The sequence below is a fragment of the Carex rostrata genome, chromosome 6 (genome assembly GCF_964058835.1).
Source record: "Carex rostrata chromosome 6, lpCarRost1.2, whole genome shotgun sequence".
In the NCBI taxonomy this organism is placed as follows: Eukaryota; Viridiplantae; Streptophyta; class Magnoliopsida; order Poales; family Cyperaceae; genus Carex; species Carex rostrata.
In genome coordinates, this window is record NC_135923.1 from 8709469 (window position 1) to 8781557 (window position 72089).

The window sequence follows — 72089 nt, forward strand, 5'->3', positions numbered from 1 at the left end:
GGTTCGCTGCGTCGAAGATATGGAATGATTCATCAAAAAAAAAAAAAAAATATATATATATATAGATGGGCTATGGTGCATTAATGCATGGAGGAGTTTGTGCATTAAATCATAAATCTAAAATTCAAAATTCAAATGACCGATCCAAACCGTTCATCTTGTTCTCCATATTAATATGTGCTTGGAAACCAAATTTTACATTTTTCTGAATTTTTTTACTATTTATTAAGTATTTTACAAAATTGTTGATCCAATGGTGGCTTAACAAAACAGTAAAATCAGCAGCCACCGTTGGATCAACAATTTTGTAAAATACTTAATAAATAGTAAAAAAGTTCCGAAAAATGTAAAATTTGGTCTCCAAGCACATATTAATATGTAGAACAAGATGAACGGTTTGGATCGGCTATTTGGATTTTGAATTTTAGATTTATGGTCCAATGCACAAACCCCTCCATGCATTGCAATGCACCATAGCCCATCTCTCTCTCTCTCTCTCTCTCTCTCTATATATATATATATATATATTCATGGATGGATGTAGGGTTAGCAACGAATCGAACCGAACCGAACTTACCCTAGATTTGAGTTTGGTTTGAATTAATTTCGAACCGAACCAGGTTTGGTTCGTTTCGAACCGAACCAGGTTTGGTTCGTTTCGAACCGAACCAGGTTTGGTTCGTTTCGAACCGAACCCATTTCGAATCGAATTAATTGCGAACTACACATTTTTCGAATCGAATCACGAACTAAATTATTTTTTAGCAGCCCTAGTTATACCGGTAGTTTATACATTATTTTTTTCTCGCGAGACAAAATTCACATGGCTTCCTTTTACCGGTATGAACTATGAAATTAGTGTTTTTAAGTTGAAAAATTATTCATGAAAAAATACATCAGAGACGGTTTTCCTGATATGAACTATGAGAGACGACCGAAGAGAGAGGAGAGACAATCATTTAGGCCAGAGAGAGGAGTGACAGCCGGAGAGACAGCCAGTCACCGAGAGCGTTAACTAGATTTTAGAGCTAGAGGGAGAGTGAGTTAGGGAGAGGTGGAGAGAAAACTAGGTTATTGAGATTTGAGAGCGAAAGAGTGTCGGCTAAGTTAAATTATGACTCTCTATCTTGGATTTTAATTTCATCAGGTAAATGGACGGCTGATGTTATTATGAGATTCGAACCATAAAAGTAACCGAACCCATTTCGATCGAACCAGGCTAGGTTTGAGTTTGATTTGAATTAATTTCAAACCGAACCTGGTTTGGTTCGTTTCAATTCGAACCCATTTCGAATCGAATTAAATTCGAATCAAACCCGAATCGAATCACGAACTACGAATTTTTTTGCCAGCCCTAGATGAATGGACGGGAGGTAATTCGGTTCCCAAATATTATAGCACACAAAATGTTAATAATATAGCACTTGTAATTGATTACTTATTTATTTTTGTAATTTTTATAGTTGGTCATATATATTGTGTACAAATGTACTTAGAGTGGAAAAAACATGCCGTGCCATGTCATGACGTGACTAACACGTCATGACTTTGATCTCGTGTTATGACCAAGTGAACAGTGACACGTGCCGAGCCATGATCAAAATGTTGAGGGGTAGTTACAGCACGTGAATGGTGTGACTCGTATGCCATGTTCAAATGTAACTAGTTACGTTTTTAATGTTTAACTATTTTTTTCATAATTTAAGTTAGTTTATTAAAGATTCACCGTTTGATTAAGAGCTGACGGTCCTAATTACACGTGACTCGCGTGATTACGTGTCGTGACCGGATCTTTCGCGTGACATGCCGTGCCGTGTCAAATTTTCAAAAGCCGGTCACGGTACAGAACACGCAAATCATGACACGGAACAGTCACACATGCTGTACCGTTCCATACCATAACTGTGCCGTTCCGTGACGAAGCAGGCTCTGTCGTGCCATTTTTCCCACACTAGATGTATAACTTGATGTAATTTTTTTTATTTGCTCCATGGAAGTATATGTTGTATACGCAATCCTTCTAGAACGAAAATATTATAATAAAGAACTGCCTTTTTTTTTTGAAAGATATAAGTTTAGAACCTCAACTTGATTCTAAAAATTGATATAACACAACAGTACGACAAATAAACAGAAACAAAATAACTCAATGTGAATTGAACCTAAAGGCCTATAACTTACAATTTTTATTAATTAAGATAAAAAATATTGTACCAAATAAACAAAAACAAGTCAATGAGAATTGAGCCTAAAAACATTTGTACAAGCTGAGTTTATACTTATTTAAGTTCTCACAAGTCTAAGTTTGAAAAATAAGATTTCAAAGAAATAAATCAAATATAACTCATTTAATTATCCCAATTATTAAAGCTCAATTATTGGCCATGACGCAATGAATATTTTCTGGCCTCTAAACTAGCTAGATTCATAGAAGGAAATGTTGCTAACAGGTCAATTCATATAAAAGTTCCAAAAAGACTTTGTTTGAATGCACGTTGCCACGTTGGTTTGATGCGTTATATTAAAACGAATAATATTTTCATGATCAAATTGGTGGTTCCCCTTAATCTGATATCATTTGAAATTGATGTTCGCCTTATATTAAATGTTGCGTGTACTCCATTTGTACATAATCTGACTCGGAATGGGGTTCACTTTAAGAGATTTAAGAGATTTTTATTGCGGGTCAGAAGGTAACAATGCATCATCTAAGAATAACATAACGAGTCAAATGTAAAAAATTGCACAAGAATTCGGCGCCATATATAATATAATATTCATTTTTGCAACACACGAAATCACAGTGCCTTTCGTTGATTGCTTCTTTTTTAGTTTAATTAATTATATACATGGCTGTATGATTTGTGTATGAAAAGAAAAGACTATAGTACCCCTGGCCGGTGCGGTACATGCCCCAGCCATGTGCAACGCGAGATATATAAGACAAACAGAATGATTTATTTATAGAATTATTATAAAATAACGAAAATGCTAATTTGGGTCATCCGTGCAACGGGTCAATATTTTAGTTTTCAACAATTTTAACGGTCGATCTGAACCGTTCAACATGATCTTCATATGAATATGTACTTGTAAATCAAATTTTATATTTTTTTTTAGAATTTTTTTGCTATTTTTTTAAGATAGATAGAAAATCACTCCATAAAATAATATAAGGTCAGATGGCATCCGTGGAATGAACCGAAAGTTCGGTTAATTTAGAACCAAACTTCTGTCAGAAACGAAACTAAAAATTTTAGATAGAAGAATTAAAATTAAAAATATATAAATAATGTATATAAAGCTTGAATTTAAATTTTCATAATAATAAATTAGATTCTAACCACCAAGCTATAAGTACAACTATAATAATTATAATAATTATAAGAAAACTAAATTATGTAAAAACTTCAAAAAAATCAATTAAGTTTTAATATACATTTTTTTTTAATTATAGTTATGGCTAAGCACTTATGAGCTATACGTAATTCTGTCCATGCCGACTATATACTTGTGTTATGCAAAACTAACACTTTTCTTTTTGAAAAAGAGCTCGAGTAAGAGAAGGAAAAAAGAGAAGGCGAAGAAGAAAGAGGAAGCCGCACCTAAAAAGATCCAAAAAAATCATTATATTTCTGTTTGAGGAGCTCAGGTAGGAAAAGAGAAAGGAGGAGAAATATATACAACACTTACAAAATTATTTTAGGAATATGAATTTTCTATAACATGATCAGGTGCAGATCTATATTTTTAGTCAGAGGTAGACACAAAATATTAGCAAGAGTATAAGCTTTTTCTCCACACAAATAAGAACAAAGTAGCGGACAAGGATCTAAAAAAGTCACGGCACGACATGACAAGGGTACCGATCACGTGTCATGGTTCGCATGTCCCGTGCCGTGACTATTCACGTAACGGGACCATCTTTCAAAAATTTGGCACAACATGTCACGCGAAGGTTTCGGTCACGACACAATACATGGTCATGTGAGTCAAATGTAATTAGGACTGTTAGATCTTGATCAAACGATGAATCTTAAATAAACTAACCTAAATTATGAAAAAAAATAGTTAAACGTAACTAAATGTGTGGTCACGGCGTGCCTTGGTCATAGCGTGACTAACATGTCATAACTATCTTTCTAAATTTGGTCATGACACAGCACAACACGTATAAATCTGTCTTGGTCACAGCATGACACATGATTAAGTCACGATATGACTAGTTGCATCGCTATATATATTAGGTGGAGTAGCGAATTAGACCTCTTTTCTCTTGACGAATCAACAATTTTTTTAAGTGGAGTAGCAAATCAGACCGTGTCCTTTTTTTCTTTCTATTATGTAAATCAATCTGAGCTAACTTTTTTTTCCGCATACCTTTCTTGTACCGGTCGTGAATTAGATTAGGCATTATTTCTATTCAGAAGTAAACACAAATATTAAATACTACTGAATCTTTTTTCTTTTTTTTTGAAAAGGCACATACCTATTCCTGATTCTTTTTAGATCCGTCGATGGGCGTAATTGTGTGATCCATATATTCCTAAAAAATGAATAAAATTTTCAATTTCTTCTATAAAATTCCACATTCTTTTTAAAAAAAAAATTCTTTAATGAAATCGTATTATGAATTTCTAATCTATATTATATTAAAATAATTTCTATAAATAAAATATTCTGGTGGAGACAGAAACAGAAAAAGAAAAGAAAAGATGAATATTTGACTCGACCCATATAATGTCTTATAGCTGGTTGCCAAACGTGCTTTTTTCTGAGGCTCAAATAATAATCATAATATTACTAAGTTTTTCAAAAAAAAGATAATCATAATAAGCCAATAATGAATCTCTTTGGCAAGACGAGTCAATAATTTTTGCCTGATTGACCCAAATAGAACTTCATATTAAATTCTTTTAGTGCTGTTGATGTATCAAAGTGTCGCATAGAAGAAACAAAGGTTCTCTTTGTTTTTAGCGTTGTGAAATATCAATGATTGTTCTGTAAAATCCAAATTTTGGAATCCTATTCCTTATGCCGACGCGTGTTTTTTTTTTACCCTATTTAATTTCTGCTTCAATACTTTAAAGCTTTTTGGCAGATTAACATATCAGATATGTACATTAATATTTTTGCAAATAATATGAACAAAAAAGGAGTTTCAAACGATTATTAAAAATTTCGATGGTAATATATATATAGAGAGAGACTAATATACAATCGATTGTTTCTAGCCTCCCGTACAACTAAGTTTTTTTTTAATTTTTAAAGTCCAAATGATCGATCCAAACCGTTAGATGTGATCTCCATATTAAAATGTGCTAGGAGACCAAATTTTACATTTTTTGAAATTTTTTTACTATTTATTAAGACACTTTGAAAATCGCTGATCCAACGGTGGTTTAACCAAACAGTAAAATCAGAAGCTACCGTTGGATCAACGATTTTCAAAGTGCCTTAATAAATAGTAAAAAAATTCCAAAAAAATATAAAATTTGGTCTCCTAGCACATTTTAATATGGAGATCACATCTAACAGTTTGAATCGATCATTTGGACTTTAAAAATTGAAAAACAACTTGGTTGCACGAAAAGCTAGAAACAATCGATTGTATATTAACCCATCTCTCTCTGTATCTATCTACATATATATATATCCCTCTGTTATTTGATGACATGGGAGAAATAGTACACGTTAAGAATAGATGCTAGATACTACGCATTCACTAATTTCGTTCTATAAACAAAAACAATCAAGTAATAATTGTGATGTTGAATTCATTAATTTTTATACAAATTCATGTGGACATAATTGGAGTCAATTAACTCTCATTTTTTTTTTTTCAAAACTTAGTTATGAAATACAATTTTGTTATATAATTTATAGTAAAATACTACGAGTACTTCAAAATTGAGTCCCATATTTTTATGAAATTTTTATATGAATGACTCCCATAATCTTGGATCAATTGATTGGAGACTTCTAGTATTTTAAAACTTTTTTTTTAATCAAAAGAATTGCTCTCTCTTTTTCAAATATCAAAGACAACTCACATGTAACATTAAAACTTTTTTTTGTATGTAGTTAACATTTTGACCCCATTTACTGAATATTTGCCTCCGCCCTTGAACAGTACTTATTTGATAACCATAATCTGAATAAGTCTGTTACACCCACATAATTATGAATTTAGTGCAGTGGTGCAAGCTTCTTCTCTTTGTGAAGATAAACGGATTAATTATTGCGAAAACATCCAAGTAATACTGGAATGTACTAATTACAAAAGACTGCCACTTTTCGCGAGGATAAAAAATGACTTTTCGCAACGGAGTACTGTCAAAAACGTGTATTTTCTATTCGCGATGATACTTTTCGCGATAGAATACTGTCATAAATGCATTTTTTTCTCTCGCGAAAAGTGCCTACTTTGTTGTTGTATAGTGACCTTCAATAAAAAAAAATGTCTTGCATTAACCGCTTCAAATTATATGACATAAAATATCAAATATTTAAATAACACGATAAAAATATGTAGTAAATAACAAGTAACAATTGTCAATGGCTCTTTGATTCGGAGTTGGTCATACTACCATTTTTTTTTCTAGCCAAATTAATGTCTAATATTTGAGACATTCCTTCATTCCTTTACAATTTATTGTTTACACAGTTGGATTAAGATTTTTATTAATTTCAAAATACCTATAACAGTGGATGAGTCCGTGTCCTCTACAATATCTCAAATTTAATTTGAGTTTAAAATCTGTACTGACAGCCACAAAAATAAAATAAAGAAAACTGGTAGATGCGGATTAGAAGGTGATAATGCATCATATAAAAACAAGATGAGAGTCGCTTCACGTGAAAATTTGCACAGGAGCTGCCTACGTGTATAATATAATATAATATTCATTTTTCACGAAATTATTATATCGACAAGACATTGCGTTTGTGAAGAACAATTCTAAATAGTACGTTTGAAAAGGACTGAAAATGAAATATTATTGTGATGTCTGTTGAGAACAGCTAGTGTGGGACACACCATAATCGGATTCCGATTATTATTATTTTTTTTTAGGATTAGTGGAAGATCCCTAAGATATGTTGATATATAAAATAATATTTATAAGAGTGCTACATGAATCAAATGGAAAATGCAGCAAGAGTAAAAAAATAAAAAGTTAAAAGTATTATAAAATAAAGATAAACAAGCATAAAGAAGAATAAACAAGATAGAGAGAAAAAGATGGCAATCTTTTTATTCATACATTTCTCATATATGTGTACAATACAATATTCCAAAGCCTCTATTTATAGGCTACAAATTGTAAATGAAAAACCATCTAAATAAATAGAGAAATAAATTTCAATAGTAGTGGCCATCAATTCCAATTGTAGTGCATGGAGTAATGAGGATAGTGGAGAATGAATGTTGGGAGTTATGGACATCCACATTAATATTTTATTCATAACACTCCCCCTTGGATGTCCATTACATAAGAATATGCCTCATTAAAACCTTACTAGGAAAAACCCTATGGAATAAAAACCTAGTAAAGGAAAAAGAGTACAATATTCTTCTAAATACGCAACTATAGCCTTACCAGTCTGTCTTGAGGAAGAGACGGTGGATCATCTCTTCCTTACTTGTAGTACAGTAAAACAGGTTCTGTTCTGGTTAGGCAACACTCCCAACTTTTTGCCTGATTGGCATGTTTTTCAGGATGTTCTTGATTTTGGATTTGCTTTACCATCAACACATAAAACATACTTTCTTATTACACTTAGTGCATTTGCTTGGACAATTTGGAACTCTCGAAATAAAATGTGTTTTCAACATACCCCTCTTGAATCTGTTCGTTCTCTGGTTACTCATATAGTTCATTTGGTTGTTTTATGGACAGGGTCCCTGACTATAGAAGACCAGCATGCCAGAGATGCTTGGCTGCCTGTTGATCTGGATGACATCCCTTTGCAAGAGTGGAACCCTGCAATTGCTGGCCAAATTGTTGACCTTGACAGTGATGCTGACAACAATGCTTACACACAGAGCTGATCCTTATGTTTTCTAAATCTTAGTTACTTTTTGATATATTCTGTCTTGCTGGAGTCTGCTTTATTTTGGTTGAACTTTTTTATTTTGGGCACTTTGATTTGGACGAATATATAGGCTGTAAGTTAACTTGGTTTCTATATGAAACGGGCTCTATGCCTTATTTCCAAAAAAAAACTATAGCCTTACCAGGAAAATCCAGTGGGAAAAACCATGGTTAAGGAAAATATAGTGCATATGAACTCCCCCCTCATAACAGCATCTGTCAAGATCTTTAATTCGGCGAACTCCAATATTACGAACTAGCTTTTCGAATATTGCAGTAGGGAGTGCCTTAGTGAATAAATCTGCTGGATTTTTTCACTTGAATGGATTTGCTGAACATTAATAACATTATTCTTTTGGAGATCATGTGTGAAAAAGAATTTTGGTGAAATATGTTTTGTTATATCTCCTTTAATGTATCATTTCTTTCATTGAGCAATACATACAATATTATATTCATATATGATCGTCAGGATCATTTCTCTAAAAGACAAGCTGCATGTCTGACAAATGTGTTGAATCACATATCTTAACCAAACACATACTCGGCTTGCTTTTGTGTATTGCTAAATTTTCTCATAGGCAGCGAAGTATATGTTTAATTATATGCCAATATCTTTGCATGAGAGAAGAACTATATCTTGCTAAATTTACATCAAATGATACATGCATCATGCATTGTATGCCCATCAAGATATATAAGTGCTCATATTGCACTATGATATGGTACTTCAGGACCAAATAATTCTTCATCATTTTCTCGAGGTCTAAATGATCTTTATTCACATCTAATGATCTTACAACCATCGGAGTGCTTAATGAATGTTATTTATCCATATAAAATTATTTCAGCACTCTTGCAATATAATTTTCTTGATGCATAAAAATATCATTTTTAAATGTTCAATTTGCAATCCAATGCAAAATTTTATTCTTCCAAGATCTTTCATCTCAAATTCTTTCTTTAAATAATTTATTCTTTTGGAAGCTCTTTAGGAGTTCTAATGATACTTAGATCATCAACATAAACTGCAATTATAACAAAATCATTTCTATATCTTTTCATGAAAATACATGGATAGGTTGTATCATTCTTATATCCATGTTTTAATAAATATTCACTTAAACGATTATAGCATATGCGTCCATATTGCTTTAATCGATATAAAAATGTATTCTTAACTGAATAATGTTCTCGAGAATCTAAATTACATGCTTCAGGCATATTAAATCTTTCAGAGATTTTCATATAAATATCATTATCAAGCGAGCCATTTAAATAGGCTGTAACAATATCCATTAGGTGCAAATTAAGTCCTTCATGGACTGCCAGACTAATTATATATCAAAAAGTTGTTGCATCCACCACATATGAGTATATCTCAAAATTTCACCTTTCTCATTTTATTTTCTCATAAATATTAATTTATATCCTACTGGTTTTATACCTTGAGGTACAAGGACTACAGGTCCTAAAACTTCTCATTTTTCAAGAGAGTTTACCTCTACCTCAATTGCACCTTTCTATTTTGGCCAATCATTCTTTTGTTGACATTCTTTAATAGACTTCTAGTCATGATCCTCAATATTTATTATGTTTAGCGCTATATTATATACAAAAATATTATTTATATCAATTTCATCTCGGTTCCATCTTATTTCATTCATGATATAATTTATTGAGATCTCATTATTTTCATGAATTTCAGATACCTGAGTTTCTGCTGGAACTCCAATATTACTTATAATTTTATTCTCTTCTGGAGTTTTATCTGAAATTACCATATCCTCGACTTGACCATTTTCATTCTTTGCTCCTTTTGTTTTTCGAGGACTTTTATATTTTTAATCTTTGGAACCGATTGCTTTTCCACGCTTCATGCGTGTTATAATTAGTCTGTCCAACAGGGACATTGACTTTAATTGGAGCATTAGCAGCCGGTACATATGATTTGGTCACTTTCTTTGAGTCTGTGAATGTGTATGGCAATTAATTCACTAACATTTTCAAATGAATTATCTTTGAACATTTAGTCCACATTCTTTAGTACGAGAATCAAAATAAGACAATAATAATTCATACTAATATTTTTTTTTCCAGCTGATAGTTTTCTCCCCCTAAGGTTGGGAATTTTTATTCATCAAAATCACAACCGGCAAAATTAGCCATTAATTAATCTCCCATCAATGATTCTAGATATTCTATTATATATGGAGATCCAAATTCAATATAAATTCCTAACTTTCTTTGATATCTCATTTTAGTGCGTTGTGGTGGAGCAATTATAACATATACCGCACATTCAAAAATTCTTATATGGTAAATATTAGGTATGTGACCAAAAACCAATTATAAGGGGAAGCTTTATAATAGCTAGTTGTCATGATGTGAATATCATATTTTCTTTTTATATACGAACATCTACAGGATGTTCAACATTAATTTCGATATTGTCTAGACGTATTTTCATAATTGAATTATGCTCTTTAATCAAATCTATTGAGCAAGTAATTTCGCAAACGCTAGGTTGCGATTTGATAATAAACATACATGTAACCATGTTATTGATGCATCAATTAAAATCATAAAATATTCAAATGGTTCACATGTTGGATATATTGTTCCACAAATATCATATTGTATACATTCTAGAAATAAAATCAACACAAAAAAAATTCATCAGATTAAAGAATCTTCTAGTTCTTTGATGAATGTTTATAATAATTATCTATTATTTTTCGCATCACTATTGATCCGAAATGGTCCAACCGGTTATGCCAAACTATAAACATATTCTTGTATGTAAACTTCTGGTTTACAATAACATATGTTTCAATTGCACTAATATATGTGTAGTACAAGTCAGAGAAAAACATATGCAATTTATTTTCAATATGTATTGTTTTTCAAATATTCAATATTTTTTTCATTAGTTGTCTCAAATTTCTTTAAGACTTACAAGAATATAATACATCATTAATATAAATTTGTATTTCTACATGTAACAACAAAATAGCTCTTCTGGAGCTTTCAATCAAATTATTATTTTTATATATAAAAATAAATAAATACCATTTCAACAATAATCAATAAAAGAATAAATAAGTAGTATTTAAAAAAAATTAAACATAAATAAGCAAATTTTATCTTACATTTACATTTTTTATGCACTACAATCAATATAAATAATAAATAAGTATTAATTCATTTTTCAAAATAAAGAATGAACAACTATTCATTTTTTATCTAACAATTTTCAGTAACAACATAAAAGATAAAAATTAAAATTTCATCTTATAATGTATTACCTCTAATGAAATAGATAAGCTTCTTTAAGGCATTGTATTAATAGAAACGAACAAGCTTCTTTTAGGGCATTGTATTAATAGAAAATTAAATTATTTATGAAAGTAAATTATCTCTTTTCAAATAATTTTGTATAAGTTTGATATACTATTTTTTTTTTCAAACAGTGAGGGCTCAATTTTTCATAAATGTCACCTATTTTATATATCTCTTTTTCATCATTCAAATAATGTCAAATCATTTGACTAAATTGAGTTTGTCCATAATAGTTCAATATAATGTTTTGACATACTACAGGTACATTGGCGTACGACAGGTACATGACTAATAATAGCATGAATTTTCTTATTTGTCATTCTCTTCACTTTCTAATTATTTCTCCACTTCTAGTGGTAATTCTTTTTGTTCATTTATTTTTCCACTTCTAGTGGAATGATGCTTTTTTTCTTCATTATCACGTCCATATCTAATAGTTTGTCCATCATATTATTTTTCACTTCATGTGTAATTATTATTTTGTTCAACCAGAACAAGACATGTGGCTTCAATAATTTATTATAATTGAACTTCAGGTCAATTGATAAAATTGATGAAATAGCTTCCGGCCAATTTCATTAATATAATTTATGTTCATATGGCTTTGGACCATTTCATTAATATAATATAATGTAAAGGATAATTTATAAACTCGAAATATTTCTTCAATCTTCTTCGGGAAGAGTACATCAAAAAATTCCACATTATATAAATCTTATTGAAATCTTCTTCAAGAAGATATATTGAAATATTATTATATTAATTTTTGTGAGCCACATAAATCTTCTTCAGGAAGATTAAATTATTAAAAAAAATATGAACATCACATTAATTTTTGCACATGATTTAAATTTTCTTCATTATCTTTTCACTTCATGTGGAAATATGTGTGTTTTGTAATAATCACCATGATAATAAACTCATTCTTGTACGTCCACGTTCACAAGTTTTTTTTTTCAAATTTATTATTATATATTGCTACATTTACTTCAAGAAATGAAGCAGAACAAATTGAATTATTTTGTCCAACAACTCATCATAATCTCTTCAACCATAAAGAGATAATAAATCAACTTAGAATATCTTTTAACTTCTTCAAGAAGATTAAATTATTGAAAAAAAATATATAAACATCATGATAAATTTGCGCATTATATAATTTTTCTTTATATCTTCTTCAGGAAGATCTTCTTAATATCTTTTGAAATCTTCTTCAAGTTGATAAAATGGCTACAGTGGCTTCGGGCCAATTGCTCGGTGCATTTTATAAAATTGAGAATTTTCGTAATATCTCTTGAAATCCTCTTCAAGAAGATTCAATTATTGAAGAAAAAAAATATATGAACCACTATACAATATTTATACATCATATAAATCTTCTTCAAGAAGATTTTTCTTTTAAATCTTCTTCAAGAAGATTTTTCTTTTAAATCTTCTTCAAGAAGATTTTTCTTTTAAATCTTCTTCAAGAAGATTTTTCTTTTAAATCTTCTTCGGGAAGATTAAATAAAAAAATGCACTTCATATAAAATTCTATGAATCATACTAAACATCTCAAAATAAATATAAATAAATTAATAACTTATTTCATTTAGCAATTACTAGGAAGTGTTATTTATATAAATGAAATTGAAATAAAAGTTATTAAAATAACCTTAAATCTTCAACTAGTAGAGCTCTCGTGCTGATAACGTGTTATAAAATAAAGATAAACAAGCATAAAGAAGAATAAACAAGATAGAGAGAAAAAAATGGCAATCTCTTTATTCATACATTTCTCATATATGTGTACAATACAATATTCCAAAGCCTCTATTTATAGGTTACAAATTGTAAATGAAAAACCATCTAAATAAATAGAGAAATAAATTTCAATAGCAGTGGCCATCAATTCCAATTGTAGTGCATGGAGTAGTGGGGATAGTGGAGAATGAATGTTGGGAGTTATGGACATCCACATTAATATTTTATTCATAACAAAAAGCTAATAGTGCCCCCCTCTCCTAAAGAGTTCCGCCAACAAAATAAAAAAAGCCCCAATAGTATCTAACTCACTATTTTCTCTATTACTTTTAACTAAATAGCACCCAATTATGTACATTAATTGTTACTTCATTAATTAAAATATGCTCTGATTTACTCTTGAGGCTGAAGGTCCTCCTGTTCCTTTCCTTTCATAGTGTCCACGAGCCTGCTGCCCATGTCACATCCCAGCATTATTTGATTTGACCCCTCAGTTGTTGTCGGCCCTCACTCCATATTTTAGCTAAACTGTTACCCATAACTCTTTATAGATTATGTTGTGCATATAGGCAATTCCAGAAGTTTATAGCATATGAATTCCGATTATTTTAAATGCCGTAATTTTTGCAGTGCAGATCAAATGGACAAAATTTATTGTTATTCATACTTTTCTTAAATCGAAATTTGTGCTATCAAGATCTCTTGTATAAATCTAACGCAGAGACAGATGAGAAGATAAAATGCACTGTTCTCATGTTAAAAATATAAATTAAGAATGAGACTCTGGAATTATGCACAGTGCATATTGGTTCATATTAGTTCGTACTATGAATCAATATTTATAATTTCAAATTTAAACAAATAATTTGAATCATTCAATATAATCTTTATATAAAATTATATTTATTGATCAAATTTTATATTTTATATTATTTTTTTATTTTTTTTAGAAGTTTGACAAAAGCTGTCAGATGATCGAAATGCATTTATCAAAAGCAAATTACAGCTTGCAAGGTTCTAGACGAGTTGATAGTTAGAGATTCAACAACAACAATCAAGTTTTTAGTTCTAAATAAGTTGGGTTAGACTAGAAATCAAATCCAATCTGAATATAAGATAGTTAAAAAATCACTTGATTTAAAAATTCTAAACCATTCAAAAATAATGATTTTCTAACTATATGAAAAGCAAGGTTCTAAATAGTGCTAAACTAAATAATTCCGGATTTAGGATTTTTTTTTTAGGAAATTTTTTTTTATTTTTCATTTTTTATTTATAATTTATTTATTTTTTGTATTGAAGTATTACAAATATTTAATATATTTAAAAAAAAATAGATGGAATACTATATAATTTGATTTATTCGAAAGACTGCTACAAATAATCCAGATCAACATTTTTCATGCCGGATTTAGATTCGATCCAATTTGGAAGACTCATGGAAATACTAACGACCCAGATATATTTAACCGAATTCTAACCTGATTAATTTGGGTCGTTGTTTTCAGATTAATTAGAAGTCCAGCTCACTACATAGAAATCTAGAGGTGGGTAGATTCAATTAATCCCACCCAATTTTACAGAAGAAACATCATACAAAGAGTAGAACTAGGGTGCTCTTAAGCTCATCAAAGTTTTGGTGAGCTTAACTCTAAAATTCATCAAATCGATTTCAAATGACGAATCCGAACCGTTGAAATCTGCCTACCTTACGTGTGATGAATCTACATGTGTAATTTTTAAACATTCGAATTAATTTAGTATAAAGTCAAGCGGTCAAAAAACGTTAAAAAATGAATGCACTAAAATTAATTTATTAACCTTCTAATTTTGACCGCTTGACTTTATACTAAATTAATTCGAATGTTTAAAAATTTCACATGTAGATGCATCACACGTAAGGTAGGCGAGTTTCAACGGTTCGGATTCGTCATTTGAAATCGATTTAATGAATTTTAGAGTTAAGCTCACCAAAATTTGGTGAGCTTAAGAGCACCCTAGTCTACTCTCATACAAATATATATATTATATAAAGATATGCTATCATTTTTAAAAAGTAAAAACGTCACTTCTAACTCATATTTTTATTTTTGAAGTTCAATCAGCCGATTCAAATTGTTCGATATAATCTATCTATTATATAGATATGTACTTGGAGATTAAATTTTGTATTTTTTTGAAATTTTTTTACTATTTTTTTAGATTTGTTTAAAATCAGTGTTTTTCGAAAATTATTATTATTTTTCTATTTAATGAAAAGATGTGATTTTCAAAAATTCTAAAAAAACAATAAATTTGGTCTCCAAGCACATTTTTGTATGAAGATTATATATGTTGAGAAGTTCGCATTGACTATTTTTTTTTTTTTTGAGAAATCAACAGAGGTCAGGCCTCATGTTTTTCATTAACCACAATCGGTTACAATTTTTTTGGGTTTCTAAGTAGAAACCCGGATTTAAAACAAGCATAAAGGTAATTAGCTAGAAAATGTAAATCTAAGTTAAGGAAAAAGAAAAGCAAAAAGGTAAAGAAATAAGAAAACCAAAGATCAAAAGGTGAGCCATGGTTGTTCACCCTGTTCTCTACTGTTTACATAAGTTGTACTTCTCCCTATGTGTAATTTCTATCTTGATCCGTCGATGCTCTCCACTGTGTTCTGACTTCTTGAATGAGGACCTCATTTTGCTTTGCCTTTTCTTTGAATAAACGGTTGCATCTCTCCCTCCAAACTATGAAGTGTGTTAGCAATATGAGTTCTTTTGTTTTCTGATTTATACCCGTTTGTATGATCATCTCCAATCTATCATGTGCAGGTACTGTTGCTTGTTCTTGTTGCATAACCCCTTTATATATTTGTTCACTCGCGGGACACTTGTTGAATAGATGTTGGATGGTTTCATCTTGCTGCCTACACATGTAGCATATGCCTACTATGCGGAATCCTCTTGCTCTCAAATTTTCAGCCGTTAATATTTTTTTGTGCAGTATTAACCATCCGAAAACCCGAATTCTAGGGGGTACTCTAAGTTTCCAGACCCTGTGTATGTATGTCTCTATCATGGGTGATTTTTCCATTGTGTGATATGCCCGTTTAACTGTGAAGATTCCATCTGAATGCATCTTCCATCTTGCATCATCTGTCCTTATTCTATTCTGAAACAGAACCGTTGTCAGCTTGGACTTTTCCGCTTTCAATTCCTGCAACTGCTCTGCTGCTTGTTCTGATAATACCGGTCTAAATAATGAATCCAGATTTGTTTGCAAAATTAATTCCTGAAGTGTAACATTGTTGGTGATGGTGAATGTGTAGAGTATTTGAAATCGATATTTCATAACTCCTATACCCCAATCTTGGTCCCATAACCAAATCGTGTCACCTCTGCCTGCAATCCTTATTATAAAACACTCACAAAAAGCTTGCACCGGTTTGAGGCTTGTCTTGAAAAAATATGAGCTGCATATTCCTTGATGGGTTCCATATATTGCCTTGAATAAATTTTTCCATAATTTCTCCTCTTTTACTTGCCATTGCCAGTACCATTTAGCAAGCAGCGCCTGATTAAAACTTCTCAAGTTTTTAATCCCTAATCCTCCCATATTTTTTGGCCTGCACACCAATTCCCAATTAGCCAGGTGTATTTTCTTTTCATCTTGCCTTGCTCCCCGCCATAGAAAATTCCTTCTTATTTGATCCATTTCTTTTATGACCCACACCGGTAAATTAAACACCGACATGAAATAAACTGGCATTGATGATAATACCGAATTTATGAGCACTATTCTTCCTGCTTGTGTTAATAGTTTCCCCGCCCATCCTGTTAGGCTCTTATTGATGTTTGCTATTAGATGCATATATGCTGCTCTGGTGAGTTTGGAGTCGGATAAAGGCAATCCCAAGTATTTAAATGGGAATTTTTCTTGCTTGCATCCTAATATGGCCGCCAATTCTATAATCTGATCCCTTGGTGTGGCTGTGGCCACCATTTCAGATTTTTCTAAATTAACTTTGAGACCCGATATGATACCAAAAGTTAGCATGACAATTTTGAGCACCTGTATTTGTTGCTCTTCCGGCTTGACAAAAAACAGTGCGTCATCTGCGTACAACAGAGATGGATGCATCCCTTGCACCGGCATTCTAATTGCCCCCATAGTCATTAACTTGGCTAGCCATCTTGGTACGTAGTCCATGACCATAATAAAAAGCAATGGTGACAATGGGTCACCTTGACGCACCCCCCTTCTTAAATTGATTTTTTTTCCCACCAATCCATTGATAATTATCTGGGAAGCCCCTTGTAATACCAATCTTCTTATCCATGACAGCCACTGTTGCGGGAACCCTAATTGGCACATAACTTCTAAAAGAAATTCCCAACTGAGTGTATCAAATGCCTTGTGTATATCCGCCTTGAATATCGCTAGTGGTATGTTGTGTTCCTTTGCCATGTGTAGTATTTCTTGTGCGCAGACGAAACCCTCTGTTATTTGTCGCCCCTTCATGAAACCTGTCTGTGATTGATGCAACAGCTGTCCAATCTTCCCTTGTAATCTCTTTGAAAGAATTTTGGAAAAAATTCTTTGTATTCCATTTATGAGACTAATCAGCCTAAAGTCCTTCATTTTGTTGGAGTTTTGTGTTTTAGGTATGAGCACCGTATATGAACCATTCAGTGGATAGAAAGTATTACCTTCTTCCATTGCATTTGTAATTACTGCTTTGATATCCGGTATTACTATTTCAATGAATTCTTTGTAGAACTCTCCACAAAAACCATCTGGTCCTGGTGTTTTATTATTCGGCCATGAATTGATCACCTCTTTGATTTCTTCGTCTTGTATTGCCCGTGTTAGTTCTGACAAATCAGTTTTCTCTGGATATAGTTGAGCCCATTCTATGCTTGTTGTTTCTCCATGCGCTGTACCCATTAATCCGATGGAATAATCTCTAAACAGTTTTGCTTTTGAATTCTGATCCTTATGCATTCTGCCATTGTGCTCGATGGCATTGACCGTGTTGCCAACCTTTGAGCTTGAGGCATATGCATGATAGTATCTCGTATTTTTATCCCCTTCCAACTCCCATTTAATTTTTGCCCTCTGCCTCCACATTTCCTCTTCTAAAACCGCCAAGTAGGTGTATCTTTTTTTAATCAACGCCTTGATTAATTTCTCCAAATTTGTAATCTGTCTTAATTCTTGCACTTCCTCCACCCACCGTATGAATTCTCTACATACCAATATCTGTCTCTTAATACTACCTACTCTGCTTGTGGTCCACTGCGTTATCTTTTTTTGGAGATTTTGTAATTTTTGTTGCAGTCGAATTGGATTTAGAGTCGTTGGCATCCCCTGCCATTCTTCTGTAACAAAATCCTTGAAACCCGGCACTTTCAGCCACAACTTTTCAAATCGAAATATTTTTGATTTCTTGAAATTTGTTATAGCCTCCAATCTAATCGGACAATGATCCGAGTTAGTGTTCGGCAATGTTTGTTGTTTGGAATTTGGGAAAGACATGTTCCGTTCTGCTGATATTAGAAACCTATCTAATTTTGCCATTGCCGGTTGCTCCCTTGCATTGGACCATGTGTATCTGCGTCCTTCCATTCTTATGTCCTGTAAGCCTAATTCTGATATCAGATTTTGGAATTCCAATGGCCACCTCATGTCTTGATTTGTTGAATTTCTATCCTGTATTTCTAAAGTGTTGTTGAAATCTCCTGCCACAAGCCACAGCATTCCATCCTCTGGTTTAATTTCTCGTAACTCTTGAAAGAAAATACTTCTTGCGGCTGAGTTTGTGGGATCATATACCCCAGTGTACACGATAATTCTATCTAGCAATAAGTCCTTCAATGTAACCGTCAAGCAATACTCACTCTGTGCTTCTGCTATTTTTTTGAATCTTTCCTCATGCCATGCAATCATGATACCGCCTCGTGTGCCCCTTGCCGGTAGAGTTGTGTATTTGTCCAACCTCCGACCACATATCTCCTTTCTAATCACATCATCCATCGTACTCAACTTTGTCTCTTGTAAACATATTATATCCGGTTTCTCCAGAAAAAATGTTTCTCTAATTGCAATTCTCTTGTCCCTTTCATTAAGGCCTCTCACATTCCAACTCACTGATTTGATCTTTGTTTTGTAATTCATGGTTAACTAATTGTGCATCTTCCCTTTCTCATTGACTTGCAAATTAGCACTAATTTTATGGTGAAATCTTACAATGCAATCAGCTTCCTGTTTTTTTCTCATTATATTGGATTTCCATAATCCCAGCGTTACCTTTTCACCTGTTTCACCCTCCACCATTTTTCTTGCCATACTTGCACTCAACCCGCTAAGTAAAAACCCACTAAACCGAAATAAAAACCACCCACTAAGCATTAATTGAAATAACATAATTAACCTTAACTTCTACAAGATCTAAGATACAACCTTCAAAACTTCTCCTCTCCTTCATTTCCCTTCTGGATTTCACGCCTCCACTTGTGCTGCCGCTATGACCCTCTGTACTTGCGCTGCCACTTGACCATCGAACTCAATACCTGCTGCCATGACTATGACCTCCGCGTGATTTGCTGTCAGTGGTTCATGGTTCTTCAAATAGTCAGCCTGTGCTTGAGTCACGCTGTGACCATAATTCGAACTTCTACAATGTAGTACTGGTTTTTATTTTCTCTAGTTTAGTTTAATGAATATTTATAATTTGAATTTTTAAAATAATTTCAGATTTCCAACGGTTTTTTCTGAAAAAAATTACAACATTATTTTCTTATTTTAGAATTTTGTAGAATTTTATATATATATTTTTTATCTTTCTCTGTATTTTCAATAATTTAAATTAAAGTATAAAAAAAAATTGATGTGACTAATTTACGTCACGTCACGTATGGTCACAGCGTGACTACACGTGACGTAACCATTCGCGTAACGTGACTGTCCGTCACTATTTTGATCATGTCACGCCACGCCACGTAAGCAAATCAGGACGTGTCACGTATTTCCTTCTCCGAATTTTAAACCCAATGGGCCTGTTCGGCTGGACAAGAAATAGAAGGAGAATAGAGGAATTGTGGAATTAAGAATTTGCCACTTTTCTAGTCTATTTCAAATGTGTTCGGCACATTGAACAATTGGAATAATTGCACATTCTCTTCATTAAAATACTATAATTATGAAAAATGACTCTTATAACCTTTGTTGTGTCTTGGTCAATTCATCGTACCGTGTGTTGAATACTTCTATTTAGCTAATCCAAAAACTTTTGCCATATATTATAATTTTAAAACAAAAAGGAATAAGAAATAAAAGTACATAGCGTAATTTTACAACACAACAGCAAAAAAAGATGAATTGACAAATGTAAAACAAAGATAGAACATAATTTATTTATTTTCGAAGGTAAGTAAGCTTATTTTACCAACATTTTCATTAATAAAAGGGAAAAAAATTACAACTCAAATATTTACATCACATGAGGATAATAAAAATTGTTATCTCGTGGTGCTCGGTACTTCTTAGAGGTTAGCTCAGATTGGTTGTTTACACTCTTACCCCTTCTCTTCTACCCTTGCGATCCATTCTTATGCTTGATGAACTTATATTTGAATCCATGAAGCTTTTCCTTAAGTAGCCTAATATGAATAAATATACAACTATAAATTAGTTCACATTTTTTTATGACATTCTTACAACTATAAATTAGTCTAATATGAATCTGACATTTTTTAGTTAGATTCAAATGGTACTGGTACATACCTGTCATGGTACTGGATTGTATACATACTGGCAAGAGAGTTGTAAAGCAAAAAAAAACTTGGCTCTAAGCTGGTAAAGCATTGTACTTAAGGAAAAAAAAAGAGTAATCAAAGGAGGGTTGTCAATTGCTTTGCTTTGCCTAGCTCATTATAATTGACAATTGCTTTGGCTAGCTCACTAAATTTACATAAAAGAAATATACTCTTTACTAATTAAAACTATAAGGGCATGTTCGGCCGACAAATGGGAATGAGCTTGGGCACGGGAAATGAATTGAAAAACACTGTTCCTGTGGGAAAAAAAATTCAGTTGAACTGAATTTTTTTTTTCCCACGTGAACAGTGATTCGTCCGAACAGGCCCTAAATTTCTTGACAATATCAAAATATTTCCGAAAGGATAGGACAAAGATCAAGAAAAAAAGATATTCATCATAATTTTTTTATGGTAACGGATCTTATTTAAAAGAGAAAATTGAGGACGTTACTATTCTAATTTTTAATTTGTTGTTTTCACGAAAAATGACTGGAGATGTGCTTGAGAAGAGGCAGAGGAAAACTTCTTTCTTTTCTCTGAAAGCGTGCAAGGAAGAAGGGTGAAAGGCAATAAAAAATGAAAAGAAAGATCCACATCAACAAAAATGAGGGTAAAAGAGTCATTCCTATTCTCTATTCCTCCCCAATATCTAATTCCACGCTCCCCTAGAATTGAAAAAGTTAGAAAAGTACTCCATTCCATTGCCTCTAATCCGTTTAATTCCGTATCTGTTCGACAGGAATAGCGACTCAATTCCATCTAATTCCTTTATTCCGATTCAGCTGAACAGGCCCAATAGGACTGCGGGGTGTTGCATGATCTGGCTGCGGCCCACAAGCCATGTTTTATAGTATGGTATGTTGCGTATCCTACTATCCTTGGTATCTTTTCGTATAACAGTCATGATTTGAAAATAAGTTGAATTATTTTTAGCACAAGACAAATACAATTATACAAACATCACATCAGTACAAGTTATATGCTAAAAAAAATGAAGTGGCTTTATAAATTTCTTGTGTGGCTGCCGCATCTCCCCTGCATATACCACTCTTCGATCTCCTGCATCCTTAATTAGTCATCTACACTAGGAATAGTAATTTTTAACATCCCTTATGTCTTGTAAATTATAAATTGTAGCAATTATTATATATGTTTTGACATTTAAAAACATTTATGTACTCTATAATCACAAGGGGTACACAGTACAAAAATGCAAGCTCAGATTCTAAATCATCTGCTGATTACTGTAATTGTCCTAATTTTGTACGTAAAAGACGACTGAAACATTCACTTAAAAAATAATTAAATCGTGAACCGAAAGGCTTAGATCAGGTTGTGATTGATAATTTTATTTTGGTAGCTTGACTAATTGTTCACCCTTACCTAACGCAAGACATTAATTTTGTCTTTTTTTAGTATGGACATGTTATTGGATGCTTGAAGTAATACATAAGCTGCCTTCCCTGAAAATTTACCAACGCACAAACAAGGAATCAAATGAATTGCTTTAAAGTTAAAGCGTACAATAAATTTCTTGTTTGTTTGTTTATTTAATTAATTGAATAATATATAATATAGCTATTTAATCCGATGGCATAAACTTAGGTAGCAATTGTTGAAGAACTTTCCATCGTTGGTGGTGCTGGCGCTTTAATTAATTATATTCTTTGTATATACATTGCAAGAGAACTATATATCTCAGCTCTTATGTTTATGCAAGAGAACTACAATCAGTAAAATTAAACCGCACATATACGTATTCAGATATGCGACCACATACCGCACATGTGTTCTTCCACACGCATATTAAAAACTGCATTTTAAAACTGGCCCCAGCTAGTATCATGCCTACCTTAACCTGAGTTCAGGTAACCCCATGCCATCAAACGTTGCTGATCCACACACCAAATTTTGGAGCTTTAACAATTTTGTAATTCGAAGTTAATCAGCTCTCATAATTAGTTACACCTTTAAATTTTATTTTCTGTAAGTTTTTTGAGGAAAAATGCAGATCAGGCACACATTTGATTTAATTAAACGAGTTACATGAGTTTTGTAACAAAATTAAAGGTACAAAACAATACTCAAAACATTGTAGCAAAATGAAAGTGAGTCTGTGATGTAAAAACATGAAAAACCTAAGGAAATTAAATTTTGTTGATTCAGTTGCTTGTTTCAGCGGCCGTAATTACCCACCATCTTGTGCCTGCTGGTACAACATTTCCCCTTGTACCAGTATAACACTGTCTTTCTTACCAGATTTTGTACCAGTGGTATCGGGTTGCCAGTAAGACTCTGCATGTCTACAGCGGTGACCCTCCATTATACACCTGCTGGTACTGCCTTCCGTACCAGTGCTTTCTCTTTGAGCAGTATGTTAATGTCTTCCATACCAGTGGTACCGTGGTACTGGGGCGCCTGTTCATTGTGCAACCGACAACAACCAGCAAGTCGATACGTGCATATTGCTTTTTTTGTTGTATCAATTTTTTGTTTTTATGTGCATCCATTTGAACATCACAGGTTGGTCTATATATCTCAACTTTAATTATCAATATATTAAAACAATTTTCATGTTTCAAAATAAATATAAAATGGTACTCCCCAAGGCCCAAGCTCATGTAATGCCATCATATTCAAATCTCGAGTCACACAGATAATAGCCAACTGATATGTATCTCCGCATTTTTGTTATGACATAACAGATCCTAATTAAACTTTTAGGTTCATAAATAGTTTCGAAGTTGGATAGTTATACATAAATTTAATCATACTAAAGGAAAAGAACCAAAACATTATTGACACATCAAGAGGAGGAAATAAAACAACCCTGCCTTTTTATGGGTTGATATTATAGTTGATTTCAAAAACAGCTTGAAAAATTAGCAACTATAAAGTAAACATGAGATATTTGAGAAAATTAAAAACATCAACGACAATAAAGAGGATTTCATTACAAAGTAAGCAATTCCAACATGATTGAAAATTTGATTCAGTCTTTTACCCATGGTCAATAGTAGCACATTCTGTTAGAGCTCGAATTTTATATGTAATTATTTCAATTTTTCACTGATGTTCAACACAACAAAAATTATTTTGAGTAATGTAGCAGCACAAGATGACAAGATGCATTTCATTGAATTAAAAATTAAAATTTCGTATAGAGTTTGTAAATATTTTAATTTTTTATGTGTCCTTATTTGAGATGAATAAGAAACATTAATTGTTGATAAGGTGAATTATACGCCCATTGTTGCAAGTTTTTTCTTCCTTTTAAATAACAGTCTTCTTAACATTCATTTCTCTTTAATGCATCTTGCCTTCACCAAACTTGCGTCGCACTATAGAAACTACACGCATCACCTTCCTTACTAGGCCTATGTTTCATTGTTGCAAGTCTTATTTATCAGTTATATATCATTAATGAAATCACAACTACTTCGGCTATTGCATAATTTAACCACTGATTACCAGTAGCACTCATCAAAAAGCAATGTAACATCAACAACGGTATAATTTTGTGCATGGAATTCAACAACACTTAGAACCAATCAACAGCAATAACTATATACAATATACAATAACAAAATACTAACCACAACAAGTAAAATAACACCCCGAATACTTTGATATAGACCTAACAAATAATTGTTGACATATTTGTTACCTTTGTCAGTGGCGCCAGCGAAATATATCTCATTGACACCACATAATGAACCATCTTGGTATATCTCACAAAGAAAATCAGCTGCCTTTTGGCTCGTTATTAGCTGGTGATTGAACCAAATTGTGGAATTAGATTGTCCCAAAAATTGTGTTATGTAAGCCTCAGCTAGCATCGTTCCTAACTTGACCTGAGCTTGGGTTGTTAGGTGCAATTGGTCTGAATTAAGTGGTAACCCCATTGCATCAACACACACCAAATTTGGGAGCTTTAGCCCTAATTGTGCATTTCTTAGTTTTTCAACATTTCTCTTCGACCCTGATGCCAGAGCTACCTATAAAGATTTAGCAAAGTAATTAGGTATACTTTCACTAGCACCTCTATGTTCTCACCTGGATACAACGTTACATTTTAACAGTATGATAGAAAATGTTTTTACGAACTACAGTACCTGAATAAAGGGTAAATAAGGCAACCCAAGATCTGATCTCACATCTTCAATAAACTTCTTCAGATTATCCCCATATACCTCAGATGCATTATCTGAATCGGTATCACTCTCACCCTGGTACCACAAGACTGCCTTGATCTCACCACCGTCACCAATTTCAGCTGCTGCTTTTGCCCTCTGTACCATTTGATTGTACAACTTGGACCCCTTTTTCCATTCCTTGATGGCCGTACCTATTTAACCATTTTTTTTAACAAATAAGATAGTAATAGGTGAATGTTGTGACTATAAGAATCATATCAGGTGGAAACATCTGGTATATATGTATCCCTACCAACTTTTATCAGTATTGGTTCTATAATGTGGGGTAGCTGTACCAGCTAACTTTATTTGCAGCTCATGGCAGAATAGGGGCTCATTCTTTCTAACATAAGTAGCAGTCTGCACCACCTGGTATAATTTCAGATCTCTTATTCTAAATTAACCATTCTGGGTAGGAACTGGCCAATAAGTTCACTTCTGTTAGCGTATTGGTACAATGCAAGATTACAGTTGTATAAATCAAAGGATTACAATGCTGGCATATAGAGCTGAAACAAATATAAAGAGCAAACACTTTGAATCAACCGGTGACCAACAAATTCCACTTGATTTGAACTTAACAAAACTGGATTGACAAATCAAACGCGTCACATCGAAAACCAATTTAACATGAATTTCAAATATATTTTCACAATATAAATCTGAGAGGACTTGATTTGAACACAACAAACCCCAAACAAGATCTAAGGCCATTGGGAAACTCAGTGAATAAAGGTCTGAAAATCCCAGGCCCAGCATTGTCTTGATCTAAAATGACATGCTACAAATGGCTAAAGGCAGAATTGACCTATAAAAAAAATGATCTGGAACCAGTTCGACCATACCCAAATGAATCTGATTTCATTTGGCATCTCAACTAATAGTCTAATACAGTGTAAATATAAAAATGTTTCAAAATTTAAGGTGAATCTACCTCCTACGGCACAAGGTACAAGACCAATATTAGGAGAGGTACAGCCGATCTCCTTGAGGAGACGATTGGCGAAGCTCATGCCGGGTCCCACGCCGCAGGTCTTGCTCTTCGACTCAATGTCAATGTGCAGTGGGTCCCGCGCCTCCTCCCAGTTTAAATCAACGGAGAGGCGAAGAATGGAGGGAGAAGGGGTGCACTCGTCTGGCACAACGCTGTCCCAATGGTACCGACCGTGGTACCAGTAGACCCCACCCCGTCCCGACATGTTGCTTTGTCCCGCTAAAATGATCACTTGCTTCTTCATTTTCGTTTCGATTGCTTTCTAGATTTAGTTTTGTTTTCACTTTAGTTTGAGAAAGAATCGCCTTTTATTTTGTCGACTTGAAAGTTTATAAAGTCTTCAAACCCGGCACGAACTCGGCCTGGATTTAAGAAGAGTAACCCGGACTCGGCTCGTACAATTCATGATCAATATTGAGGCCGGCTCGGACTCGGTTCGGTTCAGCTCAATAACGAAACTCAATCCTCCCCTACTCCTTGCAATGTGCAGCTAAGGTGAAAACTAAGAGAGGAGGGGCCATATCTGAAGAAAATATCAGAGATTCTAAACTGGAGTTAATTTCTTACGTACCCTTCAAAATATCTCTAATTTCTTATTTACTCTCAAATCTTTAATTTATTTTATTTATCCCTTAACTCTTATAACAATTTCTTATTTACCCATCACTTCACTATTTCTAAACTATCTCTAATTCAATTATAAAAAATCTTGATTAAAAAATTAAAAGACAAAATTTACTTATTCTTTTCTTTCTTTTCTACATCATCAAGTGTCACGAACCCACCAAAATTAAGCAGAAGCACCCTGAACTTTTGATTTCCAATTATCAGTGAGTTGGATTGGGATTTGGAGGTTAGAACGGCTTCATAGGATGAAAATGTTTTTGAAAAGAACCTCCTTTATTGTCAAACAACAAGAATTTTGAAAATTTTGTTTCTTTTTTAGGATTTCCAGTGAATGCCTCTATCGGACTCGAACATGGGTACCTTCTCACTTTAATTGAACATCATTGTTGCATATTTATGTTTCCTTCTAATATATTCAAATTATAAGTTGTTTTTTTTCTAGTTTTAAAAATTAATAAAAAAAATCCATTAAAACGTTGTCGTGAACCGAATTCCACACATATATATATTTATGAACGCAACATCAAGTTACATCCATTAATATTTGGACGCAACTTTCCGTGGTGAATTTGAAATTCTAGCGAATTCGTGATTTATTGGTTTATCTTTTTTTTTAAAATAGTATATTTAAACATTTCGGGACTGTGGACATGAATAAAATATATAAGAAACAATATACTATTGTTGACTAAATAACTATTTTGCTCATTTAATAGGTAATACATCAATTAAAAAAGTCCTCTTATTTATTTTAGATTGAGAGAAAAACTATTTATATTGGATGATATAGAAGTATAATAGTTCTTATATTAAATTCAGTTTGATACGAAGTATAATAATTTTTTTGTAATCACTAGTTCTTTTATACAAACTATAATATTTTTTAATAAATATTAAATTCAGTTTCATACAATGTTATGATATTGGTATCAAATTGAGTAGCTTGGATCAACCATTTAAATCTCTAAACTCGAAATTTGAAGCTGTAGTATTGATCAACCAGTATTATGTAGAGAAAAGGTCTTTCTTTACTGACTTTTGTCTACCATTTGTCCACAGAGCCTTATCTACTCCCGTTTAACTAATTTTAACGGACTATACCTTCCTTTTATAAATCAGATCTTTTTTCTCCCAAATCTCCACCTCTCTACTTTTTTCCTCTAGTAGCTTCTCTGTCTCTCTCTCTCTCTCGATCTCTTCTCTTCTGCTCCGGCAGCAATGGCCGCGACAGCAGCGGGGAAAGACATTTCAACACTGCCATGAGGAACTCAAGCGAGAAAATTGATCAATTGATGGGAAAGTGCAGAAGAGGCAACAAGAAAACAAAGAGAGGGGAGCGATACAAAATCATGTCCGCTGCTTTCCAGTTTGCACTATTCTCCCTCCTTCATCTGAGAAAAGGTCCCTCATTCCAATTATTTATGTTGTTTTTCGCCTTCGATTCTATTGATCTGGCTTTTGATAAGGTAAATATTTTTAGACCTGAGATCAAATTTTGGAATTATAATCGAATGATTTTGCCATTTAGTTGTGCGATATCTTTGATAATGCATAGAAGCACTTAGGCATTTCATTGCAAAATGTTAATTTTTGTCCAACGCAATCCTTTCTGTTATGCGTAGTCAGCGGTCATTAGATCATTTTTTTTTTGCTCGCAAGTCAATCATATCATTCTAGTAATACATGAGAGTTGCGAATTTGTTCACGGGCTAGGTCGATTTGTTAGTTTTATAATATTAATGTAGTAGTGTGATATTGCTACCGCTTTTGGCAGATTATGATCCGATTTGGTAATATTTTGAGGCTGATATGATATAATCTATAAAAAGATCTGATCTGATCCAATATGGAGTATTGATATGTTAATTTTACAGTATTACCCCTGTTAATTTTACAGTATTCATCTTATGATTTTACAATATTCATCTTGTGGAAATATGGAGGAAAGAAATGATAGAGAGGCGATATAGAGTATTGATATGTTAATTTTACAGTATTCCTCATGTTAATTTTACAGTATTCATCTTGTGATTTTACAATATTCATCTTGTGAAAATATGGAGGAAGGAGATGATAGAGAGGCGATTTGGAGTATTGATATGTTAATTTTACAGTATTTCTCCCGTTAATTTTATAGTATTCATCTTGTGAAAATCTAGAGGAAATGGATGATAGAGAGGCGATATGAAGTATTGATCTTGTCATTTTACATTATTCACTATGTTAATTTTACAGTATTCATCTTTGTGAACAGTTACTAATGTTTAACAATGTGGTTGTGAATATTTGATCTATTGATGTTTTATAGTCTGCATCTGTTAATTTTACTTTTTACATCTTTTAAATTTATATTTTTTAAATTGTATTTTACTCATTTTCATCTGCTAATTTTATATTGTTGTAAATTTATAGTTTTTACTTTTTATTTTCATAGTTTACGTTAACAATTTTACAATATTGAAAATTGATATTTTTTTTTAATTTTTTTTTATTCTGCTAATTTTACAATTTTGTAATTTTATAGTTTTTACCTTTTGATTTCACAGTTTAATTTGATAATTTTAGAAAATAAATATCTTTTAATATTATATTTTATCGTTTTCATCTGTGAATTTTGCAATTCTGTAATTTAATAGTTTGTATATTTTATTTTTATAGGTAAAGTGGTCAATTTTACAGTATTCAATATTTTGATGATTTATCTGTGTGTTCGTTAAATTGACAAAAAAAATTAATCGGAAAATTTAATTTTGTCTTTTTATCACGTTTTTTGTCAAAATAACTGCTAATAACTAACATTAACTGCAAATAACTTCTTATAACTGTAATTTCCGAAAGTACAGTTTGAAAGTACAATTTTTTTGTCTTGTAGTGCAAGTTGCAATCTGTTTTTAACTATCATGGGACCACTTCAAATAGTTGCTGAATGTTTTGTGATTAACTGATATATTTTATGTGATATAATGTATAATTATACAACATGTAGAAGTAATTTTACAGTATTTGCGTAAGTTAAAGCTGTGGACAAATGATGAACAAAAGTGTGTGAACAATTAGATGCTTTCTTATAAATCAAAATTTGAAAATCGAGTACGATTACCACAGCCAAGTACATCCAACGCAAGTTTCTGATACCTAAGGGTTTTTCTAAAAAAAAAAAAAAACACAAGTTTCTGAGAAAGAAAACGCCTTGTAAGCGCCACGGCACAGACCTCATCAAGAAATCCGTTTTGAAAGAGGTACTACTTTAATGGATCAGTTTTATCAGTTTTATGTCTTTATGAACTCGTATGAAAATGTACAAAACACAAAAATTAATTTCGTCGACAGCAGGGTTCGAACCTGCGCGGGCGAAGCCCAACAGATTTCAAGTCTGTCTCCTTAACCACTCGGACATATCGACTACATTGATTAGGGTTTACCACTAATATTATAAGTAATTAAAATATCTTTCAAAAATATCGTTCCATTTAGAAATTTAATTGAAGCCCACTATTTTAGCTGTATGAAGTTTTACAAAGCAGTGGTCCAGTTTTCGCTTGTTTCGTTGCAGCACACATTTGGGGTGTTTGGCAACTCTTTGAAGAGAGAAAGGATTAAAAATTTAATTCTTGTTAAGAAGCACTTGTTCGGTAAGATAATAAGATTAAGGATGAAGACTAAATGCCCTCTTTTCTCACATGTAGTCTGTAAAGACTTAAATGTTCTCATATATATATATATATATATATATATATATATATTTTTGCCATGTAATGTAATCATCCTTTCACACATTACACACGGTTAAGTGTAAATAATTAAAGTTATCTAAAAATTAATGATTAAAAAAACAGGGATGATAATTATTATAAAAATACTCTATACAAATGATGAAACAAAAACGCTTGCATATGCATACAAAGGAAAAAAAAAATACTCTCTCACACTATACTGTAGTTAAATTAGTATCTTACAATATTCATACTGTACTGCAAGGAGGATCAAAATTAAAATTTGTAAATTTCAAAAAAAAAGAAAAAATGGTGTGGCACTGGTTAGCTGTGCTGGTTCCCTTGACCTCCATGTAGGTCTTGCTCTAGATCTCGTCAAAGGTCAGTCGCTTCGGGGCCCCTCGACGTTGGCAGATGCCATCCAGTTTGCAATTAGAAGTGAAAATCAAGTACCAAAAAAAAAAAAGAACTAGCATCTATTGAAACATGTGTTATATATTTATATTGAAGCCTCTGATATTGAATTTTACATATACTCGTGGAATTCTCTGACTTTTAGCTCTAAGTTGATAAAATTTATAAAAATAGAGCAAACTCACACACATCGAAATTATGATATCTGTGCCAACTCACGCACATCGGATTGGAGTGAGCAGGAGAAGTGTGTACCAGTGTGCAATTGCAAAGTGTGTACCAGTATATACTTGTATAGTGGATATACAACAATGCATCCAACTAGTACTAATGTGTACCAGTATACAGTAATGCAATACCAAACTGGCTCATATTATAAACAAGTCATTAAATACAAGAGATCAAAAACCAAAACCGATTATAAACTAGCCACGCATAAGTTATCTAGATTATATATAATACCGTCACACTTCAGACAGAAAGCCACACGTGAGTTAGAAAATATTTATAAGTACACGAAGAGCCTATTATATTTAATTATATACTGAAACGCACATTTCAAATTTCTAACAATTTCCATGGTACCTTTTGTACAAATGGTGAATGCTTTTGCTCATTTACAATTCTACCAGCATGTAATTTGAAGTCCATTGGCCAATATAACATAATAATAACTTCCAGAATAATCAGCAATCCGTACATCAAATAAACCCTTTAGTTAAGGGAAAATAAAAACCAGAGATAACTACTTCATGCCTCAACTACCAACTTTACACACTAAACTAAATAATTAGTTCTACAAGTACGATCTAATCCAGAATTAACAACCTAAAATAAATTAACCCAATGACGGTCTCTTCTTCTTGCTCCTCTGATTCTTTGCCAGTAAAACTGAGAACCCAACACCAACAAAGCCAAACTTCTTTCTCTTCTTGTCCGCACGCTGTGCACGAACCGACTCATCCAATGCCAAAGGTCGATACTTCCTATTCAGCATCTGGCCCAGAGATACCTTAGGGCTCTCAGGCCGTTTCTCCCATACCTGTTTACCATACACATCTGGACCTGTTAACTTCATACTCAGTATCTGCCCGATCGACAGAGTCGGTTCACCCTCGTCGCTGTCCGTACCCGACCCGTTAACATCCGCCACCTTAGACTTGGAATCCTTGCTGCCATGGTATGGGCCATGTTTCTTGAATTTATCAGCACTTTGAAACCCATGCGAAACTTTTTTCTGACAGCGCCAATTGCTGAGGCTTTCTTCGATGGCAAGTTTCCCCTCGTTGGCCGCCTCGACCCGTTTTAGGGCTTCTTCGAGAGCTTGACGGCATGCCTTAGCCTCTAAACGGGCCTCTTCAAGCCTCTCCAGAGACTCTAATTTTGATCGATTCGCCTCGTCGACCTCACACATGGCAGTTTCAACCTTGTTTCTAGACTCTTCTTCAGCTTCTCGTGCTTTCTGGTTTAACATGTCATATTCCTGCAAAGTCAGGGTTACACCTTCCTCTATGGTTTCCAAACTATAGGTGCTGAGTAATGCCTTAATTTCAATTAATGCAATGGCTTCAGCTTCCTTTGCTGCCTCTTCCACTTTTCTAGCTGCAGTACACCTTATTTCAGCTGTTGTTATGCTAGCTTTTGTTTGTTCAATTTCAGCTGTCAGATCCACTATTTCGGATTGAGCCGAGTTTGTCACCTCTTTGATCCGTTCGATTTCTAAGGTCATCTCGTTTACCTCTCTGGATGAATCTAGAGACTTCTCCTCGTCAATATTTTTCTCCTCTCCTTTTTGATTGGCGAGAAGTTTGAGTTTTTCGGTTGCAATGTTAAGTTCTTTTTCAAGGGATAAAATCACGGTTGTGTTGTTAGATATCTTGTCTTTTGTTTTCTCCAACAGGGTTTTCTCTTTTTCAATGCTACTGTTTAAAAAATCGATTGAGGCGCGAATTGATGCTAGGTCAGAGGTGGTTCGATTTAGGTTCAGTTTGGCTTGTTTGAGTTCATTTAGTACAATGAAGCATTGTGTCTCCTGAGGGATTGATTCGGATTCAGGTTCGTTTAAGGGGTGTACCTTTCTAGGATTTGGTTCTTCACATGAAATTTCTTTCTGGATTTTCGACTTTAAACCTGCAACAATTTTCTTGGCTGATTCAAGCTCTTTGAGCACTTCAAGTGTTTCCCTTTCTTTGATTATGAGGTCCTTCTCCAGTTGTGCCGTTTGGTCGTGCAAAATAGAGACCTCTACATCCTCTGGTTCTTGCTCGTTTTTCTGTTTAAGAAACGAGTTATACCAACTTCAGTTAAATTTTATAATTCTCTAAGTGGGTTTTGTTTTACTATGAACCACAGTGGCACTGCATATTTCATCTGTAGATTTCCAAAATTTAATGTGAAACTCAGGTCATTCCCTGGTTCGGTACTTGTATAAAAGGATGCACAGTAAGTTACGGTGATACTGCTCGTTAAAAGGCATTTCCAAAAGAAATTACAAATATTTATCAAGGCAATTTAAATATTGAAGTAATAGTTGCAGCTTTAGATACCAACTCACATTAATCGGCTAAACACAACAAACTCGATACAATAGGAACACCACAATAGGCTGGTTCTAAGGCTTATTGAAAGTACAAAAGGAGACACAACAATCAGCAGTGAAATAGAATGTTAAATTAAAATGTACATGTACCTTCGAAGAAAAAAGCTTTTTAAGCTGGGATTTCCACACAGCACTTCCCCCAAATCGATCAACAGCCTCCTTAACGGACTCGAACGGCGCTGACGTGTCAATCTCCACCCTACCATTAACCCAAACCTCCTCACACTCAGGAGCTAGGGCTTCAGTCGGCGGTGCAACGGTTTCAGGCGGCGGAGGTAGGGTTTCAGGCGGAGGGGCGCCACCGCCATTACTAACTGGAGCCTCAGTTAGAGTTTCTTCCATAATACGATTCTTGTTTTGCCTTTTGTAATTATCCCTCTATCAATCTTTTTTTTTCCTCTCTTCCAGTTAGCTCTTTTCTGTAAATGAGAGGAGATTTTTTTTCTTGGGGTTGTAGGGTTTTTGGGTTAAAGAGAGAAACCTCGATAATGCTCAAATAGAAGCGAAAGGTAAAAGGAGGGAAGGTAACGTTACAATTGCTATATGCGCGGCGCCTGGTGCTCCGTAAAAAAAGATAACGTTACAATTGCTGGATGCGCCTGGTGCTCCAGAAAGCACCCCATTATTAATTTAGCATAGTGCATTTCTACCTACTCTGCTATTTATACGGTTATACACCAGGTGTTACTTCTATTAATTACGGAGGAATAATTTTCTGGTTTATTTTTCTTGAGAAATAGCCGTTAAAAGGTATAACCAATTGTTACTTTTTTTTTAATTATTACAGAGGAATAGTTTGTTATTTTATTTCTTTTAGAAATAGCCGTTTACGGACGGAGGTCGCAGTTGACTTTGATATAACCACGCTGAGTTTTGGAGCCGTTCGGCCCGCAAAAGCCTTTCTTCTGGTTCTGTTTGGTTATTCCATATTACCGAGCGTGATATTTGGTGAAATTCGACGTGAACATAGAAAAAGCGCACGGTTAAGAAGTACGACTGGTCATCGAGCCGAAGAGAGAATATGCAATAAATGATGCGGGCAGGGGTCCCGCACGCACCCGGCACGAGGGACAAAAGAGGCCGTTGGGCTGCGTGATAAGTACCCCAGTACAGTAAAAGACCGGGGTAAAAATATTATTTACTTCCACTAATGATTCTGTAGGGAAGTTCTGTCTGGCGCTCTAAATAGCCTGTAACTATAAGCCACGTTTTTCTTTTTGACTGAGCCTATGTATTACGCATATCACGGATTGGTCCGTAATACGGATTAATATTTTTATTTCTAAAATTTTAACGATTGATCTGAACCGTTCAACATATTCTTCCATATGAATATGTACTTGCAAATCAAATTTTATATTTTTTAGAATTTTTTTACTATTTTTTAAGATAAGTTAGAAAATCACTTGATCTGAAAATTCTGAACCATTAAAAAACAATGATTTTCTACATATCTTAAAAAATAGTAAAAAAATTCTAAAAAATATAAAATTTGATTTGCAAGTACATATTCATATGGAAGAATATGTTGAACGGTTCAGATCAATCGTTAAAATTTAAAAAATAAAAATATTAATCTGTATTACGTACCAACCCGTGATATGCGTAGTACCATAGAGTCACTCTTTCTTTTTTTATTTAATGTTTTGAAGGAGTAAAGGCGGTACAATGGGTCAGCAACGAGTTTGTTAAATATCAGATTGATTTTAATATTTAAATAATTAATTTAAATTGTTAAAATTGTATTTCAAATTAAAAACGAACTAGAAAAACAATAAAATTATTGACAAATGTTCAAATTAATTTATTAAAGGTGGTTTCAATCGATTGATGTTGAACTTTTTTAATATGATTGAACTCATTAAAAAAGTATTTTAAGTTGTCGTGTAACGAAATTATAAAATTATATTTAGTTATTGCTTGAACATTTGACCTTACCCTAATTTTGTTTTAAGTAATCAAATCAGTTTTGCTGACTGTAGTTAGTAACTAGTAAGGATAGTATACGTTAAGCACTGTGTCGGGAGCTCCATTACTTAATTAGAAAAATCCAACGGCTATTGTCGCCTAGAGGCAAAAGCCAGAGGTTTCTATCCCTCTTTTTGTTTTCTCTTTTTCAGTTCCCTCCTCAGTGATCCAAATTATTTAACGGTTACCATTTGCACTAGCACGGCCCAAAATATGACACTTCGGCCCAGACACCTCGAATATTTGAAGATCAGTAACTGAGAACATAATTTCTATCAGATAACAGAGAAGGTTAAAATGTTTTGTGTTTTTTCATTCATCATCGTATTTCATATAATTTATTTCTGTTTTTATAGTGTAAATAGTCAATTCAAACTGCTTAATATGATCTATATATTAAAATGTACTTGGAAATCAAATTTTATATATGTTTTATTTTAAGTTTTTACTATTTTTTTAGATAGGTATAAAGTCACTGTTTTGAATGGTCCAAAAATAGTGATTTTGTACTTGTATAAAAAATAAATAAAAATTTCAACAAGAATAAAATTTGATCTCCAAATACATTTATTATCGAAATTATATTGAATAATTCGAATTAACTAATTGAACTTTAAAAATAAAGATAAAAAATATGAGACACTGAAGAGAGAGAGATATTTGAACCATCCTTATTAATAAATACTTCTTGTATATAATTTAAATATTGGTACGATCAACCGCACCATTGTAGTTATTGAATATGTCAGGATAATAAAACGTAAATATGCAATCCCAAACAACCAATCCAAATAAATCTGGTTCATTTTATCATTTACCGCTCTGCAGTTCATTCTGATCTCTCCTTGTTACCCGGTGAAGGAACTGACATCCCCCATGTTGAATGCAGAAAAGTAAGATGTATAAATTATAAATTGTAATCTGTTATAAGAAGAGTTAAAAATTAGGCCCAATTCGACATGCTGAACACAGAAAAACATATATTGTAGGCCCTTCTAAATAACAGGCTTAGCTGAAAATTGTCATTACCGTGATATAAAATGTCATTCTCGCCATGGCCTCAATTCTTTGGTATGATGTACGATTTCGTGTTCGGCAATGGGGTTATGGCCTCAAATATATGGCATCATTTTGGATCCTTGTCTGCAACGACAATGCGGCAAGAATTAACTGGGATGCATCAGAAAGTGTAGCTTAGATAATTTGAAGTAAACCTTCTCAGGGAACTTGGGAATGAATTACTCGCGAATTTATGATGCATTCAAAAAGAGAAAATGTTAACATGCAGGTATACTTGTTAACCTTTTTTTTTTTTTTTTTTTTTTTGCGAAAAGTCATAGGCAGTTTCATTGAAACAAAGTAGTTGTTACATGGAATTAGACAACGAGTGTCTGTGAAAAACACACAGCTGAATAAAACAAAAAACGCACAGGGTATGTGCACCCTGTGGACGCAAATTGTTCATCCTTGCTTGATGAGAGTGATAGGAGCCTAGCGATAGTGTCCTCTATATGCATATCACTTCTGAGAAGGCACTGAATTCAAACTAGACCGGGAACTGAATCGATTGGACCAGGATAGTCAACTATTAGCTGAACATGCACTGAATCAAACCAGACTGGGAACTAAATCAACCAGTTCAGAACAGTCGCCTCGAAACAGAAAAAGAAGAAGGAACGGAAAACACCACAAAACAACACAAAACATCATTATCACAACAACTAATATTTATTTCTCTGAACATTTATTCTAATATAAAGTTCCACACACTCTTCCATTGCCAAAGAGGGGAAGAAGAGCTCAAGACAAGGTAAGAAAGAGTGAACTGCTAGTATTGAAGAATAAACCTCCCCAGAAGGACGATGTAAAGAGCGATGACCAGATCCACGAAGCGGAAGAATCAAAGAATGATTGTCAAATCCGCTAGATTGGAAATACCAGCTCGAACGACAACAGAGAAATGAGCAGTGATCAGATCCACTAAATGGAAGCATCGAAAACGATAATCAGATCTACCAAACAGAAGCACTGACTCAAATGAAAAAAATGAAGATGAAGAAAGTAGACAAAAAAAAGTGGAGGAGAGGGGAGATGGGGGGAGGTTGCGGAGGCCTGATCGCCATAGCGTATTCTTTCGCTTGGCTCTCCGCCCTTAAGCGGCACAGCTTATCATTTTGACAACTATTCTTGTTAACTTGGGTTAGCTACGGAATAGCAAAAAGTAAATCGTTATTTCATGTAGACTTGTTAACTTGGGTTAGCTATGGAATAGCAAAAAGTAAATCACTATTTCATGTTTTGGGTGAAAAAGTAATTGTTTCGAACATTTGAGTTAGTTCGCTATTATAATATTCTATTGATTTGTTGGGTTAGTAGTTGTTTCGAATCTCAGAATAACTGTTAACCTCACTATTCCGTAATCGCATTTGGATGAGTGAGGAATATCACTAACCCAATAATTATAGTGCTAACTCAGAACTCCATTGTATGTTTGGAGTTTGGACACAACTTCATATGGTCTCTTTTTCTTGAGTTAATGACTGTTCCACTATTTCAATAAAATAATTAGGTTACCTCTAACCTTACTCACCCTATGATTCATCCAAACGCAGTTGGCATCTTAATCCCAGGTTCTGAATTTCTTCGTGTGGAAAAAGAGTTTTTTTTTTATGGAAAATTTATTAATAAAAAACAAAATAAAAAGGAGGAAGGGCCGAATGCGCATCCTCTGAGATATCTCATATTTTGCGTGACTTTTTGGAAAATTCCTACCGTTGTAATATGTTCTGTGCGAATCTCAAAGCTCAAATAATATTGGCCTCTACGTCACCCCCGAATGACACCGTACACGTCGGTCACGCAAAATATGAGATATCTCAGAGGATACGCACTCGGAAGGGCCACCGTGTCATAAAAGAGTGAAAAGTGAGGGTTTTGCTTTTGCATTCGGTGATTCGTTTGTTTGCAGTTGGTTCTTGGTTGGTGTTGGGCATAGCAAGGGAAATTGTGTGAATATGGGTGTAGGGCTGGGCAAAAAAGCTCGAACTCGTAATCACTCATTTACAGCTCGTTTAAATCGGCTCATTTACAGCTCAGCTTATTTATAACTCGAGTTGGCCAACTCGCTTAATAAATGAGCCGAGTTCGAGTTAGCCCCAACTCGCACATTTATAACTCGAGTTGCAAATTATTGGTCACAATAAATTCCAAAATAATCAAACCCGAATTCTAGACTGTTATTTGTGCTTTGAGATTCGTGCAAAATATGTTTGAACTTGTGTTGTAATACTATCACTGGTTAAACGAGTTGTGAGCCAACTCGAGTTGATAACGAACTGAGTTTGAACTTGTGTTGTAATACTATCACTGGTTAAACGAGTTATAAACGAGTTGTGAGCCAACTCGAGTTGATAACGAGTTGAGTTCGAGTTGGCTCTATAACTTGTTATTACCATCTCAACTCGAGTTGGCTCGCTCGTTTATTAAACGAGCCGAGTTCGAGTTGGGGGTACACTACAGCAGGAAAGACTATCAGAGACCGGTTTTCCGGTCTCTGATAGTCACGTCACCGGTCGCTGATAGTCATTCCGGTCTCAGAAAGCCGATTACGGTCGCTGATACTCCGGTCGCTGAAAGCATTGTCACAGATACTCTTCTGATGACGTCACCGGTCGCTGAATGACGTGATTCGATCGCTGATACTTTTTTTGCGACCAATTTTTTTTGTCGCTGTTGTTTTTTGCTGACGTAAGGAAAAAGATATCGACGACCGTGAATCAACGGTCGCTGATACTATTATGTCAATTTTTTTTTGTAATTTACTTTTCTGTCAGTTTTTTGGGTTTTTTTAATTTTACTTTTCTCAAAACATACACAATATATCGATTCAATTGTAACGTCAAATATCATACAAAATTACATTTTTGATTTGAGATACAACAGTAATAATATCAACACAACAATTCTAATTTTGCCATAGTATCAATTACAATTTCCTCAAAATTCTCAAGTCATGAAATAAAAAAAAAGCTCATATTCCTCAAAATTCTCAATTCTAATTTTTCCAAATTAAGCTAGCCTATTGTTATTTTGCACAATATCAAACACTCCCATTTAACAAAACAACACATATCAATGAATTTAATAAAGCCAGGAAAATCAACAACCCGCACTCAATCGATCAATACCCCAATTCATCACAAGAACTCACAATTTATCACATCTCGAGCAACAATCAATCAAGAAAAAGGGCTTGAAATTACCCGAGAAAGGCTCCAAATGCAAAAAAAGGCAGCAATAGTCGCTTCTCTATCATCAACATATGGTGCTGTTAAATCCCTCTGCACATAACCAATTTTCAATAGCAAATATTAATCTCACCAACAATTAACCAACAAATTGTTTGACACAGGGACAGAAGTGGAAATAAAAACATAAAATGCTAATTTTGCATTTCAAAAAAGCCAACTTTGAAAATGCCTAATAAATAGCAGAAAAATGCTAAAAATATGAAATCAAGTTCTAGTTGTCAAACAATCATAGGTACCTCCTTCAATAGCATACTGGTACTGGTACAATAAAAATCATAGGTACTGAACTGGTACCAGAATCAGAAAATACTGGTACAATAAAAATCATAGGTACTGAACTGGTACCAGAATCATAGGTACTGAACTGGTACTGGTACAATAAAAATCATAGGTACCTCCTTCAATAGGCCCCTAACCGTACCAGAATCAGAAAATACTGGTACTGAACTGGTACCAGTTATAATTTATATCAATAAAAATCATAGGTACCTCCTTCAATAGGCCCCTAACCGTACCAGAATCAGAAAATACTGGTACTGAACTGGTACCAGTTATAATTTATATCAATAAAAATCATAGGTACCTCCTTCAATATCATAAATGCGTTATTCTTGCATAATTAAGCTTTAGTACAGATAGCTATACAAAACCCTAATTGTGAATAATTAAGCTTTAGTATCAGTTTTATACAGGAAAACCCTAATTGTCCTAAAGCTTGATTTGGCATCTCGTAAAAAATGAAAGTTGTACTGATAAGAATAATTGAAAGTTTTATTGATAAGAATAAAAGAGTAAAATAGAAAATGAGAGAAATATGTATAGCTCTGAATTGTTAAACCTTGATTTTGTGATGGTGCAAGCTCTGAAATGTTAACTATTGGAGGCAAGCTTGACAATTCTGGACGGTAAGCTTGACGGTGACACGGAGACCTTTCCAGTCCTTAGCTTGTCTTTATGCTTACCTACATATTTATTTTGACAAAAATCAAGTTTCTAGTCTTCAAGTATTGAGAAACTTGATTGAATTGATTTAAATAAATCACTGAATTGAATTGGTTTTCTGAAAGTATTTAATATATAATTAACAAGGTTACATATAACATTCTCATAAAAATGATCATAAAACATTATCCAAACACTAAATAAATCATCAAATTAAGTTAAAATGCTGTCAAATGTTATATCCTAGACAAGTAGAGTACCAGTACAGCTTAAATTCAATGAAAAATCATCAAATTTAGTACCGACATCTCATTTTTCTGATGGTATTTGTACCAGTTGCGGTACAGGGTGTTGATAGCTAAACCTAAATCAGTCTTTATGCCGAAATAAGAGTACCAACCATGCCTTTGGAGAATAAAAATTTTTTTGCCGAAATACAAGCTCCTAAATCAGTCGCAATCTGTCAATCTGTCAACAACTAAACCAAACAATCCAAATCTAGTGACAGAATCGCTAAATCAATTCAATTCAGTGAAATACCTGGAGAAGAGACAGTGATGCGCTGGGAGGACAGAGGCGACGGCGACAGTGGAGAGAGGCACCGGAGGAGGGAGAGGCGCCGGAGGAGATAGAGGGTTCTCTCTCTAGTAGGATGGAGGGTTTCTCTGGCGGGATCGAGGGCTTCTCAGGTGCGCAGGATGGAGGGTTTTTTCTCTGGCGTGAGTGAGAGAGAAAGGATGGTCTGGCGAGAGAGGGTCTAGCGTGGGCAAGAGAGAGCGAGAGAGAGAGAGGTGCTGAGAGCCATCGGTCTGAGGCGATCGATTTTGGAGAAGGGTTTGGGTTCCGATCAAAAATTGAAAAAGGGTTTGGGGTTCCGATTGGAGTTCTGCCGCGGAGAAGAAGATTCTGGCGCCCGCGCGTTTTATCTCAAAATTTCAGCGATAAAAAAAAAAAAAGAAGCCAACACCCGGTCGCTGATACCGGTCGCTAATACAGTTGGTCGCCAGAATTTGACTGAAAATCATTATTTTTGGGAAAAAATTAGCATCAGCGACCGGCGTCACCATCAGTCGCTGATACTCTGTTTTGCTGGTAACTCGCTCAAACTCAGCTCATTTACAGCCCTATATGGGTGTAGCAAGTTAGGATTAGGGAGAAACTGACCCGCTACACTAGGGATTATATGTAACAAAAGAAAAGTTTTTTTTTGCGGTCCGCATAGGCTTTCTCGAATCCTGAGCAAACGTGATTTTTTTTTTATTAATAAATTTTATGTAAAGAAAAGAAAAGAAATTGGAACAACAAGAATTATTTTGCGGATCTCAGTCAAGATCACAGAAAGCTTATGCGGACTCTAGTATTTGAGACCGGAGAACGCCAGTGCGGAATTCTGAAATTTCTTAAAAACCAAGGTGATTTGGTTTTTTTTTTTTATGCTATAAATAAAAATTTCGGTGTAAGAGACGGGTAAGATTTGAAAAGACAAGAAAGATTTAAAAACAAAACAATAGAAAACAACGGGGTGATTCTTTCACCTCATTTTGTATCACGCCATTCCAAGTGAAATTTATACATGAGAGCATTCTTTACTCAAAAAGAAGAAAAAAACCCATCTAACATCCAATAAATCATTTGTCTGGTAAACTGAAACGAGTGAGGAACTGAGCCCAACCATTTCAGTAGATTACATAGAAAAATATTTGTTAAAAAGCCTTTTAGAATTCTAAACTAAAAAAATTTGCTCCACAATCTTCCAGTGCGAAGAAAACAAATTACACACCTCACATGCAAATAAGATCCAACCTTATTTTAACAAGATTCTGACTACTCAGTTTCATCTTTTTCGCGCCTTACAGACCTAGGTCAAATCCTAAAGTATCACAAAATTGCTCCGTCTGGCTGTTTGCCTGAAACAATAATCTGATTGTGGAATCCTTTCTATTTTGCAAGTATAAATAATGGTTCCTAATAGGGAATTGATGGCAAATTTGTGGAATGATCAAATTAATCTCCCATTGAATAGGGAATTGAGGGCAAAGTGGTCATTTTGCACTGCTAGCACATAAGTAGTTAAAATTTCAGTTTGGTGAAGGCTAGGGGGTGCAGCAAATATACCATAAATAAAAATCATGGATGCGTTTTGTAAATAGATCTAACCTAATCATGGGTGCAGCAAATACAACAGGGCTGATTTGATAAATAGATCTAAACTAATCTCACTGAAGTAAGAGTTCAATTTTACAACACAGTGAGCCTCCCGAATGTTAGATAACCAGTGTGACCCCTCGCAGTGTTGCATGGCTTAGCCATGACAGATATATTGCTCTCTGTTTTTTCTGATTTTGTTGCAGTTAGAGCAGATTGTTTTCTCTTTTGAGGCGGGGGTCCTACAGGAGAGCCATCTTCTTCGGGTACACGTTTAGCAAAATGCTGTTCTCGAATTTCATATGAGCGCACAAGAACTTCAAATGTTCTTATATCTGTAAATTTGCAAAAGAATAGACAAGTTACAAATTTGCAAAATGAAGTTCCCTCTACTAACAGAAAATATCTCGCAAATGCAAAGAATAAGCCCTCAAAGAAATGATCCATACAAATTAAAAAATTTAATTCAAAGAGAAATCAATTTTATTTTACTGATGGGTATTTATTCCAGAAGGCTAAATGAATTTTATTTTACTCATAAGTATTTATTCCTGAAGGCTAAAGCATAGTTACAAGATCCACTTCCCTGAAAACTGTATCCAAATTGCATAAATCATGAGCAAAATTCAGTTGCCAGAGAAAGCAAACAAAAGCATTTCAAGGAATGCCTAAAAAAATATATGCAATTTTAGGCCTGCTCTCTTTGCTTTGGGCCGAAAAAAGATATATAAATGTCTGTCCCACATTTAAATATTGCTTGTGGTGAGCTTGACAGTAAAGATCATTACAGCGAAGTTTTGGCATCTTATCTCATATTTTATTCCAAAGGCATTCAAATTAACATTTATCTGGAAACAACCTAGCCAACCTTAAGTAAACATCTGTCCCTTAATAAGTCAACAAGAGTAAACTAGCACAGTGTCTGCAGGAGTTAACTGACTTAGCTTCTCAGGAAAAGCAAAACGGGATCATTTACCAACTAAAATGAACTGTCAGATCAAATATGGACTAGTCCTAGGACTACGGGTTGCTTTGTTAAAAAAATAAAAAAAATATGAAAATAGATATAAGAGAGACCTGAAAAAGATTGTCTGAGAGTCTCACACGTGCGTTGCACTTGCTCGATACATGGTGAGAAGGAGCACAAAACTGCATCTGGCTTCAGGCACTTACTTGCCGAAGGCACAGCAAGCCATGGTTGAGGCAGGTCTAGAAACACCGCATCAACTCGCCCCTCATGCTCTTCTGGGAAGCCTTCACCTTGGATGTCTCTCACTGAAACTGTTATCAGGCTGCTCAGGCCATTTCTCTCAAAATCGGCTCTGTTAAGATATAGAAGGCGTGACAGAAAAATCAGTCAAATACCAAATAGTGAAAATACAATGATTGTATTGGTCTAGTAGCGAACCCGTTTCAACATGTCAGCAATTGTTTTCCTTTTCATTCAATTTTGCAGAGTTTATGTACTAAGATCTAAAATCAGTCAAATACCAAATAACCTAAACTACTTTATAGAATGTAGCTTAATTTCTCATTAAAAAAAGACATATGTTCCTTTCAAGAGTCCACATTACCAGAATCAGAGTTGTCTCAGTTATAGACTTGAGTAATCTAAATGATCTAAATCAAACACAAATTAAAATCAAGAACCAAAAAATACAACAAAACACCAAACAGAACATTTGCAGATGTTGGTTCTTCATCCCTACTTCTCTAAATTATTCTTTTTTTGTGGATTAACCTCTTTGGTGATACTTATTTTTATTTAACCCCTTTGGAATGACCAGATCATCAATCAATTGCACATTAAATAAATATTTTATCGATCTCACAGTAAAAAGAGGCCTTGAACTGAGATGAATACCAAGTACTATTCAAATAAATTTGGCAAGCCTTCCTTTCGAATAAAGCTTTGCTCTAACAAACTTAAAATAATTACATAACATTTGTCCAGAAGGTGAACTTAAATTTGAGAATTGAAGAAAAATATAGCCGACAACTTCCACTGAATTTAAATTTGAGAAGTAAACCTTAGGTCTTTACCTAGCCGAAGAGGCCCGCTGCTCATGAAAATCAAAGGTGAACACATGGCCAGAAGGCGCCACGGCCCGGGCGAGAGAAGTACTCAGCGACCCGCTACCCGTACCCGATTCCAGCACAACGCAACCCGGCACGATCTCCAGATAAGAAATAAGGAAGCTAATGTCAGGCAAGTACAAAATCTGGGTGCGGTGACTCAGCACGAGCGTCCAGAGTTCGGGCGTAGGCGCGAGGAGGAAAACGAACCCGCGTTTGTTGCTAAAAACCTTCGACCCGAAAGGCTTCCCAATCCAGTCGGAGTGCTTAAAGAGTCCGAAACGGTTTTGGAGGTCGGATCCGGGTGTGACCTTTACGGCGCGCATGGAATCGTGGCGCTCGTAGACGATCACGGTGTCACCGTCTGAGATCGGACGGTTGAAGGAGATTTTGTTCGCCGAGTCGAGAGGAACCATCATGGCCATAATGATGTGCCTATGGCGTAGGAATTAGTAGGAGAAGAGAAACCGTCAAGGAGCGTTGCGAGAGGCGGCCGAAGAAGAACAGCCGGACAAGAAGTACAATAGCGGCGGTCTCTTCAAAATAGGGCTGTCAGTGGATCCGAATTAGGCAAAATATGTATCCAACCCATTACCATTTGAGAATTAGAAGTTGCGGATTAAGGAGTTGTTCGGATGTTATGGAATTATACGGGATGAAATTTGAAGAAATTAGAAACTCAAAAGTGAAACCCACAAGTACGGATCCACACAAGATTTATTATGGGATTGTGTTAAATTAAGGACTTGTTCGGCCTCCAATTGAGAATGGACATGGCACATGAATTGAACTGAAAAATACTGTTCTCGTGGATCAACTGAATTTTTTTTCCCCACAAAACAGTAATGTGGCCGAACATAACCTAAATGTTCAGTTGTATAGTAAAATTAGTTGTAGAAAATTTTATTTTTCTTCCTAATATGTTTGATGATATACAATTTGTTGTTCGTACAATAATCTTTTACGTCTATTTGACTAATTTGCAAAAACATACAATTATTGAATTTTACGATTTCTTCTATTTTGAGAATATGTAGGTCCAAGAAGAGTAAGAACTGCAGTATAATATGCTTGGACTGAAGAAATCACGAAGACTTTTATCAATAATACAAATTGTAAAATCAGAAACTTGGTAAAGTATGTGTGAGGTTGATTAAAATGGGATAAAACGTTGGTAACGTTTTCAAAACGTTGTAACGTTTTCAAAACGTTGTAACGTTTTACATTGGTCTGAAACAATAAACTAATCAAAAGAAGTAACTATGTTACAGCGTTATAACGTTATACAAACGTTGTGACATTTTACAAACGTCATAACATTATACAAACGTTGTAACGTTTAACAGCTGCAGAACTACTGAAGCACAGCTGTTCAGTACCAACTAGAAACGTTGTAACGTTGTAACGTTTATAAAACGTTGTAACGTTTTAAGTATATTTAAGCTTCAAATAACTTCTATTTTGATCAAGTTTTTACAGGTTAAAACGTTGGTAACGTTTTATGTCAAACAGCTCATTTTTGAGCTGACACTATAAATAGAGTGATGAGATCTCTTTCTCATTACCTCAGCCGACCCTAATTAATTGAAAAGCGATTTTCTGAGAGCTTAGCCTACTCCATTGTTGTGAGAGCTTAAAACTTCAACATCCCTCAAGTAACCTCAAACCTACTTCACTAATCTTGATATAGATTAGATTAGAGTGATCTATTGAGTGTTCCTCTTGTGTTTCTAGACAATCGAGACCTTCTTCTCATCTCTTTGAGTTGGCCATTTGACTTCCCGCTTGGTGTGTAAGGGCTCAACGGTTCACAAGTTGTAATCCTTTCGTATTGGGTAATAGAAAGGCGCACCTCACAAGGTTGCGAAGCCCCGGAGATGTAGGCCTTTGTTTTGCCGAACTCCGTTATCACCCCACGTGTCAAATTTCTCTAAACTCATCTCTTTACTTTCAATTGCAATTTAATTTCGGTTTTCGAGAAATTAGAGGTGCCCCTAAGTGCAACAAAGTGGTATCAGAGCAAGTTACTCGAATTAAGACACACTTAATTGGAGATTAGATCAACTTGACAAATGGCATCCTATAGATCCGTGAAAGAACCCCTAATTTTTGGTACTACCACCAAAAATTTCATGCATTGGAAGAAAACCATGATTAATTACTTGAATATCCTTGAGGTGTGGTATGTGGTTGAAAAAGGGTATACACCAACATACACAAGTGTATCTACCGAGGGTTCAACCGATGCCAAAATTGAGACCGTCGATTCCAAACAAACCAAGAAAGACAATGACCTAGCAACCAATGCCATATTCAATTTGGTTAGTGAATCGGTAGCCTCACTCTTTGGTAGTGCATCAAGTGCGAAAGAAATGTGGGATGCTCTTGTAAACCGGTATGAAGGCAATACCCAAATCAAACGAACCAAAATAACCGGTTTAGAAGCAAAATTTGAAACCTTTAAGGTTGAAGATGGTGAAAGCATTGAGGATATGTATAATAGACTTATGCATATCCAAAATGAGTTTACCGAATTGGGAGAATCACTTTCTAACAATAAACTTGTAGGAAAGCTATTGAGGGTGATGCTCATGAGGGATAGATGGTCCGGGTTGGTGAGTGCTCTAGAGGAAATCCAAGGCACGCATGACACATTCACACCGGATGACCTCTATGCACACTTTAGGAGCTTTGAAGAAAAACTTCGACAATCCGGTGATTTGAAGCAAAACTCGAAATCTAAAACCGTAGCTTTCCAAGCTCCTCAAACACCCATCTCTCAAATGATCAATTTATCAACAAAATTGATTATGAAACATCCAAGGATGCCCTTCTCTTATCTAAGATGTTCCAAGGGATACTTGATTTTGAAAGAAAATACAACAAGGAACGAGAAGAGAAGAGCAAGAGGGTAGTATGTTTTGCATGCCATAGAGAGGGTCATACCATCCAAACATGCTTCAAATTATTTCCTCAATTGAAGAATACGGATGGTGAAAAACAACAAGACCGAAAGCCAAGGCAAAAGTACGACGGGTACAAAAAGAAGAAAGCCAAAGCTATGCAAGCTTTGTTTTCGGATAGCGAGACGGATAAATCCGATGCGGAATCAGAGAATGAAGAGGAGATCAATCTTGCATTGATGGCAAGTGTAGATGAAGGTCCCTCAAGAATTGACATGGACTCAATTATAGCAAGCAAGAACATCACCGATGAGACAACCATCAACTTTCTCATGGAGCTTGTTAAATTAAGGAATGCCAAGGAGGGAGAGGATGGAGTCAACACCTCAACAAACTTTGCTAGTGAGGTACACTCAACACTTAGTCTTGATGGTTATGAGACCGAACTTGAATGTATAAATGAAGGTGGTGAAGAATATAGTGGTGAAATTGATATTGAAAATTGCATAATCACAAATGAGACCAACAATGACTTGTGTACCAATAGGTTAGACACTAATGATGCAAGCACTTTCAAAAATGAAATTCTAATGCACGATGATCATGAATCTAGGTTGAAATCACTCCTTGATGAGTCCAATAGAACCTTGGTTGAGAAAGAAGGTATTATTCAAAAATTAATTGCTAAAAATGACATGTTAAAACTTGAAAATAAAAAGTTAAAATCATCACACTTAGGTGAAATAGGCATTTTAAAAGTTAAAGTTCAAACCCTAGAAACCGAAATCCGGGCATTGAGATCTCCTAGTGAATTATCAAAAGTCACTAGTCTAGATCCCTATTATGTGAGCAAGTTGATACATGATCAATCATATTATAAAAATGATAGAGTTGGTCTTGGATTTGAGAAGGGTAAATCCTCACTTAAATCTAATCAAATGCAATGCCCTAAAGAAAAAGGGGAACATTCTCAAACTTCAAGTATTCCGAATGCCAAACTAAAGTTTAATTGTAAACAATATTCAACTTATCAATTTTTCACTAAAAAGGGTTTAACTCCTTTGAACAAGGAGTCATCAAAATTGAAGTCTTCTCATGCCTTAAATGCTAAACAAGATCAAAAGTCACCAAATTATGCATTTAGGTACAAGTACAATAAAAGAAATTCTAAGAACAAAAATGTTCTTAAAAATAGTGATAGGAACACTTTTAATCCAAAAGAGTCAAACAAAACCTATTTTAAAGGACCCGATTGATGGTTTTATGAATTCAAAAATAAAATTGCTTTACAAAACCAAACTCAAAGAAATGGTTTAGCTAGAGATGTACCCCAACATCACAATAGATTTGATTCTAACAAAACCAAGAGCATTGCATCTAAAGTTGCAAATATGTCACATGGTAGTCACAAGAGTAATATGCATGAAGTGAAGTACCAATCCATTCTCAAACAAGGTTCTACTACTCAAAAGCAATCAACTACAATGTGCAACTATTGTTGCAAATTTGGCCACACTTCCTTAGAATGTAGATTTAGGAATGTAAACAACAAATATAATGTTGTTTGGGTTCCTAAAGCTATACTAGCTTAGGTTCACACTTAATCTCCCCTAAAAGTATTATAATTGCCAAACATAAAGGGGGAGATTAAAGACAAGGTATATGTTAGTTACTAACTCAATAATAACTAATATATACTTTGTAGGTGTGTTTGATTTCATCTCAAAAGGAAAGTGCTTGGATCATTGATAGTGGATGCTCACACCATATGACCGGTGACAAATCTAATTTTAAATTCTTAGAACCATATGATGGAGGTACGGTTACCTTTGGAAATAATCAAAGAAAGAGCTCTATTATTGGTATAGGCTCAATTGGTAACCAACACTTGACCATATCCAATGTATATCTTGTTGATGGATTAGATTATAACTTACTTAGTGTAAGTAAGCTATGTGATTCGGGGTATTATACCAAATTTGATGCTAATGCTTGTCACATAATAAGGTCCTTGGACGATGCTCTAATTTATTCGGGTAAACGAAAGAAAAATATTTATTACTTGTGTTTTACTCACTTTGATTCCGGTGAAACATGTCTAAGCGCCATATCTAATGGATCATGGTTATGGCATCGTAGATTAGGTCATGTTTCAATTGATACCATTAGGAAATTAGTGAAATTAGATCTTGTGCATAGTTTACCAACACATAAACTAGAACTTGAAGGATTATGTGAGGCATGTGTTCAAGGTAAACAAACCAAAAGTAGCTTTAAATCCAAGGATATGGTTTCAACCGATCAACCTTTGCAATTATTACATATGGACTTATTTGGACCAATAAGTGTACCAAGTTTAGCAAAGAAGAAATATGCATATGTAATTGTAGATGACTATAGTCGCTTTACTTGGGTTTTGTTCCTACAACACAAGGATGAAGCAATTAGCAACTTCATTGAATTTTGCAAACGTGTTGAAAATGAAAAGGGGTCAAAAATCATTAGGATTAGAAGCGACCATGGGGGGGGGGGGAATTTGAAAATGCAAAATTTGATCAACTTTGCTCTAAAAGGGGATATAAACATGAGTATTCGGCTCCTCGCACACCTCAACAAAATGGGGTAGTTGAGAGGAAGAACCGAACCTTAGTTGAGCTTGCCCGAACCATGCTAAATGAATACTCCTTACCCAAACACTTGTGGGCCGAGGCGGTAAATACGGCATGCTACATGGTAAATCGCGTAAGCATAAGGACCATATTGAATAAAACACCATATGAGCTATGGAAAGGGTACAAGCCTAAGATATCTCATTTTAGAGTATTTGGTTCAAAATGCTTTGTTCTTGATGAATCTCCCAAAGTAACCAAATTTGATTCTAAATCAATTGAGGGAATGTTTGTAGGATACTCAAATTCAAGTAAAGCCTATAGAATTTACATTCCATCTCAAAGAATCGTAATTGAATCCGTGCATGTTAAATTTGATGAAAATGCTAATCAAAAGGTCGAGAAAGGTATTGAAATTGTAGGTGTTGAAGTGCCAATTCTTGATCAAGATGATGTTGAGACAAGAACCGACACAATTGAGAATCAACCCGAGCAAACTCAACCCGAAATGGATACAACCAACAATATTGAGACGGATCAAATAATTAAAGATACAACCAATAAGGAGATGGATCCAATAGTTGAAGGAATGCAAACCGAAGAGATACAACCTCCAAGAATTGAGTACCAAATCCCTCAAGACCTAAGGGAAGTACCATCTCATCCTCTTTCTAATGTTATTGGTGATCCTAGGAAAAGAGTTAAAACAAGATCCAAATTAAATCAAATGATAGGTCATTGTGCATTTGTATTTCATATCGAACCTAAAAATTTCAAAGATGCAAATGTTGACCCTAGTTGGATTTGTGCCATGCAAGAAGAACTTGCTCAATTTGAAAGGAACAAAGTTTGGAAACTTGTACCTAAGCCAAATGATAGAATGATTATTGGAACCAAATGGGTCTTTAGAAATAAAAAGGATGAAGATGGAAATGTAATTCGCAACAAAGCTAGGTTGGTAGCTCAAGGGTACAAACAACAAGAGGGTATTGACTTTGAAGAAACCTTTGCACCCGTAGCTCGTCTTGAATCCATTAGAATGCTTTTAGCATATGCCTCAAACAAGAATTTCAAATTATTTCAAATGGATGTTAAAAGTGCATTCTTGAATGGATTCATAGATGAGGAGGTATATGTTAATCAACCTCAAGGCTTTGTTGATTCGAAATTTCCTAATCATGTGTATAGACTCACCAAAGCACTCTATGGACTCAAACAAGCCCCTAAGGCATGGTATGGTAGATTAAGTTCCTTTCTAATTGACAATGAATTCATTAGAGACAATAATGATACAACTCTCTTCACTAAGAAAAGAGATGGATCACTCTTGGTGGTGCAAATTTATGTAGATGACATAATTTTTGGTTCACCTAATACGGCACTTGCCGAGGAATTTTCTTCTCTTATGAGTAGTGAATTCGAGATGAGTATGATGGGTGAGTTGAATTTATTCTTGGACTTCAAATCAAGCAACTCATGGACGGCACTTTTGTGAGCCAAACCAAGTATGCGAAGGAGTTGATCAAGAAATTTGGGATGACCGAAAGCAATACAAGCAAAACTCCAATGGCTACGAATGCAAATCTTGACTCGGATCCGAATGGCACATCGGTGGATATCACTCAATACCGAGCTATGATAGGTAGTCTACTTTATTTAACTGCTAGTAGACCCGATATAATGTTTGCGGTATGTCTATGTGCTAGGTATCAAGCAAATTCCAAAGAATTGCACTTGAAAGCCGTTAAAAGAATTCTCAAATATGTCAAGGGTAGTTTAAATTTTGGATTATGGTATAGCAAACAATCCGATTTAGATTTGATAGGATATGCCGATGTCGACTTTGCCGGAGATCGTATGGATAGAAAAAGCACAAGTGGTACATGCCAATTTCTTGGTGGTTCACTTGTATCTTGGTCGAGTCGCAAACAAACCTCGGTTGCCCTTTCCACAACGGAAGCCGAGTATGTAGCGGCCGGTAGTTGTTGCACACAAATTCTTTGGATGATTCAATCCCTAAATGATTATGAAATTCGCTTCCGCAACGTACCAATTATGTGTGACAATACTAGTGCCATTATGATATCCAAAAATCCGGTCCTTCATTCTAGAACCAAGCACATAGAAATAAGGCATCATTTTATTAGGGATCACATAGAAAAAGGTGAAATTGAACTCATACATATCGACACCAAAGAACAAATTGCCGATATATTCACAAAACCCCTAAATACTCAACAACACAATGAATTAAGATTTAAATTAGGCATGCTTGAACTTAGATAATAGACATGTTCATAACTTATTTCAAAATAATTCATTGCAATCAAAATAGTTCATTAAATACTGCCTTACAGGGACAAAACGTTATAACGTTTTTGAAAACGTTGGTAACGTTTTTGAAAACGTTGGTAACGTTTTTGAAAACGTTGGTAACGTTTTTGAAAACGTTGGTAACGTTTTGTGAAATTCCAAAAGTCCGAGAGAACCATAAAAATGTTATGTAACGATTTGAAATCGTTATAACGTTTTGCATCCAATACTTAGCCAAAATTCTGAGATTAATTATATTATATAAACGTTGTAACGTTTTGTGAAACGTTGGTAACGTTTTATGAAACTTCAAAAGTCCGAGAGCTGCACCAAAACGTTACACAAACGTTTGAAAAATGTTACAACGTTTGTCTGACAAGGGGCTAACATTGTAAAAGTTTAATTCAAAACGTTGGTAACGTTTGTAAAGCGTTCCAACGGTTATCTGACAAGGGACCAAAATTGCAAAAGTTACAAATGAAAACGTTGTAACGATTTCCAAACATTGGTAACGTTTTGTAAGACTTCAAAAGTCCGAGAGCTTCACAGAAACGTTACAAAAACGTCATAACATTTTATGTAAAAAGAAAGTATTTTTAACAAACGTTGGTAACGATTTATAAACGTTGGTAACGATTTATAAACGTTGGTAACGATTTATAAACGTTGGTAACGTTTTATAGCGAAAATGGGTTATATTGGCTCCAGACCCGTCCCTTCCTCTTATTTCTCTCCTTCTTCCTCCGTTCTCTCTTCTCCCTCCACAAAGTCGCTCTCTCTCTCTCTCTCTACCTATTCCGGCCATCTCCATCAAATCAAGAAATTTTTCTTAATTTCTCTTCTCCTCTCTTCTCTCTACTCTATTCTCTTCTCCAAATCTCATTTCTCTCTCTCTATCTCTCTCTCTCCAAAACCCTAGGCGCAAATCCGACGATCCGACCGTTGGATTGACGATCCGGCTTCACCACTGCACTTCTTGGGTTCGTCTCTTCTCGGTTTCACGCTTCTCTTCTTAATCGGTAAACTCTCACTTTAAACTCAATCCAATGGCTCCAAAACCCTGTGCTATTCCTAAGGGTGGTAAGAAAAGACCCTGTGTGAATTCGGAGGGTGGTCAAAATAGTGGGGGGAACCTAGAACCGAATTGGACAATTCACCGATCAAATAGATACCTGTTTCGGGATATCGTTGCCTATGAGAACTATGTGGGGTCCTTCATGAATAGGAAAATAATCGATTGCTACCGGTTTGACAAATCAATAGTTACCTTCTCCCAACCCGAAGATGACAAGATAATTGAATATGTGAATCATTGGGGTTGGAAACCTATTGTGACTTGTAATGAACCTTACACTCAACTTCTTACCCGCACGTTCTATGCAAACATTAAAATCGAAAATGAACCCTTCATTGTCACTTCTTGGGTTGGCGGGCAAGAAATTGTACTTTCTCTGGATAATGTGGCTCAATGGCTTGGGGTTCAGAATGACGGGGAGGAAACCTATCCCTTGAGGAGTTGACCTCTTTATGCCGATGGAACCTTAAATGACTATAAGAAATGGTTTGACCGAAACAACATAGCCGGGGCACCAATCTATGTTTCTCACCTTCCATCCCTACATCGGTTACTTTTTCTCTTCATCAACAACATCCTCATGCCCAAAGCCACAATCAAAACCAATCTTGAGTGGGGACCCATGTACTTTCTTCGTCACCTCATTCAATTGGATGGAAAAAGCATCAACATACCCTACTTCATTCTTCGTCACATAAATGGTGCATTTTCAACCACGGTCCACTCTCTGCCCTATGCCCATCTCATTCACAAAATCATCCGCCTCAACGGTATCCAATTACCTGAAGAAGCAGAAGTATCCTTCCCGACTAATTTGGTTGATCACCTAACAAGAATCGGGTGGGTTTATGGTCATTCAGATTCAGGTCTGAGGCGCTACGAACCCGATGCAAGAGCCATCAACCAATGGATAAACCATCCGGAAGCCCTACCCAATCAATATTGGGACCCAGAAGAAGAAGAAGTGGCCCCAGCTCAACCTCAACCTCAACCACAATACATGCCACAAGCGGGTGCGTTTGTTCCTCCTCAAGGCCAAGAAGCGCAAATGTTGTGGTTATGCCAACAAATGAATGCTCAAAGCTTTCAGATCCAACAAAATTATCAAGAAACGCAAAGGAGGTTCGATAATCTGGAAAAGGGGCAAATGAAGATAAGGAAACAACTGCGAGCACATGCTCGAGCTCTCAATGTGCTTGATGAAGCACAATCCAGTCTCTCGAATCGCTTTATCAAGCAATATGGTCCCTCAGGAAGCCCGGCACGAGCACGTGAGAATCTAGTTGAGGAAGAGGATCTAGATGATGAGGAAGAGGAGCTTGAAGGTGATGGAGAAGAAGAAGTGCCCGACGCACCAAACGACCCCATGAATGACGAGTAGATCGCATAATTTCAAAAACTAAAAACTTGCTAATTTAATTGTTTGTTGATTGCATGAATTGTTTGTTAAGTGCATGTTTAATTTGAATTGTTGAATTGGTTTAATTTGGTTGTGTTAGTTGAATTGTTGCAATTGTTGAATTGATGAAATGTTGTTTTGACATGGTTTAATTTAGTTGAATTGTTTGAATTGTGTTATTTGAAATTTGGTGTGGATATGTATGAGATATAGATGTTTTAAATGTGGTGTATGAATTGCTAACTTGTTATGGGCTATATTGCAAAATTGCAAAATTGTTTGAATATGTCCAATTGGATATATTGAAGCCTTGACAAGTTGTATTGAATTGCTTGGATTGCATGAATTGAAATGTTTTATATGCATGGTTTAAGCATATTGATATGCATAATTTGATGTGGTATATTGAAATTGAATAATCTTGCATGTGAAATACCACCCTCAATCTCATTTTATTTGAAAGTTATCGTTATTATATTGTTAAATTGAGGGGGAGTGCATAATTTGAGGGGGAGCACTTTAAATTAGTGCTAATTTTTTCACCCTTTCGTCGATTTCCAAAAGGGGATGAAATTGGTACAATTGGCTTGACATGCAAAATCAAAATTGGATAAACTAATTTCTGAAAATTTTCGATTTATGCACTTACTCACATTGTATGTTTTTACAAATCGCCAAAAGGGGGAGATTGTTGTTCGTACAATAATCTTTTACGTCTATTTGACTAATTTGCAAAAACATACAATTATTGAATTTTACGATTTCTTCTATTTTGAGAATATGTAGGTCCAAGAAGAGTAAGAACTGCAGTATAATATGCTTGGACTGAAGAAATCACGAAGACTTTTATCAAGAATACAAATTGTAAAATCAGAAACTTGGTAAAGTATGTGTGAGGTTGATTAAAATGGGATAAAACGTTGGTAACGTTTTCAAAACGTTGTAACGTTTTACATTGGTCTGAAACAATAAACTGATCAAAAGAAGTAACTATGTTACAGCGTTATAACGTTATACAAACGTTGTGACATTTTACAAATGTCATAACGTTATACAAACGTTGTAACGTTTAACAGCTGCAGAACTACTGAAGCACAGCTGTTCAGTACCAACTAGAAACGTTGTAACGTTTTAAGTATATTTAAGATTCAAATAACTTCTATTTTGATCAAGTTTTTACAGGTTAAAACGTTGTAACGTTTTACTAAGCTGTCAGAGAATTAAAAACTCTAAAATCGCATTTGAATAAAACGTTGGTAACGTTTTATGTCAAACAGCTCATTTTTGAGCTGACACTATAAATAGAGTGATGGGATCTCTTTCTCATTACCTCAGCCGACCCTAATTAATTGAAAAGCGATTTTCTGAGTGCTTAGCCTACTCCATTGTTGTGAGAGCTTAAAACTTCAACATCCCTCAAGCAACCTCAAACCTACTCTATTGAGTGTTCCTCTTGTGTTTCTAGACAATCGAGACCTTGTTCTCATCTCTTTGAGTTGGCCGTTTGACTTCCCGCTTGGTGTGTAAGGGCTCAACGGTTCACAAGTTGTAATCCTTTCGTATTGGGTAATAGAAAGGCGCACCTCACAAGGTTGCGAAGCCCCGGAGACGTAGGCCTTTGTTTTGCCGAACTCCGTTATCACCCCGCGTGTCAAATTTCTCTAAACTCATCTCTTTACTTTCAATTGCAATTTAATTTCGGTTTTTGAGAAATTAGAGGTGCCCCTAAGTGCAACACAATTTTCTTTATTAATAAAATTATCAATAATGTAATTAAATAAATAAATTAAATAATAACATAATATTTCTTATTAGTTATTATATTATAAAATATAAATATTTTTTATAATTAATTCAATCTACTAGAACAGGAGACATACTTAAAAAATACTTCTTATTTAAGAGTAAAAAGACAAAATATGAAGAAAATTAACTCCAAAAAACAAAAGTGCATCAAAATCAAAGATATATAATCAAACTTAAGCAATTTAAAATTAAGGAACGTGATATGAGTACCCGCACTCTCATCCCCTCATTATCTCTCAAATTTTATTTGTTCAATCTCATCCACATTTCTCATGATCTATAAGGAATTTTTGGGAATCTAAAACCACGAACGTCTTGTACGCAATTTTATCTTTCAAATGAGATCCATGATGACATACTTTCGAGCTCGTCATCACACAAGTATTTATACCTATTATTTTTCATATATGATAATGCTGACATTTAAAAGTATTAATATCAAGTATTACAAGTATTTATACCTATGCACGGAAGTATTTATACCTATGTGGTCAACTATTTTTGTTAGAGAAAGATTGACGCAGGGACGATTAGGGAAATGTGATGCGGAGATGCGGGGTCCATGGTTAGGGATAAAATACTTACAAGTATATGTATAAATATACTTGCACGATGAGGTATAAATACTTGCATAATGAGGTATTAATACTTGTGTGACGATGAATCTGAAAGTACGTTATTATGGATCTCATTTGAAAGATAAAATTGCGTAGAATATGTTCATGGTTTTAGATTCGCAAAATTCCTCATAGAACGTGAGAAATGTGGAAGATATTGAAAAAAAAACCACCTCTAAAAACGTGTATGATTCTTCTTCCATGTAGTTTGAGTGGTCCCTCTATATAGTTATATCAAGTTAGACATGCAAGTATTAATATCTTAATTTGCAAGTATTAATTTATGAGTGAGTCTATGATACTATGCATATTACGATTTGGCACCGTGCTACGGCTCTATATTCGAGTTTTCAAATCCTAACGGTCGATCCGAACCGTTCATCTTGTTCTCCATATTAATATGTGTTTGGAGACCAAATTTTACATTTTTTGAAATTTTTTTACTATTTTTTAGATTTATTGAAAATCACTGTTTTTGGATGGTCCAGAATTTTCATATCAAGTGATTTTCAATAAATCTAAACAAATAGTAAAAAAATTTCAAAAAATGTAAAATTTGGTCTCCAAACACATATTAATATGGAGAACAAGATGAACGGTTCGGATCGACTGTTAGGATTTGAAAACTCGAATATAGAGCCGTAGCACGGTAACAACCCGTGATATGCATAGTACTATAGACTCACTTTTAATTTATTATCTTCCAAGTATTTATACCCATGAATTTAATTAAATTTGGACCAAATAGGCTATTTGGTCTTGAGTTTTTTTTTTCAGCTTTTCATTGACGCTGCCACAAAAAATCTCACAAAGGCTAGACCGAGTAGCCTATTCGGTCTCCATTTTATTTTAATACCCTTCTTCTCCCTCCCAAAATATATTAGTATGCAAATTCAATTAAATATTAACATGCATGACATGCAAACCCAATTAAATATTAACATTCATTCTATTACTCTACATTATTATACAATTACACTACAAAAATCTAAATTACATTAAAAAAAATAAATCATTCAACAATTGATTTATACTACATGCAAAAAGCTGAATAACTCTACATACAAACTAAAAAAAATTCTACAATTAATAATTACACTACATACACTTAAATTCCACTAAAAATATTAAATCATTCAACAATTAATTTATATTACATGTAAAACGCTAAATTACTCTACATGCAAACTAAAAAATTCTACAATTAATAATTACACTACAAAAATCTAAATTATACTAAACAAAATACCAGTCATTGTATGTCTACCGTTAATAGAAAACTTAAATTGAATTTTTGAGGTACTAAACGACGTTTTTTTTTAATTCTGATGCTTCGGATGCCCAGGACCTTTCCCCTGGGCAAAATCCGGATTCGTCTTGTCCCACCCTCCGAATTGTGGTCGTACGTGCAAATCCGACTTTCTTAGTCAAAGTTATGATTGTTTAAATTTTTTTAAAAAAACAACGATGCTTCCGTGGAAAAACACCGATAACGCACTGATGCTTCATGCCCAGCTTAACGACGGCAGAAGTGCATCAATGTTTCAATACATGTATTTTAAATTTGACAATTTGTATTTTAAGTTGGATATTAATAAAAATATCGGTAAATTACCCAATTTTTTTATTAATATCCAAAAAATAAATAAAATTTAAAAAAATATCCAAATCCCGAACAAATTTCAGAAGCTATCCAAACCGGTTATCCAATAACTAGATTTTTAACAAATTTCCGGTTAATGGTTTCCCGGACTCAAAACAGTATATCCAGTTAACCATTAACCGGAAAGTTATATTTTCATTTTTTTTTTTAAAAATAAAAAAAATCCGATTAATGGTTAACCAGACTTGTATTTTTTTTTAAGTTGTGTTTTTTTTTAAAACAGAAATTTTTTTATTTTTTTTTCTTTTTTGTATTGAAATATTAGAAATGTTGAATATATTTCTTTAAAAATAGATGAAATACAATATATTTTGATTTATTAGAAAGACTGCAACAAATAACCCGGATCAATATTTTTCAAACCAGATTTTTCGTGGCTGTAAGAAAAATTAATATATTTATTTATGTGTTATTGGAAAAAAAATAAAAATGCTTGGATTGTGAGTTATTGATCCCGGTTCAAAAGTCACTTCTAGGTAATCCAGAAAATATTGTGATATTTCTAGTACATTTAATTTATTAAAAGTTGTATCTATTTTGAGAATTCTTTTTGAAAAACAATCATTAAATAAATTAAAGTTTTTTATTTTTTTTTCAAAAATAGATACAACTTTTAATAAATTAAATGTACTAGAAATATCACAATATTTTCTGGATTACCTAGAAGTGACTTTTGAACCGGGATCAATAACTCACAATCCAAGCATTTTTATTTTTTTCCAATAACACATAAATAAATATATTAATTTTTCTTACAGCCGCGAAAAATCCGGCCTGAAAAATATTAATCCGGGTTATTTGTTGCAGTCTTTCTAATAAATTAAATTATATTGTATTCCATCTATTTTTAAAGAAATATATTCAACATTTCTAATATTTCAATAAAAAAAATTCTGTTTTTAAAAAAAAAACACAACTTAAAAAAAAATACAAGTCCGGTTAACCATTAACCGGATTTTTTTATTAAAAAAATGAAAATATAACTTTCCGGTTAATGGTTAACCGGATATACTGTTTTGAGTCCGGAAAACCATTAACTGAAAATTTGTTGAAAATCCGGTTATTGGATAACCGGTTTGGATAGTTTTTGAAATTTGTTCGGGATTTGGATATTTTTTTAAATTTTATTTATTTTTTGGATATTAATAAAAAAATCGGGTAAATTACTCTACATGCAAACTAAAAAATTATAATATTAATAATTACACTACAAAAATCTAAATTACACAAAACAAAAATCTAAATCATAGTTTTTAAAAAAAAAAAAATCATGGGACCTAATTGTCAATTCGGTCCTAGCTGAAAAACATTGGGGACCGAATTGGCATTTCGGTCCCATGATTTTCTAGGTTCTATACAGATGGCCACACCGTTTGGTGTGAAAAAGTGAAAAAAAAACTCAAGACCGAATAGCTTATTCGGTCTCAAGAAAAGTAAAAATTCGGGACCGAATAGACTATTCGTCCTTATGGTTCTTGTAAAAAAATAAAATAATAATCATGCTAGTTTGCTAAAATTATTTTTATTAATTATGGTTTATAAAAAAAATTTCTTGATCTCCAACAGAGAAACAAACAATATTATAGTTATGATGAGAAACTAAAAAAATTGAAATATTAACGGATACGTGAAAATTCCTGTTAGCTATTTTAGTCTTAAAAGTTATATTATTTTTTGTTATGAAAAAGGCCAATCTTCTGCCAGCTTATGGGCCGTAATATAACAACAGAGAGTAAAGCTAGCGTGTGACATGCTCAACAAAAAAGTTTGGTGAGCATAACTCCAAAAGTATATCGGATCGACGTCAAATGCCAAATCCAAACCGTTGAAATCCATGTACTTCATGAGTGATGCATATACATGCAAAATTTTGAAAGTTTCGAGTTTATTTGCTACACGGTCAAGTGGTCAAAGAAATAATAAAAATTGAATATATAAAATAACTTATAATAAAATGTTCATTTCTTTGACCACTTGACCGTGTAGCAAATAAACTCGACACTTTCAAAATTTTGCATGTATATGCATCACTCATGAAGTACATGGATTTCAACGGTTTGGATTTGATATTTGACGTCGATCCGATATACTTTTGGAGTTATGCTCACCAAACTTTCTTGGTGAGCATGTCACACGCTAGCTTTACTCAATAACAGATATCTTTTAGCCGCTTAGAATTTCATAAAGACGTTTCTTTCGGCCGAATTTTTTTTTTCTTACCACCTTAATAAATTAAAATTAATTATTTATCACTCTATTAGTATTTTTTTTTCGTTTTTCATCATCCACGTAAACTAGGAACCGTAAATTGAATTTGCGCACCAATTCAATGCACAGACTGGAGATGCGCACCAGTTACGCGCATATTGAATTGGCGCACGAAATTAGTGCTTTGACTTTAGCCACCCGCTGCCCAATCTCTCTTTATACAATATTTATACAATATTATTTCCTCAAAATTTATACAATATTTTTTCATTTGAGTATATGATATATCTTTATACATATTATATAGAATAGACTGTAGAGATTGATGCGCACCAGTTTCTTTTTGTCCTTTTCTCTTAAATCAGGTGAACATTGATTTGGAAGCTGAACCTTGATTTGACAGCACACACTGATTTTCCATTATTTATATAGATCAGCATCATTTCAAACCGAAAAAAAAAGAATAAGAAAAGGAAATTTTGGTGCGCCAATCTAGTCTATTCGTCGAATTAGTCTGCGAATCGATTGGGTTCGTGTGCGGACTCAGTCCGCATTAGTGGTTTGCTAAACCCGTTAGGGGTTGAACCCGTTTTGCCCGGTCCGTACCCGTTACCCGTGGTACCCGTACCCGTTGCCCGGGTACAAACGGGTAGACGGGTACGGGTAATAAACGGACCGGACAACATAATTTTGAAAAAAACCCGTTGTATCCGTACCCGTCTACCCGCCAACCCGTACCCGTCTACCCGCCAACCCGTACCCGCCTACCCGTACCCATCTACCCGTACCCGTACCTGACCCGTTACAAAATTTGAATTTCAAAATTTTTTTGGCGGCACCATATAAAATTCAGATCCAGTGCAATACCTGACTTTGTAGAATGAGATCTGAGTCATCAATTTTAATTTGGCATGAATCTCAAAACGGACTCCTATATCTAAACTCCATCCGGGATGTCCTTTAACTTGGCACGAATCTCAAAGCATAAAAATTCAGAAAAAAACAGAAAGGAAAAAAAAAAAAAAAAAAAAACCTAGCCCGTACCCGGGATACCCGTACCCGTCAACCCGCAACGGGTACGGGTAATAAACGGGTAGGGTAGTGGTTTTGGGAAAACTACCCGTCTACCCGTTGCGGGTTGTACCCGTACCCGTCCTACCCGTCTACCCGCCCTACCCGTTACCCCTAACGGGTTACCCGGAACGGGTCACGGGTAACCCGTTAGCAAACCACTAGTCCGCATGGGTGGTAGAAAACAAGAAAAAAATGAACCGGATGGTAATCAATTAAATTCAATTTAATGGAGTGATAATAAAAAAAATTTCGGTTCTTTTGAATATCTAGTGTCCTAAATTATCTCTTTCCTTTTTTCCCACCTCACTCTCAAAGTTTCACCCTCTCACCCGTTTATTTATAATTTCTTGAAGACCTTTCTTTTTGGATTACCGAGTAGAGTGGGTGAGTTATGTGAGGTGCCTACGGGCTGTAATTAAAAGAAAAAAAGAAAAAAAAAGAAAAAACACCGAGTGTCAAGATAGCCTTGAGTGATAATTTAGGACATCTTTAATTGGATTGTTATACAGTAATTATATTAAAAATGAGAAACATGACACAACCATAATGACTTTACCTCTGACTTCTACTAAATGTTTTTTCTTTGTTTTTTATGATTACGAGAATTAATAAAGTGAAAAGTTTTGAAAATTTTGGGAATCAGTTATGGATGTATCTTTAATTTTCTAAAAGAATAAACTAAAATTATTAATAACTTATCTATTTAAAAAATGAGTGTCAATTAATTTGTAATTTCTTGCACTTAATTCCTAGGCGTGTTAGTTTATCAATGTGTTTTCATCGCCAGAAAAACAAAAATATTATCATATGTATCAGATATTAATCTTTGGAGTGCTCCGGTAATTAAGTGCAGATAGCAATTATTTTTCTCTATGAAAAGCATCTTTTGAAAATGTCATGTTGCAATTTCCAAACTTTTTCCTAATCTACAAAATAAACAAAATAATACTTATAATATTATTTATTATCTATCGCCAAAAAGTAAAAGAAATGTGTCATGAGTCGAGACTAAAGAGGCTTGTCGCTGACTGGCTGTACTTCTGTAGCACGTGCCAGTGAGGTTTACGTGTTGGTGTCGGAATCAATAAAAAAGAAGAAGAAGGTTTTAAGTATCTATTTCTTTTATTCGGTGGTCAAAAATGAGGGCAGAACCATACTGTTTAGTAAGATGACGCAGAGGCATAATGTTTAGTAGGATGCGGCAAATTTTTTAAGTGTGAATAATTTTATAATTATTTTAAATATTAAATACATTTTTATATTTTTTTAGAAAAGTATAGAAATCAACGTATTTTTTGAGAAAAAAAATTTAGGATGAGATATAAATTTATAACGATTTTGTATAAGTATATTTTTATAAAAAAATTTTATCAAGAAACTATATAAATAATAGTATATTTTAAAAATCTTTCGAACAGGGGCATGCAAGTGCTCCCTCTGACTCGTGACATATATTGCCCCTGAAAATGATTGAAATTTTTTAATCTCTCTGCTCTTAGTAGGTAACCTCTCTTTCTTGCTGTTTCTTTTCTTTGCCGCACAAAAAGTATTTCAGCCCAATCTCGCTGAAGTATGAATATTAAAAGGTGAAGAAGAACATTCCACTAAATACAGCGAAATAACTACACACTGTTTTTATTACACAGGCTCTAAAAATTGTAATACCAATACATACTAGCTTTGTTCCTTCTTATTTTACCAACCAGGGAACTATTAAAACGAATACAATCTCCATACACAGTAAAAATGCTAATACGCAAGTTAATTGATCACTCTGCAATTCTTTCTGATCTCTCCTTGCGAACCAGTGAGGGGGCTGATATCTCCCATTTTAATCATTGCTGCCGCAAAATCTGAGCTGAACGTGTTGGCATTGTTACTATATTTCGTGACAAGTGAATCGGTTGACCCGTTGTTATACAACTCCTGGTCTGAGTGTAGAAGGCCTTCGAAATTTTGAAGATTTTTGAAGTAGTTGTTGTCGAAACTGGTGGGTGTTTGAAAGTCGAGAGGTGATAAATTGTCGTCCCCGGAACCTGAGGTGCTCGGGCAGTTTGATTGTAATTGACTGGCGTAGGAACTGTAAATGTTGGTGTCGCTGTAAATACGTGAACGGAAGCTGGTGCACCTTGCTTGACCTACTGTATGTGCTCCTGTTGGAAGGAATAAATTAATCTTGTCATGAACGTAGAATTTATTAAGGCAATTCAATGGAAGTATAGTATTTGCCTATTTGGTAATTTCCCAGAGAATCAGTCAAAGAGAGAAAGAAGAAAAGCACTGTACAGCTGATTATTCTCGATACATTTACCATGTTGTCTACATCACAAAATATCTGTAATCTTTTGATTTTCACGGTCAATAGCAATGAAACATGAAAAATCTCATCTGAACACAAGAAAATTGGTATGATGCTTTATCAGAAGGAATTTGTAGTTATCTTTTTGAGTAAGATTTTTTTCAAGTACCTGAGAGTGCAACCATTTCATTTGCAGAGAGGCCTTGATTACTGAAGCTTGAGATGAGATTTTGAAGGCTTGAGGAGGAGCCTGGAATGTTATTATTTGCCCCAGAAGAACTTGCCGTTGTTGAGTCACGCCTCCCCAGTTTCACATCCCAGCTAGGTCCCCCGAGCTGTGTATTGCACCGAGTAAATTAATTGAAAAAACTAGATCAAATAGCACTTATCGGATCATTAACATTGTACTCTAATCCGAATGTATAATGATCTCATAAAATGTGATTCTATATTCAATGAAATCTAATATTATATAATATTAATTAATTATATGTGGACCAAAAATTGATCATTTTTTTGTAGTTTGTATTAGTTAGCAGCTACTTACAATTGACACAGAATTCATTGCTGCTAGTGACACTATGTCGGCACACGACACAATTCCCGAACAAGCATTCTCGACTGCAGTCTTTATATCATCAACAACTTGGTACACCTTTGTTGTCAGTGAGTCCTTGTTCGGCCCTGCGGTTTTTTCACCAGTAAATGTTGACGTGTCATCCAACAGTATTGATCCGTCACACCCCTGCACACAACATTAAAAAAAAAAACAAAAATTCAAATTGAGAAAATCACACTCCAAAATCAGGGTGTGTGTTGTGTGTGTGTGGGGGGTGTGTGTTCATATATATATATTGGTTATGGAGTCTATATAACTTATGATTGATTTTCTACATTGTTATTTGCTTGTAATTTTGTTGTATGGAGTATGGACCCATTAGAAATTTGAAATTGCATAGTATTGCAGTTTTACTGATAAGAACAAGCTACTTTTAATTAGAACATTTGCTGCCATACATTTACGAAGCAATCGTGGTAGAAGAGACGAATGAGGGTGGCTCCAACACGTGCATCTTGCGATATAGCAGATTGTAAGACTGATTGTACCGTCGATGAGAGATTAGGACATGTGTTTGAGTAATAAGTAGTGGAGAGTTGTGCATTGGAGCTTGCCCCCAGACAAAGGAGAATAGCAATAAGAGCAAAAAGAACCATGATTTGGTTATTTGAATGCGCGTTTATTTTTGGTTGGTCTTGAATGATGAGGTGCATATACGGTCGATGGAAGTTTATATAGACATGGGATCCTATATTTTATATTTTCTTTTTCTAGAAGTTAGTAAAAATGACAAGTTAGGTTGTTTAAATTTCAATTTCACCAGCGTAGAGATGGCTGGAAATGCCACTTTGTCAACATAGGTTACTTTCCTTTATAATTTAATAATTTATTAATTGGTTAGATTGAGAAAGCACCCCTTATCAGTGCAAGTTGCATTGAAGTCAGCTGTTGATACCACGAACAATTCTTGCATATTACTCTGTCTTAACTCTTAACTCGGAAGAAAGGTAAAGAAATTTCACTAGGCAGCCCCGCCAAGCATCATAAAGAAATTTCAAATATTGAGTTATAGACATATTACTAGATAGAGATAGAAATTTCAAATATTGAGTTATAGACATATTATAGAGATAAAGAAATTTCAAATATTGAGTTATAGACATATTATAGAGATAAAGAAATTTCAAATATTGAGTTATAGACATATTACTAGATAGAGATAAAGAAATTTCAAATATTGAGTTATAGACAAATTACTAGATAGATTGAACGATTCAAGCTGGAAATAAATCTGCTGTTATTCCTTTGGAATAACAGGTACGGAATAACAGTACCTGTTATTCCGATTAAAAATTTACTTCGTTAAGATTCACACATGAAAAAACTTTGAACAGTTAGGATCGAAATAACAGGTCCCTGTTAAGATTTATTTCAATTCAAGCCACATAGCGAGTTCATGGAAAATACAAACTTGCGTTTTTGTTCTTCTGTAGTAGGTTATGCACTGTTCCCTATCTAATAATAAGAAAAGTCAGCGGACAGTGACATCTTTTACTCAGAAGATATTAACCTCAATATATAGACTCGCTACTCAAAGTGAAACAGGGAAATTGTTTCATGAAAATATAGTAGTCAAACTTGAGCCCTTTTCTACGTTCCGCGGTTCTAATAATTAACCTTACATCGAAAAATATAGACTGGTAATATAGTTCAATTAAAAGACTTAAAAAGCCCATAGATCCTCTTTAATTTACTTTTTAATATATCAAAGCAACACAGATTTATAAGAAGCAAGTTCTGGGCCGAATTTTATTTAAAGCCCACCATGAAATTGTTTCTCCCGACACGTACATCTTTTACTCACTGGGCTTCAAAGATATTTCAAAGAAGGGTAAGGCTAAGGTGCTATGGGTTGCATAGAAGGCTACGGTGCTACGGCTCAATATTCAAGTTTTCAAAATGTAAACGGTCGATCCGAACCGTTCATCTTGTTCTCCATATTAATATGTGTTTGGAGACCAAATTCTACATTTTTTGGAAAATGTTTACTATTTTTTTAGATTGGTAGAAAATCAAATATCTGAATGGTTCAGAATTTTTTAGATCAACTGATTTTCAAATTATCTAAAAAAATAGTAAATGTTTTTTAAAAAAAATGTAAAATTTGGTCTCCAAACACATATTAATATGGAGAACAAGATGAACGGTTCGGATCGACCGTTTGAATTTTGAAAACTAAAATATTGAATTGTAGCACCGTAGCCCTCTATGCAACCCATATCACATTAGCCTTACCCTTCAAAGAATATTTCTACAGGCTTCAACCCGAATTTTTTTTTTAATACCATAATAAAAAAAAAACACCCTCCATTTGGGAGAATTTGATCAATATCCAGGCTGCACAGAGAATCTACGGCCCCATTTCCGCAGCTCTAGACTGGAGTCCTCGGATTGAATCTGCGGCCCCAGTTTTACATTTTTTTTGTGGGTGAGAGGGGTCCAAACCAAAAAGTTTTACTTTTACTTTTTTTTTTTTTTCTTGAAAATTGCATTCAGCGCATCAACCAAAGTTTTTAATTTGCGTACTGCTAAAGTTTATTAATTTTCAGAGCATCAACCAAAATTTGAAATTCGCATTCTCTAAGATAATGCCAAAGGCTTTTTGTTTTTTATTAATAAATATTCTCTAATAAAAAAAAGTATATTGTTGGGGCCACAAATCGTCTGTACGGATCCCGATATTTGGGTCCGCAGATTGGCTCTGCAGTATGGATAAATCTGAAATTCTCCAGAAACAAGAGTGTTTTGATTTATTTATTTTTTTCCTTTATGATATCAATAAAAATTTCGGGGCTTAAAAAAACTAGATATTAATTGATTAATCATTAATTTCGAAGCTAGTTAGTTATAATTTGGTAAACAGAGTATTTTGTACTGCATTTTTATGTTATTATTCTATAATTTCCAAGTACAGATGTCAAATAGCACCGCTGTGGTTGTTCAACCCTGTGGTCTTGAGAATCATTTTGGAAAATTTATCGTCAAAAGGGAAATTTTTAAAATGGCCTTTGAGATCCATAAATGATTGAATAATATAATATAATATAATATAATATAATATAATAAGTTTGTTTGTTCTATTTTTTTTTGTCAAACTTAAGAACAAGTCATTTAATTGATCATTTACCCAGTACGCGTCTGTATGATCTCCAGAGGGGAGATACTAACCTGAATTTCTAAAGGATATATTGAGCTAAATTTCATGAACACATTGATCTATGAATTTGTCCTCTCTTTGTGTTAGGGTTTGTGCGAGGATGAAGAAAAAGGAGAGAAATTAACATACTGAAGTAAATTGAATTTTTAGTTTTTTTTTTTCTCTCATCAAATCTAAATTACATAGTACATAAAAGTAATAAGATATATAGTTTAATGAGTCCAAATAGCAATTTGAATCAACACAGCACTTTTTATCGAGAAAAGTACATAAATTGGAATAAGATCTAGGAACGGCACCATTTTTTCTTGGTAATTTCCTAATTACCAGTACGTACTTAATTAATATAGGTCATAATTAATCCAACCTTAATGTACAAAAATAAACAAGCAAAAGTCAAGTATTGGTGTGATCGATAGAGCAATCTCCTGTAGCTTAACAACTAAGTCAATGTACACATTTGTTGGTTAAAAAATATTTCTTTTTTGGTGAAAGTACTTCTTTTGATTAGTAAACAGGTACTTTCGTCATTACCCTCATAATATACATGCAACTTTAGAAGTTTTCTTACCTAATAGTTTGACATAGTGCATGCTGATGCCAAGTCGATCAAGGCATGATTTACGCGCTAGCTCCTACAAAATTAATAAATCTCAACTAACCACATCACCACAACTAGCTATATATACCCTCCTTAACACAATTCCTTCATCCAACAATTAAACTTGAGTATCTAATCTCACAAGTGCAACCATTCATATTTATATAGATGGCATTTTTTGGCCTTCTACCAACATATCTCCTTTTGCTTGTGGCTTCCTCTGGAGTCCTAGCAAAGGCGCAACTCGACCCCTATTTCTATGACAAGGTGTGCCCACAAGCTCTCCCTACCATCAAGTCAATCATAGAAGATGCGGTCAAACAAGAAGCGCGAATGGGTGCATCGCTTCTCAGGCTGCATTTCCACGACTGCTTTGTCAATGTACACATATATATACCTTATCTCATGCACTAAATTTCTTTATGTATCCCTATATCAATTAAGGCTGTTGTTTCATGTTCTGGTACCTGCTATTGTGAGTAGTAGTCAACACATGTTCTCAGTGCAATTATGTGTATATGATTTTTGAATAACGAGTAAATATTTAATGTTGTAGGGTTGTGATGGCTCCATCTTGTTAGATGACACACCGACATTCATCGGGGAGAAAAATGCGGCACCAAATATGAACTCGGCGAGGGGTTTTGAGGTGATAGACAGGATAAAGTCTGCGGTTAACTATGTTTGTAAAGGAAATATCGTCTCTTGTGCTGACATCGTGGCTGTGGCAGCTCGTGACTCTGTAGTCGCTGTATGTATATTTATTATTTTTCCTTCACTAAAATACCAAATGCATGGTTGAATATGAATTTTTTAGCAGGCAAAATATATATGAAGAAGATCTCTGTTCAGAAAAAGAAACTACGTATATAACAAAATTAAAATTGGTATCACAATATAAAGAGCACATAATTAATAATATATGTCACACTCACACAATTATTGTCTAAAGTGAACTCAGCTTTCTCAACTTGCTATCACTTTGCCTTTTTGCCATCGTTTAAGAGAGCTTTGCTAGTTTGACCATTTCTATTTTAGGATTTTTTTTTTTAATCACATTTTTAGGATTCTATTTTAGGATTCTCAGAAAAGGAAGAAGTACACTATTCTCTGTTTTTACTTGTAGGATGAGTTATTTATAGAACCTTTCAAATCCCGCTAGAAAACTAATCAACAAGTTAAAAAAGAAGAATATAAAAAAGGCATGACCTTTTTGTTTACATAATAAAACTTAATTATAAATTAGTCATCTTGACATGTCTTATTACAATAAATTTCTAACAATATCCCTCTCATTGTAATAACTATCCAGCTCGGTGGACCATCGTACCAGGTGCAGCTAGGCCGCAGGGACGCCAGATCAGCCAGCCAAGCTGCAGCCAACAATAGTATCCCGGCTCCAACTTTCGACTTCTCCAGACTCCTCTCCAATTTCGCATCACATGGTCTCACTATGCAAGACCTAGTCGTCCTCTCTGGGGCCCACACGCTTGGTTTTGCTAGGTGCACCAGCTTCAGAGATAGGTTATACAATGAATCCTGCACTCTCGATGCCAGTTTTGCTAGCTCGCTCAAATCCATCTGTCCATTACAAAGTGGTAATGGAGATGATAATCTCTCGCCACTGGATGCTACACCGGCAAAATTTGACACGGTGTACTATGATTGGTTGTTGCAAAGGAAAGGTTTGCTTCATTCGGATCAACAACTGTACAAAGGCGATGGAAGTGGCAGTGACGGGCTTGTGAAATTTTATAGCACAAATGCAGGGGCATTTTGGGAAGATTTTGGCGGTGCTATGCTTAGAATGGGGTCTTTGAGTCCGTTGACTGGGTCCAATGGAGAGATAAGGATGGACTGCAGGAAGGTGAATTAAATTTATAAACTGGAGTTACTGCTTTTAGGTTGAAATTGAGTGAGTAAAATGTGGAAAGTTTCTTGTTTTCTTAAATTTCTTTTGGAGAGAATATATGTTATGTTATTTGGTAAGTTGATTCTGTTTGTTATATGTTAAGATGTTTTGTGTCTAGCTATTTTGTTGTATCTAAGTGATTTGCAACTAGTATTTTGGTTATTAATGGTTTCTTCTTTTCCCTTCATATTTAGTAAATTGTTTAATCTTGGTGTTCATATGAAACCAGAGGATATCTTATGTTCATAAGCTTTTCCGTGCAATACACATTATTACTGATATGAAATACCTGATTATTACTGAAATGAAATACACATTATTACTGATATGAAATACTTAGTATTATCCTTTCTGTCTGAATTACGAAATACTGCAACGGAATGCAGGAAACCAAGGCTGTTCATGCCATAAAGGAAAACTCGTACTGTGAAATTCTTGACGTTTAAATATTTGTATTAGGTCGTCCTACTTACCAATAATTAAATCAAGGTCTAAACATATATGAAAGATTTCAAACTAAAGGTCAATGTTGTCAGATTGCTTAAAACATAATTTTTTATTTTGATGAGCTTTCGGGTGAGCGTTGTGAAGTGCATATCTAATATTTTAATTGAGTATAACAAGCTTTAGGTAAAACTACTGCCTCTTGACTGTCTATTTATTTATTTATTTTTCCTTCCAAAGGGTTACGGATTGGATATTAAATTTTTTCTTGATTATGTTCTGGAAGTAAAATTAAAGTTGAAAAGAGGGAAGCTTACTTTGACCCACCAAAAAGCTTTGTTAAAAAAGGCCTTCACTTTTGGTCCAGAATGATGCTTGACTAACAAGCTTCAAATCGAACCCTGTACTTATCAGTAGGAGCTT

At 34.2% G+C, this 72089-nt stretch overlaps 5 protein-coding genes and 1 non-coding gene across 6 annotated transcripts; 1 reads left to right on the forward strand and 5 right to left on the reverse strand.

The window, feature by feature from the left end:
• Positions 1-24409: 24409 nt before the first annotated feature.
• LOC144556161 (putative carbohydrate esterase At4g34215) lies at positions 24410-26495 on the reverse strand. Its single transcript, XM_078304656.1, has 3 exons — positions 26114-26495; positions 25099-25331; positions 24410-24981 (listed from the first exon to the last, which is right to left on the reverse strand). The coding sequence occupies exons 1-3, from the start codon at positions 26415-26417 to the stop codon at positions 24535-24537; spliced, it is 984 nt and encodes a 327-aa protein (XP_078160782.1). The 5' UTR covers positions 26418-26495; the 3' UTR covers positions 24410-24534.
• Positions 26496-30121: 3626 nt separating this feature from the next.
• Positions 30122-30203, reverse strand: TRNAS-UGA (transfer RNA serine (anticodon UGA)). Its single transcript has one exon. It is a non-coding gene; the product is annotated as a tRNA-Ser (tRNA).
• Positions 30204-31579: 1376 nt separating this feature from the next.
• On the reverse strand, positions 31580-34037 carry LOC144555994 (WEB family protein At2g38370-like). The gene is made up of 2 exons (XM_078304459.1): positions 33617-34037; positions 31580-33199 (listed from the first exon to the last, which is right to left on the reverse strand). Exons 1-2 carry the CDS (start codon positions 33866-33868, stop codon positions 31766-31768), a joined length of 1686 nt encoding a protein of 561 aa, XP_078160585.1. The 5' UTR covers positions 33869-34037; the 3' UTR covers positions 31580-31765.
• Positions 34038-42722: 8685 nt separating this feature from the next.
• On the reverse strand, positions 42723-45475 carry LOC144555990 (S-adenosyl-L-methionine-dependent methyltransferases superfamily protein). The gene is made up of 3 exons (XM_078304454.1): positions 44935-45475; positions 43969-44213; positions 42723-43226 (listed from the first exon to the last, which is right to left on the reverse strand). The coding sequence occupies exons 1-3, from the start codon at positions 45390-45392 to the stop codon at positions 42985-42987; spliced, it is 945 nt and encodes a 314-aa protein (XP_078160580.1). The 5' UTR covers positions 45393-45475; the 3' UTR covers positions 42723-42984.
• Positions 45476-64243: 18768 nt separating this feature from the next.
• Positions 64244-66220, reverse strand: LOC144555543 (peroxidase 4-like). The gene is made up of 4 exons (XM_078303922.1): positions 65951-66220; positions 65481-65678; positions 65103-65268; positions 64244-64787 (listed from the first exon to the last, which is right to left on the reverse strand). Exons 1-4 carry the CDS (start codon positions 66203-66205, stop codon positions 64396-64398), a joined length of 1011 nt encoding a protein of 336 aa, XP_078160048.1. The 5' UTR covers positions 66206-66220; the 3' UTR covers positions 64244-64395.
• Positions 66221-69415: 3195 nt separating this feature from the next.
• Positions 69416-71374, forward strand: LOC144555896 (peroxidase RIP1-like). The gene is made up of 3 exons (XM_078304334.1): positions 69416-69691; positions 69867-70061; positions 70623-71374. The coding sequence occupies exons 1-3, from the start codon at positions 69479-69481 to the stop codon at positions 71184-71186; spliced, it is 972 nt and encodes a 323-aa protein (XP_078160460.1). The 5' UTR covers positions 69416-69478; the 3' UTR covers positions 71187-71374.
• The last annotated feature ends 715 nt before the right edge of the window (positions 71375-72089 follow it).

Bases quoted from the DNA above. Each gene is read 5' to 3' on its own strand.
- LOC144555543 (XM_078303922.1), bottom strand. From the start codon at position 66,205: ATGCACCTCATCATTCAAGACCAACCAAAAATAAACGCGCATTCAAAT. The intron at 65,679-65,950 runs GTATGGCAGCAA...TGTTGTGTGCAG, and splicing joins ACCACGATTGCTTCGTAAAT to GGGTGTGACGGATCAATACT. The intron at 65,269-65,480 runs GTAAGTAGCTGC...TGCAATACACAG, and splicing joins CAATGAATTCTGTGTCAATT to CTCGGGGGACCTAGCTGGGA.
- LOC144555990 (XM_078304454.1), bottom strand. From the start codon at position 45,392: ATGGCCATGATGGTTCCTCTCGACTCGGCGAACAAAATCTCCTTCAAC. The intron at 44,214-44,934 runs GTAAAGACCTAA...ATATCTTAACAG, and splicing joins CAGCGGGCCTCTTCGGCTAG to AGCCGATTTTGAGAGAAATG. The intron at 43,227-43,968 runs GTCTCTCTTATA...GCAAATTTACAG, and splicing joins TCTCAGACAATCTTTTTCAG to ATATAAGAACATTTGAAGTT.
- LOC144555994 (XM_078304459.1), bottom strand. From the start codon at position 33,868: ATGGAAGAAACTCTAACTGAGGCTCCAGTTAGTAATGGCGGTGGCGCC. The intron at 33,200-33,616 runs GTACATGTACAT...TTTCTTAAACAG, and splicing joins AAAAGCTTTTTTCTTCGAAG to AAAAACGAGCAAGAACCAGA.
- LOC144556161 (XM_078304656.1), bottom strand. From the start codon at position 26,417: ATGAAGAAGCAAGTGATCATTTTAGCGGGACAAAGCAACATGTCGGGA. The intron at 25,332-26,113 runs GTAGATTCACCT...ATGGTTAAATAG, and splicing joins TGTACCTTGTGCCGTAGGAG to GTACGGCCATCAAGGAATGG. The intron at 24,982-25,098 runs GTACTGTAGTTC...AAATCTTTATAG, and splicing joins CTTATTTACCCTTTATTCAG to GTAGCTCTGGCATCAGGGTC.
- LOC144555896 (XM_078304334.1), top strand. From the start codon at position 69,479: ATGGCATTTTTTGGCCTTCTACCAACATATCTCCTTTTGCTTGTGGCT. The intron at 69,692-69,866 runs GTACACATATAT...TTAATGTTGTAG, and splicing joins TCCACGACTGCTTTGTCAAT to GGTTGTGATGGCTCCATCTT. The intron at 70,062-70,622 runs GTATGTATATTT...ATAACTATCCAG, and splicing joins CTCGTGACTCTGTAGTCGCT to CTCGGTGGACCATCGTACCA.